General features: G+C 34.4%; 1 protein-coding gene across 2 annotated transcripts; it reads left to right on the top strand.

Moving 5' to 3' along the window:
- Nucleotides 1-31,738: 31,738 nt before the first annotated feature.
- Nucleotides 31,739-44,032, top strand: LOC100813258 (protein NCA1). 2 transcript variants are annotated; one of them, XM_003522821.4, is made up of 8 exons: nucleotides 31,739-31,890; nucleotides 32,483-32,767; nucleotides 32,863-33,091; nucleotides 33,410-33,555; nucleotides 40,073-40,160; nucleotides 40,271-40,417; nucleotides 42,551-42,700; nucleotides 43,509-44,032. In XM_003522821.4, the coding sequence occupies exons 2-8, from the start codon at nucleotides 32,496-32,498 to the stop codon at nucleotides 43,578-43,580; spliced, it is 1,104 nt and encodes a 367-aa protein (XP_003522869.1). In that variant the 5' UTR covers nucleotides 31,739-31,890; nucleotides 32,483-32,495; the 3' UTR covers nucleotides 43,581-44,032. The 2 variants fall into 2 exon arrangements, with proteins under 2 accessions (XP_003522869.1, XP_006578395.1); XM_006578332.4 differs by having other exon boundaries at nucleotides 31,758-31,923.
- The last annotated feature ends 28,057 nt before the right edge of the window (nucleotides 44,033-72,089 follow it).

Here is a 72,089-nt window from a genome sequence, read left to right as displayed (position 1 = left end):
TGTGTGATTAATTCTTGGTGTGACATTATTTGTGTTGTAAGCTGTGAATTGTACAATAACCCGACCAATGTTATCTTGATGAAAAGTGTAAATGCGCAGTGTTAAAGAGAAAGTGTAGGTTTCCTATTTAGGAACCAGTGTTAAAGAGAAAGTGTAATATGTTGTACGTGTTTTAGACTTAAATTGTAGCGCAATATGTTGTATTGTATAATTCACTAGCAGTGTCTGTGTGCTAAAATGATTTTAGGGGTTGGACCTGAATCAGGAGGGAGAGGCCCTGACGGACTCTTCGGAGTGTAGGCCTTGGGGGTCACCGGGTTTGAGTGCTCCTTTAAGCCTATGTTGATCCCATATGGTTGGAGCATTCTCGCAAAACATCGTGACCCTGACTGGTCTCCCTATGATCTTACTTAGTGAGAGTGACCTGACAAACCCATTGTGTGGTGTGTCTTGTTATGTACTCCTAAGCGCCCCAAGGTGGTTTTTCACTGACATGGTACCACATTGCATATAAGCTTGAGTCTTAGCATAATTGTCTCATGCGCTTGCTAATTATTTATTATGAAATTGATGTGTTATTATGTCTTGATCAGAGCATGTGATTTGTGTGTAATGTGATTGATGATTGAAAAGTGTGATTGATGGATGAAAAGTGAACTTTGAATGACAAAGTGATGGAATTGCGTGAATTACGTGTAAGTAAATTTTATTTGGTTTATATGATATGTATATCTAGTTGTCTTGTTTCTCTATTAGTTAGGAATGTGATAACTCACTCCCCGTGTGTTGTTTGTATTTGGATCCTGTGATGATCTTGAACTTTGTGTTCGGGGGAGCAGACGACTAGGTGAATTGATTTAAGGAACCTTGTGCTGAAGGACGTCGAGACACAACGCTCTAATAGGATGTGGCATTGGGGTATAGGATTTTATATTAATTGTATGAAGTCTTAGACGGTCTTGTTTAAACCGAGATAACTTTATTATTTATTTGGACAAGTTTGAATATGATGTAGAAGAAAGTGAATGTGAGCCTTTTATCCCTTTGAAAGACTTGTATTTACAAATGTAAAAAAAAAATACTATTAATTAATATTTGGATTTTTATTCCTTTGTCAATATATATGTGAGGGGTAGAGGGTGTCACATTTGGTTAAGGTTTCCTTTTAAAGAGAGGCTAGGGCATTTTGATAGGCCGAGTTGGGTGATGAGAGTAATTGCAGTGATTGGGTGGTTGATGAAGTAAAAACGAAGAAGTGTAATGGGTTACAACACATATTACATGCAAGTAATTGATTAAAATTACACAGTAATCGATTAAATTGGCCCTCAATTTACCCCCAAATACAAAAACTGATACATGTAATCGAAATGCCAGATGTAATCGATTAAATATGGTAGAAAAGCTCCCCTTAAGGTTATGTAATTGATTAAAATGCAATGTAATCGATTAGAATAGAATGCAAAATACAAAGAAAACCATGAAAATAGGCGTGTAATTGATTAAATCGAGGTAGTAATCAATTAAAACTAAATGCACATTAAGCAATGCTTCATCTATGTTTATAGGTTCAATTTGAGAAGCAAAAGTCATGTTATTGCATAGATTTCTAAGCAAAAGTCATGTTTATAGGTTCACCTATGATGTTGTCCATGGAGAGATCTCTTTGTGTTCTTCGTTCCTTTGGGAGGTCTCTTGGAGCGGCGATAGTGATTTCCTTGCTTTGTTGAAGATCCTTATCCTTGAATTCATTTTCAAGTGTAGTGTGCTTATTTTGAAAACTTGCATCTTCATCTTCCAAAGCATTTTCTTGAATAAGAGAGTTAGATTCATCACAAACAACATATACAAATTCTTCCACACACAATGTTCTCCTATTAAACACTCTATATGCCCTGCTTTGTAATGAATAACCAAGAAAGATTGCCTCGTCAGCTTTTGCATCAAATTTGCCAAGTGATTCTTTTCCATTATTTAAAATAAAGCATTTACATCCAAAAAACCTTAAATGTGAAATGTTTGGTTTCCTTCCTTTGTAAAGTTCATAAGGAGTTTTCTTCAAAATTGGTCTTATTAGATGCCTATTAAGAGTGTAACAAATAATACCTACAGCATCAGCCCAAAAATATTTTGGTGGATTTGTTTCATTTAGAAGTTCTAGCTCCTTCTTTAAGAGATCTGTTTTTCCTCTCCACAACACAATTTTGTTTGAGTGTTCTTGGGGTGGAAAAATTGTGGTAAATTTCATTTTTTTCACAGAACTTTTCAAAATACTCATTTTGAAATTCACCTCCATGATCACTTCTTGAAATAATATTAAGACCTTTCTCATTTTGAATAACTTTATCAAGTTTGTGTAGCATCATTTTTGGTTCTCAAGAACAAAGTTCAGGTGTACCTAGAATAATCATCAACAATTACTAAGCCATAGTAGTTGCCACCTAAACTCATAGTTCTTGATGGTCCAAATAAATCCATATGAAGTAGTTTAAGGGGTTTTGTAGTAGAAACAACATTTTTACTTTGAAAAGGATTTTTAACTTGTTTCCCCTTTTGACATGCTTCACACAATTTATTTTTCTCAAACTTGAGTTTTGGCATGCCAATTACTAATTCCTTTTTTACTAGATGATTGAGATTATGCATGTTTATATATTCAGCCCTGCGATGCCAAAGGCAAGAATCATTAATTTAACTTACTAAACAACTAAGTTCATGAAATGATGCATGTTCAATGTTAAGCATGTAGACATTACCTATTCTTTTACCTATGTTAACAATCTCACCAGTTTTGGCTTCACAAATGAGACAACAATTCTTGTTGAATTCAATTTGAAGCCTTTGTCACATAGTTGACTTAAGCTCAATAGATTGAGCTTAAGTCCATCAACATACAACACATTTTTATTTAAGTCTTGTACTGATTTCCAATGTTTCCTTCTCTTATAATTTTTCCCTTATTATTGTCTCCATAAGTGACATATCCACCTTACTTTAACACAAGGTCAGTAAGTTTGGACTTGTCACCAATCATGTGCCTAGAGCATCCACTTTCCAAGTACCATAGTGATTCTTCTGCTTTTAGACACACCTACAAGACAAAATCAATTAGAGAGAAGAGGTACCTAATTGAGATTAGGTCCAATAGGGTTAGTTTCCACAATTAGTTCCTTGGGAATCCAAACATATTTACCTCTAGGAACATCAAATCTCCTAACATAGCATTTATAAAATGTGTGCCCTCTTTTCATGCAATAATGACATGTTTTTTCTTTAGGCTTAGGATGCACTATGTTTTTCTTTTTGGAGACTTTTTTTGGGTTCACCTTTTTGGGGGGTGCAAAGTTGGCTTTCTTAGGAAGGTTAGTTTGCTTGTTATACCCTAACTTAGTCTTATCGATAGTCTGCTTTTGCATACTTTGTAAGTGATTAAGATCATTCTTTCCTTTATTCATTTTTCTAAAAAGATCTTTAAGATAGGAAAGCTTAATTTGCAACTTCATACGTTCTTCATAGTGATCCTTTTTAAACTTTTCAAACTCATCTTGAAAGATTTGTAATTGTCCATATTAAGAGATGTAGAAGCACAAACACAATCGATGGCTTTATAACTTGAAACAAGTTTTTTATTTTCTTGCTTTAATTTATCAAGCTCACTTTTTGTTGAAGCAAGTTTAGTTAGATGACATTTTAGATAGCTTCTAAGCTTATTGTTAAAACAATAGGCTTTTGTGCTTCCTCATTCATTTCATTAAAGGCTTCCTTAACTTCCTCAAATTCAGAATCTACCTCAATTTCTTCAATGGTTGAGGAGTCATCTGTTGAATCATCCATTAAGCACACATTTGCAATTTCTTCTTCACTAGAAGAGTTGGAGGATATTGATGCATTGTTTTCCCAAGCTATATAGGACTTTTTTGGTTTTCCATCCTTCTTCCCTTTCTTTACAACAATATGTTTTTTGAGGTAAACAGACAATTCGGCTTGATGTGCCCTTACATTCAAAGCATATGAAGGTGTTGTTGGTTTCCACTTTCTTCAAAGTTTTAGACAATTTTATATCTTTGGACCTTTTGAGGAATTTTCCAAACTTCTTAACAATCAAATTCAAATTCTCTACATCTTCATCATCACTAGAGTCTTTTTTGTGGTCTTCCTTTGAGAAACTAGCTTTGAGTGCAATCGCTTTCCTTTTCTTTTCAATATCTTTTGCATGAGATTGTTGAATCAACTCATGTTCATATGCAAGCAATTTTTTGAAGTGAGCTTCCATCGACATTGATGCCAAGTCCTTGGATTCCTTGATCTCTGTTATTTTCGATTCCTAAGTTCTTGTAAGACAGTTCAAGATCTTGATGTTTAACTCATCATCTTTGAATGTCTTTTTGAGACCAAGAAAGTGATTCACTATATGGGTGAATCTTGTTTGGAGTTCAAAGATGATTTCATCATTCTTCATTCAAAAAACTTCATATTTAGATACAAGAGTACACTTTCTTGTTCTTCTTACATCCGCAGTGTGATAACAATTGCCAAATTGTTCTAAAACAAATAAAACAAGGATTAATCCTGCAGTATAGGAATAATCTAACTCGACTTGGAGATACAATCCAATTTGGTTTCAACTTCAATCTACTTGTAAATAGTAGGGAGAATTTCAATAAACATTTTGCAGGAAATTGAAATAAATGCAACAACAAAGAAAAAGAGGTGCATAATCTAAAATAGAAACAGAATTTTGAAAGTAGAATATGAAACAAAATTAACAACATCAATCCAGTTCACCAAATCCAAGCAATTCGAATTATCACAGTTCTACAGATAATGATCATATTGTGAAATTGTAGTCAATATCATTAGAGGTAGTTCAATTGAATTATTCCTAAATTCAAAATTAGTAAATGAATCCATAGTCTAATTCGTTTCTAGTTCTAAGCACATTCATAATCATGAAAATCGAAAATAGGATTGAAGAAGAATATGAACATTCACATAAAATTTGAAATACTAAACCAGAACTCAAATTCCTCCTTGCTTGGACTGGATCCTTGGATTGATTGATTGATTGTTTAGCCTTCCATAGTCATCACCAGTGGAAGAACAACAAAATTTGAGCAAGAAAAAGGAAGAACAGAGTTAAAGAGAGGAAGGAAAATGAAGAACAGTTGAGAGAAAAAGAGATAAAAGAGTTTGATCTTAAAACTTGTGACTAATATATATTTTGACTAATCAGAAGGAAAAGATGGGCCTTGTGTGAATCATCCATGTTTTGATGATGCTGAAAAGAAATCACTTGATAATGATTGTTATCATAAAAAAGGGAGAGAATGTGAATGTATGAATACATGATTTTGATGATGCCAAAGAAGAATCAAACAAGGTTGCTTCAAAGGATAAGCATTGCTTTAAGATTAATACAAGGTTGCTTCAACAAACAAAGCCTTGCTTTAAGATTAACTCAAGATCAAGTCTTGCCTCAAAACAAAGTGTTTTTAAGACATCCAAGGCTCTGGTAATCGATTATCAGGCAATGTAATCGATTACCAGAAGACAATTTTGAAAAATAGCTATTAAAAAGGATTTTGAATTTGAATTTTGAACCTGTAATTGATTACCAGTAACAGAACTCTTGAAATTCAAATTCAAAAGTCATGACCCTTCAAAATATAACTGTATAATCGATTACCAGATGTTTGTAATTGATTACCAGTGAAAAATTTTAGAAAAAACTTTTTGAAAAGACACGTCTCTTTAAACCATTTTGAAAAGGCACGAAGGGCCTATATATATATGTGTATCTAATTTCAAAATGCAAGAGAGAGATATTCCAAGAGAACTTCATTTTCAAATGCTCTCTCAACAACTCTTGGACAAACACTTGCAAATCTATTGAGAGTTCATTCAGGATCTTCAAATTGTACTATCCACTCTAAAGGAGAAAAATATTTCTTTTCTTCTTAAAAAGTTAATTGTAATCAAAAGACTGGTTGTCCCTTGAATTATGAGTTTCCTGAACACAAGGGAAAGGGATTCCTTAGGTGTTCAGAAGTTGTAAAAAGGATTTTTACAAAGATAGTGAAAAATCTCAAGTGAGTTGCTTGACGATTAGATGTAGGCACGAGAAATGGCCGAACCAGTATAAATCAAGTTTGCATTTCTCTCTTCCCTTATCTCATTTATGTTATTGCAATCAATTTTTTCTTGCATGTTTAAAGAACATTATTAAATTGATTGTTGCTTCTTCTTCTGCATTCTGAGCCTATCATTTAGAATGGGGTTAAAAGTTTGTTAGAGGAAAAATTTTGAAACTTAATTCACCCCCCTCTTAAGTTATTGAGGCCACTTGTTCAACACCTTGATTAGGCCCATCTAATTTATCTAATTAAGCTAATTGCACAAAGCAAAGCCCAATTTCGGATCCCAAAATCCAAGTGCAGAGGCTCTGAATTCCAAGCCTAAAATGACTCTCAAAATGGAAGCATTGGCCCAAGCTTATTTCTACAAAATTGTAGCTCTTTTCCTTAGCTTTCTAGGGACTACTAAAATGCTCCATTTGGAGTTCTGTAGCATCCTATAGGTCCTGCATAAGGCAAAATAGGTCAAGTAAGCACAAAATCCAAAAATAAGCAACAATTATCAATTTAATCCAATTATTTGCTTAAGACCAAAACTGAGTTAAGGTGAGAAAATAAAAGTTAAATATAGGTCAAAGAAGCTAAGAAGAATAGAAAAATACTAAACTAAAAATGCTCAATCATAGTGCCTTCATGAGTGACTTCAAGTATTTTTCATATCTCATTTGCAGTTTTGCACCTTGCAGTACGGAAAAATTCATCAAAAGATAAACCAGAAGTTAAAATGTTTTTAGCTTTTTAATCATCTTGCACTTTTCTTTTCTCATCATTTTTCAACTCATCTCATTCTTTAGGAACCAATTCACCATTAACTTCTTTAGTTGGTATGAAGGGTCCTTTAACAATAGCATTCCATGCACCGGAGTCAATTGATTGAATAAGGATTTTCATTCTCTTTTATCAAAACGTAAAATTCTCTCCCTCAAATAATGGTGGTTGATTGAGAGAGAAACCTTCTTTAAAAGTGATTTCTTTAGAGCCCATATTTGAAGAAAACAATGATCTTGATTAACTTTCAAGACAAGGCTTTAATACTAATTGAAAAAAACAATGGGTCTAACCAAAACAAGAGGGGGGTGGATTGGTGTAAAATCAAATAATCAAAAACAGTTTTAAAACTTTTGTTGCCCAAAGGATCATATCACAACTTTCTTTTAAATTAATAACCCGAACATAGTACCATTTTTGTTAAAGTGCATCAATTTGAAATATCTTCGAAACTTAACAAATTGATAAAGAATGCAATGGAGAGAGACATGGGCGTTAAAGAGAAGATAAATAACATGATTTATACAGGTTCACTCTATATTTCTAGAGAAGCTAATCCAGTTTTCTAATTCAAACCGAATTAGATTTTCACTATGCAATGTGAGTTTTACAAGCAATCACTTGTAATTTAAAATTCTACCTAGAAAATGAAACTTAGGCACCCAACCCTAAGGTCCTTAATGAATCTAAGCCTAAGAGAAACCTACTCTTGGCTTCAAACTAGAAATACTTATTCTAGCATGTAGTAAAACTCTTGCACATGTAGTAACAATGTGTAAAAAGTATATGAAACAAAATCAAAGAGAGATACAACCTTTACATTCAAATGCAAGAACAAAAGACTTGATTGAATGGACCTCTCTTGATCTCAAGTGTGTTTACAACTCACTAATCACATAACCCTTAGAGAAACTTTGCTTTAGAAACCTCTAAGAAATGAAAACTAAAGTTTGTAAGTAGTAAAAGTTGGTTGAAAGTGAGAACACAAGGTGAGTATATATAGAAAAAAAAAATAGTTATAACAGCATGTAATTGATGAAATTGATTATTTTGTGAAATTAATCGATTATGTTTCCCATTTAATCAATTAAATTGTTATTCCCCAGTTCTGAAAAACATTCAAGAACAATGTAATTGATTACACTCTTGATTTAATCGATTAAAGTGTTCTTGATCGCTTCTAGGAACACTTTCAAGAACGATGTAGTTGATTACTATATTCTCGTAATCAATTAAACCAGAGCCATGATTTCTCTGCAAGTTCTCAAAGAATTATGTAATCAATTACACATATGCAGTAATCGATTAAACCAGTGAGTAATATAATACAAATGATTTTTCTTATATTAGAAACTATTTTCCTACTTCTATATGTGATGCATGATGTACACATAGATTGACTAAGGATAATAAGCAACAAGCAATATAAATGCCACTTAATATGGAGTTGGACATGTAAAAGTCAAAACTCTTCTTAGTCTTGATCTTCATGTTGCCACTTAATATCGAGTTGTACTCCTCTGATTAGCAATCTTAGGTTTCCACAGGAAAAAGGCTATCATTTTTTGTGACAGGATGAGTGCAATATGCTTAGCCAAGGATCTAGTCCATCATTAGAGGACTAAGAACATTGACATCAGATATCACTTCATCCATTTTGAGATGTGGGTCGAAGTTCAAAAAGTTGATAAGAGAAAGAATTTGGTCGGTATGTTCACGAAGCCTGTTCCAAGAAGCAAGTTGATGCATTATTTGGATCTACTTAATGTAGATTACTGGAAATGAACTGCCTCACTTGTAATTTAGAAATGTTATTGAACCATGATGAAGATTTTGATTGTTGGATGATGGATGATAGAGATAGAGTAGACGACAATGTTGGTCATCTCATAATAATCAAGCATAAACAAGCACCATCATATACATATAAAATGTAATATTCAGAAATCATACTTAAGACATAAATCTTAGAAATTCATATAACAACATGTCATAATAATCATTAGTTCATCAACCATCACATCAACATCAAATCCTCATCAGGAAATCAATCATCATTACCATGATTCATCCATCTAACATCATCATCATCATCAGTTCATCAATCATTGACACCAAGACAGACTCAACTCTATGGAGATTTCACCTTTTGAGCGATTAATCCAAGCACATCCCTTAACATCGTCACCATTTAGGGAGACTCGAATTAACCCTGCGGAGGAAGTTTGATTTTATTGAAAGTAGATGAGTATGGGTAGTGGCTTACCTTAGTAAGGAATGCATTAACCTTAATCTATTTAGGGATTCACCCACACATTTATTCTACAGGCTCATTTGATGTTAGCCACCACGACAACCTCCAGCACTAGCCTGAGAGCCTTCTTAGCACCCTTAACTTACGTTTCTACTCACAAACAATAACTAAACTTAGATTCTTGATATTTGAGATACAACACATCTGTTTCCACCCACCATCTTACTCATGGTTTGTCTCAAGGACCCAAGTTTCACCATCAACAACAATCCATCCAGTATCCATTAATAGGGCCACTAATCCTCCTAGGAGGTAGTTCTCAATACTCTGACATGTCATTCAAAGTTAAAATGTAAGGGTGGTACTTAGGAAGATACCCACTAAGTGAGACCCCTAGGCCACTTTAGTGAGGTGGAGTTTTGGCATGGAACTCACCCTCCCAAGTATACCATTTTCCAACAATAACAAAACCTTTCAAATGGATATAGCTAACCCTTCCAAGGCAAGATTATTCTCCATTATCATCAAATTATCAACATCAATGCATTCACCTCATCAAACAATATTCATATCATTATCAAGGAAATCAATCCAACATAACTCAAGATATTCATCAATTATCATAAATTCATCAACAATATGGCAATCTCAACAATAAATAGAAATTTATGGTTCTTAAAGGTAAATAGAAACTTTCAAACAAAAGGTGCGTCAACCTCAACTTCCTTTGAAAGCCATACAATATCAATATTCATTTCCAAGCTCCACAAATTCATTAACCACATCCCAAGACACTATCAAGTTATTGCATTCACAAACATTAATAACAACATAACATTTCTTTTCTTGACAAATCATGCTTAGCACAATATATTTTTTTCTCTTGAAACTTCGAGCTTAGCACAAAAAATTTCATGTTTAGTACGTACACAAACACCTAGTACAAAACTATTTCACTCTTAGTGTGGAAGGTCCAGATATTCATCTTCTCTCATAAACAATTGTGTGTAGCACAAAAACTTGATAGTAATGATTTCTTACAATTTTTTTGCATAACTTGCGATTTTAACTTCTCCAAATCAATCCAAACATCGACTACACAAACTAGGAGGTCTAAGATTGATTCCTTACATGTTTCTAATCAATTTTTAACACATAATTTCATAATCCCAACACAGAATCATCAAATCTTCATTCAATCACAAATATTAAAATCCCTAATTTTCAAGAACATGAAAAGGGGCAAAGCTTCCCTTACTTCAACAAACCAAGGATCTAACTTTGACAAGAAGTAGGTGAACACGAGAAGGCTTTGCATTCAAGAAGAGGGCTTTTCCACCCTAACAACAACACACACCAAACAACAACACCCAAACCCCCAAAACAAGTAGAATCAATATCAAAATTTCATTTATGAGCACTTTTATGAAGCTTCTAAAAGTGCTCATGGAGGAAAATGAAAATGGAGGATGAAAGGGAAAATAGGAAGGCTTACCATTGAAATTAACCCAAAACTCAAAGGGAGCACAACTACAAGGTCCCTTGAGCAAGGAGAATCAAAACCTTAAGCTCTCTAATGGAGGATTTTTCTTACAAAGAAAGAGAGCAAAATGAAAGTGTCTAGGGTTTGTTCAGATATACAAGGGTTTTTGAGGGGTTTATGAGTCTCTCATTTCCTTCTCTTCACACCCCATACTTTAACTATACTCACCACCCTTTTCTAATGACTCAAGGCACATCCACTTAAGTCCAAATACTCTAAAACTTACTATTCACACCTAAAACAAGGTTTCACATATGAAATCATAAACGTAGATATAAACATCACAAATTGTTACCTCTTAATTAATTAATTAATTATAGACACTTAAATTAAATTTAATTACTCTTACAATCTAATTAAAACACTTAATCAAGTATTATAGAAATTACAATGTTACAAAAAATTTGTTTTTGAATGCTTAAGAATTCTTGGCCATGAGTGCTCTTGATTTGGAAATTCTTGAATTGAATTTGTTTATGCTCAATTGAATATTGATTTGTGATGAATTGCATTTGTGTTTTTGAGTGTTGCGACTAGTTTTAAACCATTTGAGTGTTGGAGGTTGGGAGTGATTAAGAGATGGTTGGGTTCACAAAACCCTAAAAATCACAAACTATAGAGTTTACAGACTCACTAAGAAAGCCTTGATTTGTTGAGTAGATTGTGATGATAGCGAATTTAATTTGTTGAGCAAGCCTGAACTCCCTGATTGAATTAAGTGACTCTATAGGAAACTTATAGTACCAAATTAGAAAAGGTGGTTTTAATAAAAGTTTCACACCTAGATGTTGTCTAACTAATGGCTTTAGTTTCATTTCATTTGGACTTTTAGAACTCTAAATATCACCACCCAGTAAGTAAAGGTCAAGCTGATAGGATTGTGAAATAAGTTTGTGCTCTTAATTTTAGAAATAGTAGGTAATTTAACTAGCTTGAGGTCAACATAGAAGGTGTATATAATTTTCTTAGATATTTGAAAAAAGGTAAAAACCAACTAGATAAGATTAATATAACTCTAGATAAAGTGTTTTCACCCCCACAAAGGTTGTAGATGTGGAGCATGAAGTGATAGAAATAACCCCCAAAACTTAAGGAACAAATATCAATCGTAATACTAAGTGAGTAGTTGTCTTAATGGTTGAATGGTTCATAATTAAGATATATTTATTGTATATAACTTAGTTTTATATTTATAAGATGTATATGAAAATGTGATGATTGGCAATTATATGTATATGCATTTACTTCAATTATGACAATGTTGTGATTGTTAGCTTATATGCTTGTGCTGAGAGTATGGTGTTATGATGATGTATATATGTACATGAGATGGATCAAAAGATATCATGGTAATGTGTTGAGATTTATATGTGACCTGAGTTCATGCGGGACATGGACAACCATGTTATGGTAAATGTGTAATGTAACACTATGTTTTTCATAATGCCCGATTAAGTGGTTTTTATTAAATTGCAAGAATAATTAAATTTTAAGTGCCTGAAATAAATTAATTATTTATATGATGATGTTTTTTGTTGTTTGTGAGAGGTGAGTTAAGTTGTGTTGGGGCTTTTGTTTGGGCCATGGGCTTTAGTGAGAGAGACTCATCTCTCATTCCTTCTATTCCTTATAAGCCATCCTTGAGCCAAGAGAGACACTTTAATTGTTTTCTCTCATAAATCCTAAAGCTTTCTCACTTGAGAACATTCTCACTCTCTGATTTCTTCTCCACCCTAATCTCATGAATGAAGCTTTATTTTTTCCTTAAAGACAACTTATTCTTTCTATCCCTTGAGCTTGAGACTATTTTTTTGAAGTGGTGAGCTCTTTTTCTTTCCATTTTATCCTCTCCATAAGGTGACCATTTGGGGTTTTGATTTCAAAATATGAGTTTGTGTTGTTTTGATTGTTGATTTTTGTGGTTTTGGTGGAGGTGTTGGTGTGTTTAGGAAGAAGCTCATTCCTTGGGCATGAAGGGCTTTTCTTTCTCCTTTTTATCTCCAAATCTCAAAAGGCTTGGATCTTCAATAGGTAAAGGAAACTTTAATTTGGTTTGATTAATGCTTTGATTGTGTGATTTGTACTTGGAATGATGATGTTTTTGGTTTTTGTTATGTGTTGGATTTGATGGAAAATTGTGTGGGGTGATTTGGATTTTGAAAAACTTTAAAAATGGAAAATTAAACGAGAAGACAAATTATTAGGAATTTGTTTTGCATAATTCTCGTAGGGTGCAGCTTTTGGCTCATTGGGCTAAAATTCAATTTTTGAAAATGTTGTCTCTAGATCATTCTAGTTGGGCCATGCATTTATTAGCTTGTTGATCTAAAGTTGACTATTGAAAATGTTCCCTTTGAAATGTTTTGGTAGGGTTGCGATTTTGGCTTGCTAGACTAGAATTCGTGTTTTTGAAAATGTTGCCTCTGGAATGTTCTTGCTTGGCCATAATTATGGCTCGCTAGGCTAAATGGTCTGGTTGGGTGCAACTTTCGTTGCACATTGGGCTAGAATTTGCTTATTTTGAAAATTCTCTTGACACACTTTCATTTTTTTTATGATTCAAATGACTTTAAAATGTTTATGAAAATGTAGTGTGCTTATTTATATGATGATTATGTCATTTTTTAGGTGTTTATATTATGTTGAGACGGTTGCATTGTTATTATAAAATTATATTTTGATGAGGTGAATGTATTATTTTTTAGACATATATGAACTATGAATAAGATTGTGAGGTGTGTGACCTGATTTTTTTTTAGTTAGAATCATCCTTATGTGTGAAAAGGAGTTAGCTATATCCTTTGGAAAGGTTTTTATTGAAAAGGTATACTAAGGAGGGTTAGTTGCACGCCAAAACCACACCTCACTTAAGTGACCTAATCTCGCCTAATGGAGTATTTTCCTGAGTATCACTCCTATGTGTTGACTTCAAATGACATGTTAGGATGTTGAGAACGACCTCTCAAAAGGATTACTGGCCATTTTAATGTATATGGGATAAAATATTTGTTGGTGGTGAAACTTGGATCCTTGAGATGGGCTATAGTGAGATGGTGGGTACGAAGGTGTCACTTGTATTCCTTGAGACAGGCTATAGGGGAATGACGGGTACGGAGGTACCTATCTTAAACCTTAAGAGATCCAAGTTAAGGGAGTAAATCTTCATGGAGTAGAGTTTGTCTTTAGTGTTTATGATTGGTGTGCATGGTGATGATACTTGACAATGAAGTATGATGTTAATTCTTGATGGTGGTTTATGATGATTGAAAATGAGATGCCTTGTTTATGTGAGATGAATGTATTACTTTATTTACTTTCAAATATTTTGATTTAAAGGTAATGAAGATTGTATAATTGTTAATTTATGAGGTTTTAGATTGTTTCAAGTATGTTTGTTTTAGGTAAGCTTACCCTTGTGTGTAACACATGTGATTGTGGCTGTGATGATCTCAAACTTCAAGCTCATAGAAGTTGATGGTTAGGAGGTGGATCCTTCTTTTGGATGAGCATGCTTGGATGTGAAGATGTGGCCCTTCTTTTGGATGACCAGCTTAGGTATTTAAGATTTCTTTCTTTAAGGAGTTGTATATGTATCTATAGATGTCTGCTGAGTTTTTTGATGTTTTATATTGGGATATATGTTGATGTGCTATGAGGCACGTGGTTTTATTTAGTTAATCCTATATATATGAATGTTTTGGCTTTTGAAAACATGAAAAGTTCACAAGTATTTTCATGAATAAATTAATTAAGAATTAGAAATAAAGTAAAATAAAAAATTTTGCTTTGTTAGTTTTAAATTATCATGTAGCGACAGCAGGTCGTTACATGTAAATCTATGATTACCTTGTATGCCTCATGGCATCATATCATGTTATATTTTTCAAAGGATGTTGTTGATATAATCGAGGAAGACATGAATTAGTTGAGGTATGACTCTATCCTTGGGGTATTATCCAGTTTGGAATTTTTGTGTGGTTCATGTTGATCCCATGAGTTGGAGTATCCTTGCAAGTCTGGGTAACTCTGATGCATCGCCAATAGTCTCATTTCAGTTAGAGTGTGATGTTGAGTTTCCCATGGTGTGAAAACCTATCATTTACATGTCCTCATGAGCTTCTTTTACAAGTGTTTTTACTAGTATCACATGCATATAAAGTCTTAAGTTGAATCCACATCATAATGCATGTGTGTGTATGAAAAGGTTTGCAATTGTGTGATTATGTGACAAATGATTGCTATGTGTGAATATGCATGTTTCTAAATGCTCTTAATCTTTAAATTTATTTATGGGGTGAGATGTGAGACTCACTCCCCTATTTGTTTATCTTGTTTGTGTTTGGTTTGATTTCCATTTGTAGATGAGGTTCAATATCATGTATGTTTCTACATACTCTTAATCTTTAAATTGCTTTATGGAGTGAGATATGAGATTTACACCGCTATTTGTTTGTGTTTGGGTTGATTGTCATTTGCAGGTGAGGCTCAATATTATGCATGTTTCTACATACTTTTAATCTTTAAATATGTTTCTACATACTCTTAATTTTTAAATTTCTTTATGAAGTGAGATGTGAGACTCACTCCCTTATTTGTTTGTCTTGTTTGTATTTGGGTTGATCGCCATTTGTAGGTGAGGTTCAATATCATGCATGTTTCTACATTTTCTTAATCTTTAAATTGCTTTATTGGAGTGAGATTTGAGACTCACTCCCCTATTTGTTTGTCTTGTTTGTGTTTGGATTGATTGTCGTTTGCAGTTGAGGTTCAATATCATATTGAGGACGACGTTGGAGAAAAGGCTTAGGCCTCAACTAGTGATTATTTATGGGTTGTAATCCTTTAATAGGTTGTGGCATTGATGCTAGACTTATGTTTATTTTCTCTTTGGACTTATGTTTTTAATGTAAAAGTTTTTTTATGGATTTAAATGACCTTTTATAACAGTAATACACAGTGGCATCGAGAGAAAAACTATTATTTCTTTTCTTATTGAATTAACTATTTTTTTCTATCATCTACCTTTGCTTTGTTAAGCAGTCTTACAGGCACACCAAGTTAAATCTGAATGTATACACACACGCACGCAATTAAATTCAATAGAATTAAGATATAAATAGATATCAAAATCAAAGTATAAAATCACCACTTAATGCCTGGAAGCTAACACATAGGAATCGCTTAAATGAAACATGTGCTTCAGTTTGATAGCGATTAGTTTTTTTTTTCCTAATATTTATAGAAATGTTTCAATAGGAGCAGCTAGTTGCATTTATAGAGATTGATTATCAAATCATTTTTTTAAAAAAGAAAAACTTGAAACTTGAATAAAAATTAAAACTAGAATTATATTATAAAAAAATTAAAAATTTGATGACAACTAAAACAAGAATGTTGCAAAATTGCCTTTGACGCAAAGTACTTTTTTACAACAAAAAAAAGGCATGCTTTGGTTATTTGTGTGCACAAAATATTTTTGACAGGGTACAATTATATTCACATCTGTCATGGTAATCATTAGATTACAAATATTAGATGAATCAACAAGAAAGGTATATGTGAGAAATAGTGGAAATTAATAATATAAAGATCATGAACTTAACTATAGTGAAATTTGTCCGAACATTTATTATATAATGGTTATTCAGTATGATACATGATAAGATCTAATCATATCTTCATGATTCTCAGGAATAAGATATGATTAGATAAGATGGTTAAATAAGATATGATTAAATATGATAAGATATGAACCTATAATAACTAGATGGAAACAAATATTAATCTAAGTAAGACGTTAAGATCTATTAGCCACATAGACCGGGTTAATAAGGATCTAACTCACTTTATTGGTTATTGGGCTGATCCCAATGACAATTGAGAGGTACACATATGGATGACTTACATTTTGACGCCTTAAATTGATATTTGTTCCCATTTGATTATTATAAGTTCATATCTTATCATGTTTAGTCATATCTTATTTAACCATCTTATCTAATCATTTCTTATTATTGAGAATCATGAAGATAAAATATGATCATATCTTATCATTTATCTATTAAATAACCACTATATAATAAACTTTAAGGACACATAGATTACACTCTTATTGCTGTGACTAGCTCACCTCAAACCTAAAGGAAACCTATACCCAAACAGAAATAATCTAATTTCCCTAGTTGCTCCAACACACCTTTAATGGACTAAAACAAAAGGCTTGCATTTTTAAGTATCAAACCAAGCCAATTTAATTGACTAATTCGTGCTACACAAGTTTTCCAGAATACAAGATAAGATTAATTTGTTGAACCTAAATTTAATGGATTAAAACAAACTTTGATCTTGGTTTAATTTTAAGTATTATAAAAAAGCTTATTATCTCTTTTTTAGTTAATCAATTAGCTTGAGCTTGTGGATTCAAAATCATTATCAAATTACTACAGATCAACACACTAACCTTAGGAAATTTCCCAACACATAATTACAATATTACACGTTGTGATGTGATTTAGTTGAGATAACTGATGTTAATGCTTAATTAGATGGTGCGAAAAATTTATACACATTTTTCATAAATAAATAAACTAACTAAAAAGTTTTACAAAATCTAAGACTAATTTATCTCCGTGTTATATTAATTGATGGCATCATTTAGCTACAACGGGTCCTAACAATTGAATTCTAGAATCTTGATTGAATATTATAAATGAAGTTTGTCCAATATATGGTTCTTATGTAAATAAAATTTATCTAACTTATCATTATTATTTAGTCATAAAAAACATCATCTTCCGAATACTTTACATTGTAAAAAATTATCTATTTGGTCTCTCAAATGGAAACTATCAATCAATTTTATCTTTAACATTATAAAAAAGAAAATTTAATCCTTGTATTTTGTAACTATTTATTTCGTCTGTAATATTCGTGGGTTAGCTTAATTCTTAATTTACATAATTAGGTGTCCAATCTGTAAAATTAACACTACATGTTGGTTTGATTTTTAACATTATGAAGAAAAAAAAATTGATATTTAGATTTAACAATTTACTCCCCATTATTAATGCGTAACTATAAATATCAATATTTTAAAAATTAGACCAGTCATTAAATCGATAAAGGTTTATTCGTTAAATCTAGATTGAACAAGTAATAATAAACAATATTTAAAAAGTAAAATATAGAAAGCTTTAACCAACATGAACAAAATTTTTATACGAAGTTTATATTAATAAAAGGTAAAAAGTATACATATATAACATACTTTTTGTTGATTAGTCTCCATATAATTCTATAAGTTGAAATACAAAATAATATAATTAAATATTTATGTATGTGACAATTATAAAAGCTAAACTATTTTTTGTAGATGATAAAAAAAAACTAGTTTTTGTAAGGTTTTGGATTTTGTATTGTGTACTGATAACTAAATGTACGTAGAACGGTAGAAGTTAGCATATTACCTAAGCTCAACAAGTGGTGGATTAAGAAGGTTCCACATCTGGTAATCAAAAAAGTAAAAGAGAATGAAATGTATATGAAAGTTCACATATAGCTAGCCTTCAACTAAATGAAATTTCGAAGGTGTCGCATTGAATAATTATTTAGTCAATAGCAGATGAGTTCAATTCTGTTTCATTTCTGGATCTCCCACTAAGCAAATATGTAATTTTTAATAAATATTAACCAATAAAAAGTATTACTAACATTTATCTCATTTTTATGTTATTTAATTTTAATTCCTCATGTGACACTTAGTCCATACAACTCATCAATTTGTTGTTTCGATTCCATCAAGATAATAAATATTTAATATAAATTCTTTTATATTATAATATTTTCATTTTGATGTTAGAAATATAAATAAACAAAATTGATTAATAAAACTAAAATAAAAAACACAGGAATTAAAAATATTGACATCAAATTAAACTAATTAAAGATTTAAATAATTTTTTAATTCCTTAACATAGGGGTGTTTCATTTTTTTCCCTTTTATTTGATTTTTTAGCTATTAATTTTTTTGTTTGATTATAGTTCTTATTGTTAGATTTGTCCATCAAATCTAACAGAGGGACCATGTAACGTCATTTGTTACAATAATAACTTGTAATAAAATATACAAAAAAAATATGAAATCCTAAAATTATAATAGTTTAAAAATACTTTATGTATAATAAAATAAGTCAAATAAATCAGTCTTTACAAAAAAGAAAACATTATTCGCAAAACATGAACATCTAAACTAAATTAACACTAAAAATATAATAAAAGTAGTCACATTTAACATCTTATTCTAAAGTATTAAACAAGCTAAAATAAATGTAACTAACAAAAATGTCTTCAAATCTCCTCAAACACAACAACTTCTTCCTCGTGTTCTAAAAATAACACTTATAATGAGATAATAATCTTATTGAATACAACATCTAAAAGGAGTTCGCAAAATACTGTTATTTTCAGTCCGTGCGGTAACCCGAAAAATCAACAATGATATCCGCGATGAATTTAAAATAATATACACTCCAATAAAAAGCATATTAAAACAATCACAATTCATGACAGCTTGAATAACTAAAATATTTAAATAAACGGCAACGCTTCATTGTATCCAAATAAATATAACAGACACAATTTAGTAATTCACAAAATTACAAGACTCAATTCTTTGGTTCCCAAAATCAATGTAGACCTCAAATTCTTCATAGGGTCTATGAGCTCATATTCCATGCAATTACGTCACACTGTCTTCCCAATCATAGATGGATGTATCCAAAATCTCTTTCTCATCTCAAAGGGGATATCTATAAATAAATATCATTCTCGTCCAAGATTGAGGTATCTAACATTATAATCTCATAATAAAATGTACATCATCATCCCTTCCTAGAAAGTGATAATCAACCAACAAAATTACAAGAATACCTCCAATAATAATTCTCAAAATCACACCACAACAATAATAGAATCAATTAATAATATAAAGCTGCATATATAACAACAATTACATACATAATATAATAACTAAAGCATATAATATTTACAATGGCTAGAACATAACAACATCTTTTCAAAATAAAAATAACAATATAATATATTATAACAATTTAATTTATCTTTTCCTTTACTAAAAGATATATTTATCTAAATAATTTTTGGATTATTTTTGCAATGTTACATTTCTCCCCTCCTTAAAGAATTTTGTCCTCGAAATTAATAATACTTATTAACCAGATTAAGAATTAGCATTATTAACAATTTAAGAGTGAACGTACCTCAATTAATGAGGTTCAAATAGTGACATCTAACATCTTCCTCAAGCTCCTAAGTAGTCTCTTCTGGAGTCAATCCTTCCCAAACTACTTTCACCAAAGGAATTGTCTTATTCCTCAGAGTCCTAGTGCTTTTGTCAGTGATCTGAACATGTTTGAGCTTATATGTTAAATTACCCTTTAATTGTATCGGCTCAAGAACTATGATGTGTGAAACATCTTGTTCGTACTTCTGGAGTTGAGAAACATGGAAGACCTCATGAAGATTTGACAAATGTGGCGAAAGAGCCAATTGGTAAACAACAAGCCCGACTCTTTTTAGGATTTGAAAGGGACCTATGAAATGAGGACTTAGCTTTCTGATATTCAAGGATCTCCCAACCCCAGTCTTAGGAGTAACTCTCAAGAATACATGTTCTCCTCCTTGAATTTCTAAAGGCTTTCTTCTCTTGTTAGCATAACTCTTCTTTTGTTTACTTTGAGCAATGTGCATCCTTTCTCTAATCAACCTTATCTTATTTGTGGTTTCCTGAACTATGTCTGGCCCTATCAAGGTCTTCTCGCCCACCTCACACCAATATAAAGAGGATCTACACTTCCTCCCATAAAAGGCTTTGTAGGGTGACATGCCTATGCTAGCGTGATAACTGTTGTTATACGCAAACTCTATAAGGGGTAAAAACTTATCCCAACTTCCACCTTCATCAAGAACACACGATTTAAGCATGTCTTCAAGGGTTTGTATAGTCCTCTCTAACTTACCATCCATTTAAGGATGATAAGCAGTGCTAAAACTTAGCTAGGACCCAAAAGCTTGTTGGAACGCCCTCCAAAATCTAGAAGTAAATCTAGGATCCCTATCTAACACTATAGAGGTAGGTATTCCATGAAGCTTAACTATCTCCCTAATGTATATGTCTGCCAATTTGTCCAATTTGTAGGTTTCCTTAATTGGCAAGAAGTGAGTAGACTTGGTTAGCCTGTCCACAATTACCCATATGGTATTGATTGAGCATTTGTAGTTTAGAATTTTTCTATTCTTCTTAGCATAATTGACATCTCTTTAATCCTTATTTTTTCACTTTAACTTAGTTTTGGTCTTAGGCAAATGATTGAGCTTAATTAATAATTGTGGCTTATTTTTCAATTTTTGTGCTTACTTGACATATCTTCCTTGTGCAGGGACTATAGGACACCACAAAACTCCAAATTGAGCATGTGAGTGGTTTCTGTAAAGCTAAGAAAAAGATCTTTAATTTTGTCAAAAATAATCTTGGGCCAATTCGATCATTTCGAGGGTCAAATTGGGCTTGGGAGTCAAAATCTCTGCACTTGAATAACAGGGTTGCGAATTTGGTCTTTGCTTTGTGTAATTAGTTTAATTAGGTAGATTAAATGGGTCTAATCAAGGCCCATACCTTCATTCTAAGTAGTAACTATATATATTAGTGGAAGTTATTTAGTTAGTTACTTCATTTTGTACAAAAATAGTTTTAGAAACTTGTTGTGCAGGCTTTAGAATCAAACTTTTTTCTCTCAATTGTTCTTCATTCTTCTTTCTTTTTCCACGTCTGTTCTTCCTTTTTCTTGCAAAAATTTTGTGGCTTTTCCACTGGTGATGGTCATGGAAGGCTAAACACTCAATCAATTTAAGGATCCACTCCAAGCAAGGCTGAATTTGAGTTCTGATTTAGTATTTATAATCTTTGTGAATGTGTATTTTTTTTCTTCAATTCTATTTTCAATTTTTATAATTATGATTATGCTTAGGATTGAAAAAGGATTAGGTTATGGATTCATTTCCTAATTTCCAAATTTTTAATCACAGATTGTTTGGATGATTTTCCAACCTAAATTGCAATCTCAAACAATTTTGGGATTTATTCGATTGAACTATCTCTAATGCATTTGACTAAACTTTCACACTTTGAACATCATTCGTAGTAACTATGATAATTCGATTTGCATTGGTTTGGTAAATTGGATTGATGCTATTAAACTTGATTCATATTTTGTTTTTGTTTTGTTCTGTTTCTTCATCTCTGCTTTTGTATTTTCGCATTCCTTTACATTCGTCTACAAAATATTCATTGAAATTCCCCTTGCTGTTTATAAGTGAATTGAAGTAGGAACCAAAATGAATTGTATCTCTGAGTCAACCTAGGTTAATCCTGTACTGCAAAATTCCCTAGTTTTATTTGTTCTAGATTGATTCAATAGTCGTTATCGGGTATCTAAACCCAAATGAGTCTTAGGCAAACCCGTCACAAAATCCATAGAGATTCGTTCCCATTTTCACTCAGGAACTTCTAGAGGTTGTAGTAAGCCTGAAGGTTTTTTATGTTCAATCTTAACCCTCCAGCATACTAAACACCTAGATACAAAGCTAGCTACATCTTTCTTCATCCCTAGCCACCAATATATCTTCTTTAAATCCTAATACATCTTGGTTATCCCTGGATGTATGGTGAACTTACCTTTATGGGCTTCCTCTAAAATTATCTCTCTAAGACTCCCCTCCTTAGGGACTACGACTCTTTCCTTAAACATCACTAGGCCATCGACAGATAAGGTATAACCTTCTTGGTTCACCAATGACTATAATTCTTGGTTTAGAAGTTGTTCATTCTTAATCAGGTCTCTAATGTTACTACCAATCTCCAATCTATTCAACTTCATGCTTAATGCATTCAAAGACACATTCAAATTCAAGTCCTTAAGCTCCTCTATCAAGTTCATCTCTTGCACCTGTGGCTGTATGAATACATGGTTTTGATTATGCCAAAGAATAATCAAATAAGGTTGCTTTCAAGATTACTTCAACAAACATTCAAAGGTTAAGCATTGCTTCAAGATTAATACAGGGTTTCTTCAAAAAACAAGCATTGCTTCAAGATTAATTCAAGATCAAGCTTTTGCCTCAAAACAAGTGTTTCCAAAGAGATCAAGGCTTTGGAAATCGATTACCAGACAATGTAATCAATTACCAGAAGACAATTTTGAAGCAAAGGGTTTAAAAAGGGTTTTGAATTTGAATTTTGAATCATATAATTGATTACCAGATGTTTGTAATTGATTACCAGCAACGACACTTTAGAAAACACTTTGAAAAGACATGACCCTTCAAAATATAAGTGTGTAATTGATTACCAGAAACCTGTAATCGATTACCAATGAAGTATTTCAAAAAAAACTTTTTAAAAAGACACATCTCTTCAAACCATTTTGAAAAGGCACGAAGGGCCTATATATATGTGTGTCTGACTTCAAAAAGCAAAAGAGAGATATTCTAAGACAACTTAATTGCCAAATGCAAACACTTGCAAATCTATTGAGAATTCATCTAAGAATTTCAAATTGTATTATCATCTCTAAAAGAGAGAAATTCCTCTAGGATCTTCAATTTGTATCATCCACTCTAAAGGAGAGAAATCTTTCTGTTCATCTCAGAAAGTCAGTTGTAATTAAGAGACTGGTTATCTCTTGGATTATGAGAATTGTAATCAAGAGATGGGTTGTCTCTTGGAGAATCTTGAACACAAGGATGAGTATCCCAAGGTGTGTTCAAAGTCTGTAAAGGATTTATAGAGATAGTGGAAAATCTTAAGTGAGTTGCTTGAGGATTGGACATAGGCACGAGAAGTGGCCGAACCAGTATAAATTGAGTTTGCATTTCTCTCTTCCCTTATCTTATTTATTTTATTGCAATCAATTTTATCTTGCACATTTAAAGAAAATTATTAAATTGATTGTTGCTTCTTCTTTTGCATTCTGAGCCTATAATTTAAAATAGGTTTAAAAGTTTATTAGTGAGAAATTTTGTAAGACTTAATTCACCCCCCTCTTAAGTTATTGAGGCCACTTGTCCAACAAGTGGTATCAGAGCGAGATTCTTGTCTAAAGTTTAAAAACTTCAAGAATAATTATGACTTCATCTAACTTTCCATTTCCTGAGGGAAATTCTATTAATAGGCCTCCTATATTTAATGGAAATGCAACTATAGAAAAACCCCGGGAACAATGGGATGAAGAAGAAAGGAAAATGGCAATGGCAACCAAAAGTAACAACAATTGCAGAATCAAGAGATCTCACTATTGAGTATGAGATATGATTTTTTAACCGAAGCAGTAAAATTTGAGCTAGATCAGCTCGCCCAGGCGAGCCAAATTTTGCTTGGGCGAGTGTTGCAGGCTACAAATACGTCCAACAGTGTAAAAGAGCCATTTCCTTCTCCTTCTCTTCCACTATACCCTTCCCCAACACCCCCAACCTCTTCCTCCACCCCCATTGACCACCAGTGATCGCTACGAGCCGCCTTTGCTTGCCATCGGATCACTGCACAGAGAAGAACAATTTAATCAGAGCGAAATCCTCAAAACCCAACTCGAGGATTCGATAGAGAACGAAGCCTCCAATCCTTCCTTCACGGTTTCTTCGAGGTAAACGTGATTCTAAGCCTTCTCCTTGTTAGTTTGAGCCTATCTTTGCATCTCTTCTGACTTAGGAATCATTATTGGATGTTTTTACACTTCCTTTGAAAAACCCTTGAAAAAGAGATGTTGTAAAAGTTGCCTTTTTATAAAATAGACTTTGTTTTTGTAACATTTGTTGAACCCTAGTCTCAGTGGCGTGATAAGAATTTCAAAATGACCTCTCTTTGATATGAATCTCAAAACACCCCTTTAGCCTTTTTTAAATTGAATGGGTATTTGACCCCAAAAGTTAATATTAACCTTGTCTTTGAAATCTATACTGAATTATCTTTGATTTGGTATATAGAGCCCTGCGTTTGGACGAATGGACGTGAACCTAAGACATCTTAGAATAACGCCGCAAGAAACTAAGAGAGAGATATAGATAGGTGAGGGGAGTTTATTGTTTGTTTAAAGCTTTTGATACCATAGTTGGGGTTAGGAAACCCAATTATGGGGATGTATGTCTGTCCCTGTGCATGCTGGTTTTCAAGAAAAATTGTGTTTTTAACTAATGGGATGTGATATATTTGTTATTGATGTGCATGTTGGTTTTAAAGAAAAACTGTATTTTTAACTAATGGGATGTGATAGGTTTGTAATTGATGATTGAAATTGTCAATGATGTTGTTGTTGTATTGATTGGAATTTTTGGGAAAAGTCTTAATTATAGAGGAGACTCTGCCCAAAATTTATATTTGTTCTTTTATTTATTTCTTTATTAAATTTTAAATAGGCATAAGAGTTTGTTTTGAATACTATAGTTTTCCTCTTTAATTTAGAATTTTCCTTAAAAATATGAGTCTCGTGGTATTATAGATTGTTGTTGTATGAGGTTTATGTTGCTTGAAGACCTGAGGAATGTGAATCCCGGGCATGAATTTATATGTATGTATGTGGAATATGATTGCTTGTGATGTTGATGATGATGTTGAGATGAGATGATGTTGATGATGTTATTGTGATGATGTATGTTGTGTATGTACATGGGGGGTGTGGTGACCATGTTGGATATCCCTAGAGGGGGAAGAGTTTTAAGCATTCCTAGAGAGAGAAGGGGATGGCTTAGAATCTTTAATTATCCATGGTCATTGCATTGATGATGCTCATGTTTCATACTTCATATTGCATGGAAATAGTACAAACTTTGTCAGTAAGTACTCATAGTTTTTCATGAGGAAAAACACTTGTACTTGGGGGCATGTCACTTGGTTTGGAACTTCCTTAAGACTTAGGTTGATCACCATAGGGGGGGGGGGAGGGGAGTTGCCTGTGCACCACAGGGTGACTTTGACACTTGCTGCCTAGTTTTCCTAAGTGAGAGTGTCATGTGGACACGCTTAGGCTATTTCTAGATAAATGATACCACATTGCATTTTAAAGTTGAGTTAGGTACATGCATCATTCTGAGCATATATGATTTGAATTATGGAAAAGTTGATGACTAGTTTGTTAAGTGTATGTTGAACCGGTGGGTTATTAAGAATGATTGTGGTCATTGTTATTGTTTTCTTGTTAATCATTGTCTTTTGGTGTTTGTTGATCTTTTATAATAAACTCACCTTTGCAATTTTTGTACCGTGTGATTGGTGCCTGTGATGATTTTGAGCTTTCGTTCGTGGGAGCAGATGAGCAGCAGTAGGTGACTTAGAGGGAAGTCTTTTGATGGAGCCGCTAAGCCGACGTCATAACGTTGGAATTTATTTTGGGGGAGAGTTGTGTTTTGTTATGAACTCTTCCTTAGTTGGTTCCTTGAATCTTTTTGATTGGGCGTGTAAGTCCCAAGTTTAGATATATGTAAAAAAATCTAAATAATGTTCTGACATTTGAAAGATGTGTAGTGGTGTATAATATATATATATATATATATATATATATATATATATATATATATATATATATATAAGTATGTATTTGTGAGTGTGCTTGTTGTTTGATGAATGTACATCGCAAAAAATTTACCATCGTTTTCACAATCAAATTAATGGAGCTTTCACTTAAAAATTGAAATGTCACATTTTATAGTAAGTGATATCATAGCGATGAGGCGGGTCGTTACAAACACCGCGACAAACTTACTAGAATCAAATGCCACAACCCTACTAGAGATGGTATGTCCTAAAAGATTCACCTCATCAAGCAAAAATTGACATTTTTCTAGCTTGGCATACAAGTGCTCGTCCCTCAAAATTTGCAATACTACCTTCAAATACCCTTCATGGTCTTCCGGTGTTTTAGAGTATATCAAGATATCATCTATGAACACCACCACAAAATTGTCCAAGAATGGCCTAAAGATCTAGTTCATGTAATCCATAAACACAATTGGAGCAGTAGTCACACCAAAAGGCACTACTACATACTCGTAGTGCCCATACCTTGTCTTAAAGGCAGTCTTAGGAATGTCTTCACTCTTGACTCTAATTTGGTGATATCGTGACCTTAAGTCTATCTTAGAGAACACTGACGCTCCACGCAATTGATCTAAAAGGTCATCTATCCTAGGCAATGTATACTTATTCTTGATAGACACTTTGTGCTCACATAATATCATGCTTCCATTTTTCTTCTAATTGTTTCTTAAGCTCACTCAACTCTAGAGGTGACATCCTATAAGGTGCTACTAATACAAGTCCACTCCCAGGTACAAGGTCTATGTTAAACTCAACTTCCCTGTTTGGAGGCAAAATAGAGACTTCCCCAAGAAAAAAATCTTAGAATTCACACACTACAGGTATAGCTAACACGTTCTTTCAACCTCTACTTTAGTAGAGAACAAAAGGATGTATCCTTGAGCCCCCTCAACTAAAGACTTAAGGCAGGCAACAATAGAAACAATGGAATTGGAGATAGAAGAATCAATTGATATTGGTTGTTTAGCAATGGAAATAGTTTTATCTGAACAATTTATGACAACACAATTTGAAGACAACCAATTCATACCAAGTATGACATCCAAACCAGACAAAGGCAAGCATATAAGATTAACAAGAGAAGTCACACCGTGATACACTAAAGGACAATTAAAGCAAGCAATAGAAGTAACAAGCTTCACTTTTGCAAGAGTAGCAACACTCGAATCAAAAGGCAATTTAGAAAAAAGGGAAGGCTGAATATTTCACACAATCAAGAAATATGAACGAATGTGTCACTCCTGAATCAAATAATATAATTATTTTTATTTATTTAATAAAGCCCATGCCTTGAATCAAACCATCAGACTCCTTCACCTTTTCCCCTTGGAGTGTAAAGACTCTCCCCTAGTTATGTGGCCTTGGTTGGGTTGTCCCTCACCCCTACAACTTCTAGCATAGTGTCCCACTTTCTCACATTTGTAGCAAGTGGTCTGTGCTGTGGGACAGGGATGATCTCCATAAATCAAGCCACACCACTAACGTCCGACACCTTTGTCAGTCCTAACTCTTTGCACATATTTTCCTTTATTGATGATGGGCACAGGTCACAACTGCTTTTGAAACTTGTCATCCTTGCTATGGAATTTCTTCCCATCAAAGCTAGCCTTCTCCTTAGATCTATGATCCCTCACTGCTTGCATTTTCTGCTCTGTTATGCGACATTTGTTCACTAGGGTAGGATAATCTCTAATCTCCAAGATGTTGATAGAACTCTATTACTCTGGTTTCAAGCCCTCTTCAAACTTGATAACCTTCCAATAATCTTGAGAATTATCCTTCAAATAATGAGAAAACCTCACTAGGCTCTCATACTTAGCCACGTACTCGACAATGGTCATATTTCCCTGCTAAAGTTGGAGGAACTCGGTCTCCTTTTGGATACAAACATTGTGAGGAAAGTACTTCCCCAAAAAAACTTCCTTGAACTCCTCCCAAGTGATAAGAGCTCCTCGAGTTGCCAAACTCCCTCGTGTGTTTTTCCACCAATGCTCTGCATCAGACTCCAGCATGTAGGTGGCAAAGTCCACCTTCTGCACATGATCACATCTCATGACTCTAAAAATTTTATTTAGCTTTTGGAGCCATTCTTTTGCTTCCACAAGATCTACGTTGCCATAGAAAAATGGCAGATCATTCTTATGAAATTTTGGTAACCTCGTGTATTGAGGGTTCAGAGGCAAAATCAAGTTGGTGAAGACTCTACTTCCATTCCTATTCATTTGACAGACAGCCTCCGTCTGTGCTTACATAACTTTGGTCATTCGAGCCATGTTCGTTGCAAGTGCATCATTTACATTTTCCCTTTGCCTATTAGGTGCCATAAATTTGCATACCACCAATCAAACACTGGGTTGATCAAGTCCAATATCTAAAAGAATAGCATGTCATTTATAACTCTAATAAGCAGTCCTATGTGTCCATATTTGATCTTTTGAAAATAACCCATTACCACAATTCTATTTAGGATCAAACTGCTCTGATACCATAATGTAACACCATTCGTTACAATAACAACCTGTACTAAAATATACCAAAAAGAATATGAAATCCCAAAATTATAATAGTTTTAAAAATACCTCATGTATAATAAAATAAGTCAAATAAGCGAATCTTTTCATAAAGAAAACATTATCCTCAAAACATGGGTATCTAAACTAAATTAACGCTAAAAATATAACAAAAGTAGCCGCATCCAGCGTCTTATTCTGAAGTACTAACCAAACTAAAATAAATGTAACTAATAAAACTATGTCTTAAGTCTCTTCAAACCCAGCAACTTCTTCCTCAACGAATGTAACTAAGATGATAATCTCAATGAATAAAACAACTAAAAGGAGTTCACAAATAATGTTATTTTTAACCGGCACGGTAATCCAAAAAACCAACCATGATATCCACAACGAATTTAAAATAGGATTATATATATATATATATATGCTCTCCAATAAAAATCATATTATAACAATTCATGACATTCTAAATAGATAAAATATTTAAATAAATGCAAACACCTCATCGCCTCACAATTTAGTGATTCCCAAAATCACAAGACTCAATTCTTTGGTTCTCGAAACTAGTGTTGATCTCATATTTTTCAAAGGGTCTATGAGTTCATATTCCATGCAATTCCGTCCTAGTGTCTTTCCCATCATAGATGGAGGTATCTAGAATCCCTTCCCTATCTTGGATGGGGATATCTATAAATAAATATCATTCTCATCCCAGATTGAGGTATTTAACATTATAATATCATAATAAAATGTACATAATAATCCCTTCTCAGGAGGTGATGATCAACTCACAAAATTATAAGAATACCATTCTAAAAAAACTACCATCAAATTTCCTAATTTTGTGCATCCAATAGTAATTCTCAAAATCACACCTCAATAATAATAAAATCAATTAATAATATGAAACCACATATATAACAACAATTATATATGTACTATAATAACTAAGGCGTATAATATTTAATGGCTAGAACATAATACATATATACAAATTAGTTCGGATTCTAAAGGTTAAATTATATATTCATTAATTAAATGATAAAGTCCTTTAGATTATATATATATATATATATATATATATATATATATATATATATAAAACACATTGTCAAGAATTCATACCATGGATGTTTAGAAAAAAATATTTTACTTATCTCTTGATGCAAGAAATTTATGCTCTTCGTTGTTCTTCTTCTCCTATACTAATTGCGTTGAAATAATTTCTCCACTTTCTTTCTCTTTCTTAGTCCTTGAGCAATCCACTAATACCAAGAGAGACCATTTATATATATGATTCTAAGAGAAGAAACTACCACTGGATATAAGAATTGTACGTAATTTGAAATTTGTTAAACCGATCTTTCTTTATCTATTATTTCTATTATCTTTAACCAATATAATATATTATTATAATAACATCTTTTCAAAATAAAAATAAAAATCTAATATATTAAAACAATTTAATCTATTTTTTTCTTTACTAAAAGATATATTTAAATATCTTTAATCTAATAATTATTAGATTATTTTTGGTACATACCAACGTAGAAAAACAGAAAATTATAATGACCAAAATAAAAAAAAGTTAATAGGATTAAAATGAAAATAATCTTATATTGTATGAATTAAACAACTATTTAAGCTTAATTTATAAAAATTAAGGTTCGTTAACTTTTATTTTTCATTATCTGTATTCACTTTTAATTACAAAATTCTCACATTTTTTACAATTTGTTTCATGCTTTCAAAAATTTGTACAAGAACCATCAAAACACACAAAAAAGAAGAAGTTATTTTGAGTTATTTTTGTACAAATCTTTAAAAACGGGAGACATATTAAAAATAAGCATCAACAAACAATTTTGTACCTCAGGGATAGTTAGTCTCGCTTTTTTTTTTTTTTTTTTTTTTTTTTTTTTTTTTTCTTTTCTTTCGTTATGTGATTCCCACTAATAAAAAAATATGAAAAATAAGGTAATAATTTTGTAATTAAAAGTGAAAAAATTAAAAAAAGTTTTGTTTTTTTGCAAAGTAAACGTGCCCTTAATTTCCAAATACTACAAATGTACTAATGGGAGAGAGAAAAAAATTATCATACAACGAATGTACTGGTGACCATAAAAAAAATATTACAAAAATTAAACCATAATTTCATGATTTCTATGAAGTTGTATGTTTAAAATTTAATTTTTATAATTTTTGTTGATTACTAGTACATTTAATTTGCAGGTTTAATTTTTCTTCTACCCATTAGTACATTTGTAGTGTTTGAATGTTTAATTTTTATAAAGTTGGCCTAAATAGTTATTTAGTCCCCTATAATATAAAGATTTTTTTTACTGCCCTTTTAATTTTTGTTCCTTATAATTTTATTTTTTATTTTATTTTAGTTTATTTATTTTTTTCTGTTAAATTTGATGGATAAATCAAATGATAGAAATCATAATTAAACAAAAAAATAATGGAGATAAAAAAGACTAAAAACAAAATACTCATATATTATAGAACTAATAAATTATTTAAGATTTACTAAAATAAATATTTTAAATATATTTTTAGTCTTAATTTAGGGTTTTATTTTTTTAATTCTCAAATTGAAATTTGTATCGTTTTTCAAATTCATGAAATATTTTTTAGTCTATCATGTAATAAAAAAATCGTCAGAATTGTGTATATGAACCGTTACAAATCAATCAATAAGGACTAAAGAGGGCATTTCACGATTTTGAAGATTAATAAATATAAATTTTAATCTGAAAAGTACATAGATCTCAATTTTAAAAGATTAAAAGTATATTTAAGTTTGAAATCTAAAATAAATAAATTATGACCCGTCTAGAAATGCACAATAAATGAGGGACTATAAACTCAAATATAAACGATAAGTTCGTCTAACTGTACCATCATCATCCACATTTTTTTTCTCTCACACACTCAACCAAAGACGAAGGAAGAAGAAGAATTACAAAGTACCACCAAACAGGCTGCGACGACGTCGTTCTTTGCAACTTCCAGTTACTTCTCTATATCTCTTTTCGCTCGATCCTGTAATAATATTTCCATCCTTTTTAATTCTCGAAATAAACAAAAGGGTAATTTTATCTGTTGAAAAAATTGAATCTTGATTTTGATTCAATGTACCCAGTTGGAAAAATAGATGATTCTAGAATAATTGGGGAACAAGGGAGGGTGTGCAGAATTTTTAAGTTCATTTGTGATGCAATTTTTCGCTTTTTATTACTTCCAAGGTATGAGGGATTTTTCCTTAGATGTTGTCTTTGCAGTAAAAATAAAGATTTAAAATTGAATTATTAAGTTCCTTCATGTAGAAAATTAATAGGATTTAAATCTGGAGTAGTATTTCATTCCTTCCTACCAAATACACCAAAAGGAATCACAAATGAAATTTTATTGGAATGTGTAGGAATAATGTTATCAATTCATGTACCATGATTTCTTATAAAAACTTTTTATTTGTTGTTTCCTTAATAATTGTTCTTAGAATAATGGTTAGGATAACTGTTACTTGTTTAGGAAGTTTCACTTAAAATAAATTAAAACGAAAGGGTGATTGAATGCAAAGATGTTTGTTTGATGCTTTGGCAGGTTCTTGTTCTTGATGAATATGACACCAGTTTGCCCCTTTGTCAAAGCTGCTCGCCCCGATGATAACAATGCCTCTAAGAAATCTGGCGAAAACTCTATGAAACATCAGGCTGAGTCTGAGAGTAAGGTGAAGAAAGAGGTTAATGACTCAGCTAGTACCTCACCAAAGTGCCCTTTTGGATATGATTCACAGTCGTTTAAGATTGGTCCTCTTAGCTGTACGGTGTGCCAAGCACTTTTATTTGACACCAGCAAATGTGTACCTTGTTCTCATGTTTTCTGCAAGTATGTATTACGTCCCATGCTTATTTCTTGAATATATGATGCATTGCATACTATATTTTTAGTTCATTTCTCATAATCTACTTGTCTGAAATTAGAGCATGCATATCGCGCTTTAAGGACTGCCCGTTATGTGGGGCTGATATTGTGAAGATCGAGCCTGATGCTAATCTTCAAGGTGTAGTTGATCGCTTTATTGAAGGTCATGCTAGGATCAAAAGGTCTGTTAGTGCAGACAAAGGAGAAGAAGCAGCAGAGAGTAAACAGGTCATATATGAGGATGTGTCTTTGGAAAGAGGTTCTTTCTTGGTGCAACAGGCTATGAGGGTAGGTTGGTCTTTTTAAATGTTAATGTTAAATCTTTATATATGAATAATTAAACGGAGAAAGATAAAGATCCTTGAAAACTTTTTTCCTTAATGTAATTGGCAATGATGTTAATTATTCTTGATAGTGATGTACTGGTATGCATGATTAGATGTGTTGGAAAATATCTTTATCCGGGAGAGATATTGATGTTAATACTTAATAACTGTTGCTCTGCTGCAGCTACTGCCATTTGTTTACTAAGTTACATTTTAAACTTTGTTGATTTGGTTCCACCTCTTGATAATGAGTATTTTGCTATATGGAATCCAAAAACAGGCATTCCGTGCTCAGAATTTAGAAAGTGCCAAATCAAGACTCAACTTCTGTGCAGAAGACATTCGTGATCAGTTAGAAAAAGTTGGTAACACTTCAGAGTTATGTTCACAGCTAGGAGCAGTCTTGGGTATGCTTGGTGACTGCTGGTATGTTTTCTTGCTCTCTTCTACCCCCCCTCCCTGCAGTCAACTGGTTAATCAGTCTGTTGCTCTTATTTTCCTGTTTGTGCATATATCAATCTTTCATTCAGTCCTCTCATCACTGTAGTTTGTTTTGTTAGTTTATGTAGAATATTATTGCTATATGTCCTCAGATATTATTTGTGTAAAAGGTTTGTGCTTAAAGAAAAATGAAGAAATTTTGAACAACTATAATATATCTGTCGCGAGTCTCACTGATTGAATATAGAATAGTCTATAAGATACAAAGGAATTGGAGCAAAATAGTAATGCAGGGACACTAAATATAACTAGATAGAGACCAAAAATGGTAGAAGAAAGTAGATCACCTAACATTAGTGGAGATGAGAAAATTAGTGTGCTAAGTCCAGATCATCTTAGGAAAATGGTCCTTTTAAGTTGATCCCAAGTATTTATGGCTAAGTTGTTTTCTTATTTTCTTTTTTATACCACCCTAAAATGAGGGCATTATGTTTCTTTATTGAGAAGGAAAACTCCTATTTTTTTTTGTCAAGGTGACTTAGTAAGAAACTGTGAAACTTCTTTATTTAATAAGTCAGATCTAATTTAGAAAGAGTAAACAGGTAACTGATTACTTGGAATTATTCCCGTCTCAGAGCTTAGTTCTTAAATTTATCTGTCTACTAATTAGTTGTACAAGTTAATCCTTGAATTTATTTCACTTGAATTAATGAGAGATATTTTGGATGAAATGCTTGAGTGTTTTCTCACTCAGCTTCTCTTATATATCAAACTTAGCTTACAAAGGAAACTTTTACAGAGAGCTCAGAACAGAGAATATACAAAAAAGTATAAAAAAAAGAACAGTAGCCTAGTACAATAGGGACATAATAACCTATTTTCTAACATTCCCCCTCAAGCTGGAACATTTAAATCATATGCACCGAGCTTGGAGCCTAAAAATTGAATCCTAGGTCCCCTCAATGACTTGGTCAAAATATCTGCAATTTGATCATTAGAGCTAATTTTTTCAGTATTAATTTCCTTAGCCAACAACTTCTCTTGAACAAAGTGGTAGTCAATTTCTATGTGTTTGGTTCTTTCATGGAATACTGGGTTAGAAATAATATGAAGTGTTGATTATCACAATATAGTTGCATCTGCTGAACTTCACAAAATTTAAGTTCCTGGAGAAGTTGTTTGACCCACATTAGTTCACAAGCGGCTGAAGCCATGGCCTTATATTCAACTTCTGCACTAGACCAGGCAACAACATTTTGTTTCTTGTTATTCCAAGAAATCAGATTTCCTCCTATGAACACACAATATCCAGTAGTAGAGCGCCTGTCTATAGGAGAGCTTGCCCAGTCATTACCACAGTACCTAGTAACATGGGTGTTTCCCTTGTCTTCATACAACAATACCTGTCTTGGAGTCCTTTTAATGTACCTAAGAATGCGAATTACAACATTCCAGTGATTAGTGTGAAAAGCTTGCATAAATTGACTAACTACCCCAACTACAAAAGAGATGTCAGGTCTAGTGATTGTAAGATAAATGAGTTTTCCAAATTAGTCCCCTGTTGATGGATTGACAAGTTTACCAATGCGTCTCAAGTAGTAAAGTTAGAACGGAAGTCTGAGTATTGTATCCACAGGGACTTTGTTTGTACTTATGTAGATTAATATTTGATTAATAAAAAGATTTGGAAAGGTTGTAGAAAAATAGTAATTTAAATTGGCAGAAAATTAAATCAAATAAGAGGAGAAATTAAACAAGAATTTAAATTAATTAATTAAAGACAGAAAAGATGAGAAAATCCAATATTATTGTAGAAGGAAATTCAAAAGATGAGAATGTTGGAAACTTAGTCTACTAGAGCTACTCCTTGATGTACTGTTAATGATTTTTCTCTATTTATAATTATTTCAATTTACACCTGCATCTACTAGTATACTCTAACTTTGATCCCCCACATGAAAGAGTCTAATTTATCTATTTTCTCTCCTAAATCCCTTTATAGAGCTAAAATTAGTAAATTGCATTAAGAATAGAGATGTATAACAGGCTAAACAAATATCAATCTATCCCTAGTGATAACTTTATTTAGATACTCTTTTCCAGTTCTATTAGAAAATAATGTTTTTCAACGCGTCGCTACCTCTAAAACTTATCATGCAAATGAGTGATCAAGCCACAAACAATAATATTAAGCACAAGAAAAGATAATGTAAATGTAATATTCATAAATAGATAGAAAGAGAAATTACATCAAGAAGGGGGTTTAGTCTCTCATTGTCATGGAGACTTTACAATTGGAAGAGGGGAATATTTAGTAAAGGAGAAAAAGATAAGAAAGGGAATTGAGGGAAGGAATGGCTCCCTATACTTGCTTCTCCTTCTAGCCTTTGCAACGAATTGTATTCTGTTGGAATTTCTATGTGTCTTTTCCTTCTTTCCTCTTCTTCTTTTATAGGTGCAGATTAGTGGACTTCTTGCACTAAGCCCGACTTTACTTTCCTTAATTAATCATGCTTTTCTTAATTATTCTTCTTTCCTTAATTAACCATGCTTTCCTCAATTAGTCTACTTCCCTTGATTAGTCTTGCTTTCCTCTATTAGTCTTCTTTCCTTAATTAACTTTGCTTTCCTCAATTAGCTTGTTTTCCTTAATTAGCTCTATTTCCTTAATTAACTTTATTTTACTCACTAAGCATCATAAATTCATCACTTTTAATATTCTTTGCAAAAAAACTTAAATGATAATAATTTAACAATTATATGCTCAAAAAGAAAAAATTATGAGGAAAAAATTACAAATTCCTATATAATTTAATCCCAAAATATACTCATAATTAGTCGTTATCATCTCCTATACCGTTCAGGATCATTGAAGGGTTCACCTTGTTCTGCCATCAACTTTTGATTTGGGTCCATGGGACTCTGAAGAGGCCTACACCCAATCATGCCTTTTTCTTTCAAGATATCGAAAGCATACTTTCTTTGAGAAATAGCAATGCCTTTGTTTGTATGAGCCACCTCAATACCAAGAAAGTATTTTAGACACCCAAGGTCTTGGGTCCGAAAGTGGTTGAATAGGTGCTTTTTCAACCAGCTAATTGTAGTAGCATCATTCCCTGTAATAACTATGTCATCAACATAGACAATTAGATAAATACACTTTCTTGGAGAAGTGTGACAATAGAAAATTGAATGATTTGCTTCACTGTGCTTCAATCCAAAAGCCTATACAATTTGACTAAATTTCCCAAACCAAGCTCGTGGAGATTGTTTGAGACCATAGAGAGATCGACGCAATTTACAAACTAACCCATATTCCCCTTGAGCGACAATTGCAGGAGGTTGCTCCATGTTATCTCTTCTTCCAGGTCACCATGCACGAAGGCATTTTTAATATCCAATTGATGGAGAGGCCAATGGCAAATGACAGCCATAACAAGAAATACGCTGACCATGGTGAGTTTGGCCACAGGAGAAAAGGTATTGCCATAGTCAAGGCCATATATCTGTGTGTACCCTTTTGCCACCAATTGAGCCTTAAGGCGATCAACTTCACCATTAGGCCCAACCTTAATAGCATACACTCATCTACAACCAACTATCTTCTTCCCATGTATTTCAACAATCATGGCTTGTTGGCATCCAAGGTGATCAAGTGCTTCATGGATATTTTTAGGAATGGTGAGAGGTGATATGGATGAAACAAAGGAAACATGAGGAAATAACTGGTGATAACTCAAAAAATTAAATATAGGATTGAAATTTTTGGTAGATCGTATACCTCTCCTAAGAGCAATTGGCTACTTAGAGTGGTCATCAGTTGGAACTATTGCATGGATAGCTGAAGGTGATGGACATGAAGCAGATGACTCTCCATATGACATAGGACTAGATAACTCTCTCAGTGTCTCTCATGCTGGTGAGTGGTGTGAGGTCATGAAGAAGGACTGGAAGGGCTGGTTGTAGAGGTGGCTTGACTTGTGTCCATAATAGGGATTTCATGAAGGGGAGACAACAGTGGATCCAGTGATGTACCATTTTGTTGGGGTGTGTGAGGTCATGTAGAATAATGTAAAATGTCTATTGTGGTTAAAACGAAGAAAGATTAGAGGAGAAATATTCTTTGGCATTATCACTCCTGAGAATCTTAATTACTTTTCCAAATTGGGTCATGATTTCATTAAAGAAAGACATGAATATAGGTAAAAGTTTAGATCGATCTTTCATTAAATAAACCCAAGTACATGTAGAGTATTCATCAATAAAGGTAACAAAATATCTGAAACCAATAGATGTGACACGGCTTGGACCTCAAATATCAGAGTGAATAGTGAGAAAAGCAGAGTTACATCTTGTTTCAGTTCTCTTTAGAAAAGAGGACCTAACGTGTTTTCCTAATTGACATGACTCATTCTAAGACTTGAAGCCTTCTAAGACTAGGAACCATTTTCTTCAACTTTGATAAATGTGGATGACCTAAGCTATCATGCAAAAGCTTAGGAGACAAAGATGCAAAACAAGACATAGACGATCTGGTTTCAAGATAGTAGAGACCTTTGGATTCATGTCCTATGCCAATCAACTGACCTATACCACATTCCTGTATAACAAAGGAATCAACATCAAATGTTACAAAACAATTTAATGATTTTGTCAGTTGACTAAGAGAAACTATGTTGAAAGGACAATTAGGAACAAAAAGAACTGGATCCAAGTTTAAAGAAGAAATGGAGACTTTGCCGACTCCTTTAGAGTCGACTTTGGTGCCATTTGCTAGGGTGATCACTAATTAGATGAGGAAATTTTGGAGGAGACTTAGAGGTGAATAGAGAGTCATTACAAGAAATATGATCAGAAGCACCTGAATCAATTACCTATGGACCTTGGCTATCCACAGACTGAGAAATGCAAGCTGTTGAAGTACTCGGGCCTGAAGATGATTGAGCTTGACTATTGGAGTTCAATCGAAGGTATTCTTGATACTCCTCTTTAGAAACTTAGGATCAAGTGTTTTTGATTTGGAGACATTTGCTGTTTTATCAGGCCAGCCAATTATATAGTAGCATTTGTCTTGGGTGTGACCCGACTTCTTGCAATGTGAGCATCGAAGGTCTGACTTCGTGTCTCTACCTCCACAACCGCCACCACGTCTTCCACAATTCCTATAATCTTCCTCTAGTAGACACCATTGCTGAAGATTCAACATGCTCAAGTGAGTTTCCAGTCTTTCTTGGGGTGGGAACGTGAAGAAGACGTGTCATGAGGCTATCCGTTGAAGGAACTTTTTGACCAGTCAGAATTTGATCACGAATATGATCAAAATCTGGATTCATGGCACGCAAGGCCAGAACCATGTACAGATTGCCATGCTTCCTTTTCATTTCCTCCACTAAGTCAGCATCTAAGAGCATTTTTAGTTCTTCAATTGCAGATTGAATTTGAGCAACACATGTGGTCATATCATGATCCGTTTGCTTGTAAGATGTCAACTTGTCAGCTGCATCATACAATCTCTGAATGTCATTGGCATAAATCTTTGGGGCCTTTTTCCAAAAGTAGTAACAGGTTTTGAATGACCTCAAGGTTTCTAAGATATTTGGCTCCATGGACTGCCACAACAAGGCACAGAGTTGAAAGTCAAGCCTCTTCCATTGTCCCTGACTTTCTGTCAGTATTTCAGTGAACTCTTTCTCCAAATGGTCATGATGCCCTTGGCCAAGGAACCAGAGTTCCATAGATGCAGACCAGGACAAATAATTTCTACTACCATTCAGCTTCTCTGAGGTTATGACAGGTGTCCCAAAGAAAGAAACTATGGGACCAACAAAAGAGGAAGTTGTAGATTAAACTATAATAACCAAATACGAATCAAACTTATTATAATGATGAATATGTCTCATTGTGAGAAAAATTTCAGTTTTGATCATTTATGTGCGTATTAAAACTTTTTTTGGTAGTTTGCATAAGGTCCTAGATTAAGACCTTGTTGTCGCCATTTAACACACACAAAAAAGGTATTTTTTTTTTTTTTTTGCATTGTATCCACTATCTTAGGTGTACAACTCTGAGATCCACTATACTGCTATGGTGTTTTTGGTGTCCAGAGTTAACTACTACAGTGAGAAGCATTCCCAAATATTTTTTGCTAGTTTTATGCTCCCACCTCCATCATGATTCTGGGTTTTTGAAATTGTATCTTCGAATATTTGGCATTCAGAGAAAACTATTGTCTTCCCCTTTGGCTTTTCTGTGGTGCTTAGTTAATCGAGAGGGGTTTTGATGTTGGACATTTCAAGAGATTGTTTATCTTTTTGTTGGTTTTTTTTCCTGGATTTGGCCTTTTGTTTCCTTATCTAAGTATCTTATTCTCTGCTCTTATGTTCACTTGTTTCTTCTCTAATAATAATTCTTATTGTATCACAAAATGGTAAAAGAATAGTTCTATGACATGTTTAATGGAGGCAGATCATGATCTACTTGTTAACACATCATTTTTCTGCAGCCGAGCAATGGGTGATGCGAGTTCTGCAGTTGCATATTTTGAAGAAAGTGTTCAATTTCTGTCGAAGTTGCCAAAAGATGATTTGGAGGTTATTTCATTGGAACCTTGCTTTTTTAGACTACGGAGTGAAAAATCATAATTGCAACATCACGTTTTTTTGTTTGTTCTCTATTTATTCTTGACTTTTTTGTCCCACAGATTACCCATACACTTTCTGTTTCTCTTAACAAAATTGGAGATCTTAAATATTACGATGGAGACCTTCAAGCTGCAAGATCTTACTATTTTAAATCTTTGAATGTTCGACGTGATGCTGTCAAGCACAATTCAAACGTTCCATCCCAGGTTGGTTATTACTATTTGCATACATTTGATTTTAAATTTTTGTTGTTACCTAATTGACCTTCATGCAAGTCTTGCTCTTTTGGCTTGGTGCAAGCTTTACTATTTTGGTTAGTATGTTGTTATACATGGTCATAAGGTGAACCAGCAAATGTCATTTATTTAAAATTTAAAATTATGGGAATGCTTTAATATGATGGACTTAGATTAGGCGGCAATACGAGAACAGCAGCACAATTTTGTTATCCGTTGCAGCCATGCAGCAAATTGTAGAGATTCAAACTAATATAGAACAAAGAGATGGGCACATGCATAGTTGCACACACAAAGTACGGAGAAACTGGGAGAATCACTTCAATAGTATCACTTTTTCTTAAGTGTATCTAGTACGGTACATGCTAGATAATCTTTAAACTGTCAATCCAACTAGATCATCAAATAACAATAGTTTAGAAATGTTTGCTTGACACCCAAGTTAATAGAAAAGTCCTATCCTATCTATTATTAAATCCTAAACAAAGCTTCCAATTGATATCCTAGTTATGGTATTATTCTATAAGCCTAAAAACAGTCTGGGGCTTTTTGATAAAGGAACCTATAGTAATTTTCAAGTCTCTTTTTTTCTATGCAATTGTTTTTAGGCAAAATTGCACTTTTGGTCCCCCAGTTTATCTCCAATTTCGGATTTGGTCTCCCTATAATTTAATTCACAAATTTGGTCCTCCAGTTTTATAAATTCCTGCAAAATTGGTCCTGGAAGTCCGATTTGGACGTTGACTGTTAACCTGAGACGTTGACTGTCACGTGTCAACTCCGCGTGTGACTGCTACATGTCAATGTCACGTGTCAATGTCTGAGTGTTTCCTGTAAATGTTTCATTTTTTGTAGGTAAAATTGTACTTTTGGTCCCCAGTTTTACTCTAATTTCGATTTTGATCCCCTTATAATTTAATTCGCACATTTGATCCCCCAATTTTATAAATCCCTTTATAAATTTAGCCAAATTTCATTATTGGAGAAGTTGTATTTCAAATTTCAAACAAAAATACCATTGTCATACATAGGCCACTTAAGCAGTCGTATATACATAATACCACATGGGGGAGCAAAAAAAAAAAAAAAGGAGATTATTATAGAACCTGTTAAAGTAAGAGATTTGAAAATTTCAGACCCAGGTTGGGATTCATGCGCCACTTTCCCAAGTTGAACAACCCCGGAAGTGGGAGAGACAAAAAGTGATTTTTCTCTGGGTTCCAAGTGAGTGAAAAACTTGCGATGAAAAAGAAGTACAAAATTTATCAAGACCTACCATGTTTCTAGCACCAGTGGCTAAATCATTCAAAAGACCAATTTTGCAGGAACAATTTATAAAGGATTTATAAAACTGGGGGACTAAATGTGTGAATTAAACTATAGGGAGACCAAAATCGAAATTGGAGTAAAACTGGGAGGCCAAAAGTGTAATTTTACCTACAAAAAATGAAGCCTTTACAAGGAACCACTCAGATGTTGATACGTGGCATTGACATGTGGCAGTCAATGTTTGAGGTTAACGGTCAACGTCCAAATTAGGCTTTCAGGACCAATTTTGCAGGGATTTATATAACTGGGGGATCAAATTTGTGAATTAGATTATAGGGGGACCAAATCCGTAATTGGAGATAAAGTGGGAGACCAATTTTACAATTTTGCCTTGTTTATATAAAAGAATTTTGGACTTAGTGTCACTTAGGTGATTTTGGTTGGTGGAAATCTTCTGTTTTTATTTTTCACTTTTCCTTGTTTTACAAAATTGTCACTTTGTTTTCACTTTATTTCCTAGTCTTACAAAAATGTCACTTTATTTCCTAGTTTAGAATGATAAAGTAAAACATTTCCACAAGCAAAATGCACCTAAATGTTTCTAGTTTCTTCATTTCTACGGAGTTCTTGAAAGTATGGATACTTCACAGTTTTATTTTGATTCTCTTTTGAAACAACTGAACCATGTCAATAAGTAAGTACAAATCATTTTGATAATTTTCTGGTCAGTAATTCAAATATTAGGTGGTCCTTACAAAATTGCCACTGCAGAACATGTTCCTTAGCTTTTATTGAAATTAACCTTTTTCGTTGTTTTCTAATGATTTATTTTAGGTTTTAGATGTTGCTGTCTCTCTTGCGAAAGTTGCGGATGTGGACAGAAATCTAGGGGATGAAAAGTTAGCTACAGATGGATTTCAAGAAGCCATAGATTTACTGGAATCACTCACGTTGAAATCTGAAGCTAGTGGGCTCGAGCAGCGGGTAAGATGCCGATATACAAAGAAGTACTGTGTCAAGCGAGATGACCATTTTTATTGACTGACAGAAATAAATCTTGACCATACAATCATACATGCATGAATAGTTTAGGTTATAAGTTACATAAAGGATATATGAGCACTTAAAAGGATCACATGACTCTTATGTTTCAATCTTAATCATTCATGGGAGATCTAATAGTTAAGATTGGTTCCTCCTCCACACACATACACGTATATATAATATAGGGTTAACTAGATTTTTAATCCCTAAATTTTTTTAAATTCTGTTTTTAGTTTCTAAACTTTTGTTTGACCGATAAGGTCCTTAAATTTTTAGAAATTTCAGTTTTTAGTCCATAAATAAAAGTTTGAATTCATTTTTTTTTATTTATTTAATAAGATTTCAAGGATTAACAACCAATTTTTTCAAAAGTTTAGAGATTAAAAATCTTAATGAAAAAAAGTTGAGGGACTTCGACCAATCAAACTTTTGTTTAGGGACTAAAAATTAAATTTTAAAATAATTGAAAGAACTTGATTAGTCAAATTTTTGTTTAAGGACTAAAGATCGATTTTCAAAAAAATTTAGGGACCAAAAATTTGGTTAACCCTGTAATATATAATGAGGACCTTATTTGACCATCCTTATATTTATGATATGTATGATGAAAAGAAAAACTCGTTTTCACTAGATATGTATGTCCCTGTAAATAGATATGGACATAGATTTTTTTATTTTTTATTTTTTGCTGAATGCTGCATTTTCTTATTGGATCCTGGAATTAATTTCAATTTCAATTCTTCTCCAGCGGCAATCCGTCATAGATTTCCTTAGAAGCCAACTTCCAGATAAACAAGAACAAGCTGAGGCAACAGTCTGAGATAGGTGGTCCACATGAAGAAAGGAAACACAAATTCAGATGCAATAAAAAATGTTACGGTATGCCACGAGACGAGCTTGTAAATTAAGGTCGGCTTAACAAAGGCACTACTAATGGAGGAAGAGGAGATTTCAGAGTAATGAATATTTCAGGCATTTCTGGCACTGCAGTACCTTCCTAAGCCTAAGATTCTACAGGGAATCCTTTTTGTATTTTCTTGTGCACCACTCTTGTATTTATTTTTTTTTGTTTCCACCTCTTTAGTTGCTTATCTTCTTGGTGCATACTAGCAATTGCGCTCCTTGCGTCATTGTAACTAAATATACTCTTCTCTAATAAACTAGAAACGAAGTAACAGGTACTATAGGTTGTGTAGTTTGCGTCACAACTTGATGGATACATTCTATACCGTGAAAAGTGAAATTTATAGATATATTTCTTTAATATTCCAATTACACTTTCAAACATTGTTGCATTGACAATAATAGTTTCAAAAAAATCATCACAAAAAGCATAATCATGGGCTAGACATTACTGAAAAATAAACGAAGGTGAATTGACCATGGCTATAAATACGGGCTAGGCATTTCTTTATTGGGATATGCTAGGTGCACCCAACAATTTTAGTGAATGGGCCATTTTGCCCTTTAAGTTAAAAATTTAAAAACGCGCTCCTCTTCTCGGAAGACCACTGCTGCTTCTTTTCTTCTTCCATTCCTGTTGATCCTCCGTGACACCGCGAGCCAAGCTTTCGTCTTCTTCGCGACACCACGAGCCAAGCTTCTTCTCCGCGAACAGCCTTCGAGGTTAGTCTCCCTAACTCTCCACTGCTTTTACTATCCAGTATTGATTCAGCAGTGGAACCTTAGGATAGTAACCTTAGGGTAGTAACCTTAGGATAGAAGACGAGAGGGGAGAAGACGAGAGTACGCCGAAAAAAATGGCGGAAAAGGTCGACGGCGGAGTCTTCCGGAAGACCCGTTAGGGGTTCTTCCGGAAGTTCCGGAAGAACCTTTTCCGGAAGAAGTGTACTTCCGGAAGTAACCAAACGTCTTCCGGAAACTTTCCGGAAAAGGTTCTTCCGGAAGTTTCCAGAAGAAGTGGTTCTTCCGGAAGTTTCCGGAAGAAGTGGTTCTTCCGGAAGAATTCCGGAAGACGCGCTCTCCCGAAAGAACTTTCAAATTTTCGGAAGAACTTTCCGGAAGAAGTGGTTTTTTTGTTTTTTGCTTTTTTTTTAAAATTTTTTTAAACAGAAATTGTTTTGTTTTTTAAATGAATTATTGTATTTATTTTGGTTATTTTGTTTTTTTAGATTTTATGAAAAATGAGGTTTGGGTTTTTGATGTCATGTTTTTTTTTATAATTTTATTGTTTATTTTTTTAAATTAGTGTTTTTTCTTTAAAAATGAAATTGTCTATTTTTATAATTAAAGTTGTGTGTTTTGGAAGTTTTATAAAAATACTAATTTTTTATAATTAATTAGTTTTTTTTATTATAAATGAAGTATTTTATTTTCTAAAAAAATTGTGGATGTTTACTAAATAATTTTTTTTACATTAGTTGTTTAATTTTTTTTTAAAATTAAGTTGTGGATGTTTAGTAATGAATTATTTGTATATTAGTTGTATTTTTTTTTATAAATGAAGTTGTTTATTTTTTTTAAAAAAATTAACTTGTGGATGTTTACTAAGTAATTTAGTTGTGTTTTTTTTTTAGAAATGAAGTTTCTTATTTTTTTTTAAATTAAGAGTTGGATGTTTACTAATAATTTTTTTTTACATTAGTTGTGTTTTTTTTAATGAAGTTGTTTATTTTTTTTTTAAAAATTAAGTTGTGGATGTTTAGTAATGAATTATTTTTATATTAGTTGTGCTTTTTTTTATAAATGAAGTTGTTTATTTTTTTTTTTTTAAAATTAACTTGTGGATGTTTACTAAAAAATTTAGTTGTGTTTTTTTTTAATGAAGTTGTTTAATTTTTTTTTTTTAAATTAAGTTGTGCATGTTTATTAATAAATTTTTTTTACATTAGTTGTGTTTTTTTTTTATAAATGAAGTTGTTTAGTTTAATTTTTTTAAAAAAATTATGTTGTGTATGTTTTTAAATAATTTGATTTAAGTTAGTCTTATTTGTTTATAAATAAAGTTGTTTTTTTATAAAGAAAATTGTGTATATTTTGACCGAAAAAAATACGTGTTCGACATGATTTGCAGATCATGGCCAGAACACGAGGTTTAGGTCGTGCGATAGGTAGAGTTGTAGGCAGAGATAGACCTGCTGATGAGGATGCTGCTGATGTTCCTGAGAGGCGTAGGCTTACTGCCTCAGCCCGTAGGCTACGCGTTCATCAGATGACTACGGAGGGACGTGATATGGCTGAGGACGTCGCTGACATGACTAACGATGTCCTTGAGCAGGCTACGGAGGCACCTGAGATGCGTGCGGACGCACAGGGTGTTGATAGTGGTGAGGGGTCAGATGGTGATGATGCTGCTGAGGGATTCCCTGGTGGTCCACGAGACCCGTCAGTACTCACATCATTTGTCGAGCATGTTGCACATGCCGTCTGGAGTGGACAAGTATTTTTATTTGTGAATTATTTATCATTGTTGATTTATTTGTTTGTGCCCCCATTTTTTTTAATAATTGTATAATTTGTACTTCAAATCAGGAACGTCCTGATTTGAAATTAGTGTCACATGGAGGAAGATGACACTGATTAGGAGGCCAATGCTTGAGATTGAAGGCCTGGTGGCTACCACTGGATTAAGTCCACTGATAGATTGTTCAGTTATTACTGGCGATCCTGGACTTATATCTGCATTTGTGGAGAGGTGGCACAGTGAGACTAGCACCTTCCATTTTCCTGTAGGAGAGCTGACGATCACATTGGATGATGTGTCGTCAATCCTACATTTGCCCATCACTGGCGCCTTGCACAGTTTCCACGCCCTTTCTACGGAGGAGGCCAGATTCTTGCTTACGGAGTTGCTAGAAGTGTCTGTGGAGGAGGCCAGAGCGGAGACAACACTCACACGTGGAGCATATGTACGATTAGGATGGGTTCGAGACATATATGAGACCAGATGTCAAGCCCGGCGGTGGATTGTCGCAGCTCGCGCTTATCTGCTGCACCTTGTCGGTTGCACTCTTTTTGCTAATAAGAGTGCAACATACGTGCATGTGGTCCACCTTGACGCTTTCCGGGACCTCGCTCATAGTGGTGGTTACGCTTGGGGAGTTGCCGCGCTGGTTCATATGTATGACTAGTTAGATGAGGCTTGTAGGACCACCACCCGACAGCTTGCGGGGTACTTGACACTACTTCAGGTAAATTTTGTGTTTATTAATATGTTACGTTCGATTATGATTTAAACATGTTTTTATGTTATGTTAACCTCAATTATTGTGTAGTGCTGGATCTATGAGCACTTCCCTAGTGTGCACCAGTGCGTGACTGACGATACATACCAGGAGACGTCCCCACGTGCTTCCCCGTGGTTGACGTCGAAGGCGCACATGAAGGGCATCACAGGAGCACCCTACAGGGCACGTTGTGATGGTTTGACCGTCACAGATGTATCCTGGTTGCTGTACACGGAGCATCGGGGGGTTAGGGCGTTTCAGGAGATTTCATCGTTCCAAGGTCAGCTCAGATGGGGTCCTATGATCGTCACAGTTCGACTGGAGAGGGTGGTACGCCAGTTCGGTTACATCCAGAGCATCCCTCCGCCACCTGTTAGTGCACGATTGTCACACGATCAGATAAATGACTGGTGGATGGAGTTTGCGGATCACTTACTACCTGCGGGTCAGCTTTGTCTAGTGCCTGGCAGGTATCTGCGGATTACATGGAGTGGTTTTTCCGCATATCTCACCCATTCATGACACCGACCCAAGCAGGTGACCAGTAGAGGGATGCACCAGCTGCAGACCCTGAGGACTACATACAGCCGCCCAGCCCCCAGGTTCCAGTGGCATTTGACCCCCCTCCACATGTGGTAAGATTATTTGCGCGTTTAATGTTTTATGAGTTGTTGTTTATTTTAAATTTCATAATAAATGTTTTTAATGACTTTGATAGGATGATTACGAGGGATATGAGGCGATTGCACAGAGGTTGGAGCGTGTGCTCAACCTTAGGATAGTCACTGCAGGCACAAAGTTATATGACATTATGCAGGACTGCCTGACGATCGCGAGAGGGGGACCCAGTGCTGATGGGACGGTCAGGGCTCGTCAGAGACGCCGCACGGACCATTGATCATTGTATTTATTTTTTGTTGTAGTTGACATGAATATTTGTAATTATTACAGTTTTTGTTTAATATAGCTGACGTGTTTTGCATAGTTTATTATTTTATAATATAGTTTATTATTCCGATTGTTTGTGATCCTTAAGCGAAGTTTACGGTTGTTTTAAATTTATTTTTAAAAAAAGGGAACCTACAATCATGAGTTTTGTTTGTAAGAATTACATAAAAAATAAAAGTTTTTAAAATCATTAATAATTCATAATTCATAATTTACACCATTAATATATAAGGTTGTACCAAAAACTAAATATTTTTAAAAAATTACATGACAATGAAATCGCCATATAAGATACTACAAGGATGACTTTAAAAAAAATCCATGTTCAAGTACCCATGTTTGGGATTTTTTTGCGTGGGTGTGCCAGTGCCGTGAGACAATGGAGGGCGGCCATTTCTCATGTTTGGACGTCAAAGAACCCAAAAAAAATAGTCCCGTTCCCCGGTTCCGTCAACTAACACGTAAAAAAAAAGCCTGAAAATCCAAAAAAATAGGAAATGGACCCTTTTTCCATGTTCAAGTACCCATGTTTGGGATTTTTTTGCGTGGGTGTGCCAGTGCCGTGAGACAATGGAGGGCGGCCATTTCTCATGTTTGGACGTCAAAGAACCCAAAAAAAATAGTCCCGTTCCTCGGTTCCGTCAACTAACACGTAAAAAAAAAGCCTGAAAATCCAAAAAAATAGGAAATGGACCCTTTTTCCATGTTCAAGTACCCATGTTTGGGATTTTTTTGCGTGGGTGTGCCAGTGCCGTGAGACAATGGAGGGCGGCCATTTCTCATGCTTGGACGTCAAAGAACCCAAAAAAAATAGTCCCGTTCCTCGGTTCCGTCAACTAACACGTAAAAAAAAAGCCTGAAAATCCAAAAAAATAGGAAATGGACCCTTTTTCCATGTTCAAGTACCCATGTTTGGGATTTTTTTGCGTGGGTGTGCCAGTGCCGTGAGACAATGGAGGGCGGCTATTTCTCATGTTTGGACGTCAAAGAACCCAAAAAAAATAGTCCCGTTCCCCGGTTCCGTCAACTAACACGTAAAAAAAAAGCCTGAAAATCCAAAAAAATAGGAAATGGACCCTTTTTCCATGTTCAAGTACCCATGTTTGGGATTTTTTTGCGTGGGTGTGCCAGTGCCGTGAGACAATGGAGGGCGGCCATTTCTCATGTTTGGACGTCAAGGAACCCAAAAAAATAGTCCCGTTCCCCGGTTCAGTCAACTAACACATCAAAACAAAGCCTGAAAATCCAAAAAAATAGGAAATGGACCCTTTTTCCATGTTCAAGTACCCATGTTTGGGATTTTTTTGCGTGGGTGTGCCAGTGCCGTGAGAAAATGGAGGGTAGCCATTTCTCATGTTTGGACGTCAAAGAAACAAAAAAAAATAGTCCCGTTCCCCAGTTCCGTCAACTAACACGTCAAAACAAAGCCTGAAAATCCAAAAAAATAGGAAATGGACCCTTTTAACAATTAATTTTTTGGACCACTGAAACAACACATTCAACTTTATTATGGGAATTAAACACGCCGTAAACAGATAAAGGTTACATCAACGAAAAAACAAAAAATTAAACATCACATTCAGTTGTTTAGCAACGTCCCATTGACCTCGTCTTCAACATATTTAGTAAAGACAACTAAAATTTCTATTGGTCCATATCTTTTCCAGTAGTTAGATTGTACTAACACCTTCAGCAGTTCTTCGTTGGTGATCAGCTCATTTATTTCATATTTTATAACTGTATCTGAATACTCAAACCGAGCTGGTTGGCGGAAAAACAATCGTCTTACCGTTTGTGATTCGTGAATTCCAAGAGGGGGAATCCCTTTAGGTGCAACTTGCTTGATTAAATTCTTCAGTTCATCGATGGTACATGTTGAAGGAATTTGAAATTTCTTAGGATTTTTTCCTGTGAACGCGCATCCAACAAATTTGTTCTGCGGTGGCATGTTCCATTTCCCGTTGTAATACAGGATCGCGTCATGAATACGAGGCATAATGCGTTCAAGTAAGTTTATTATTCCATCTGGTGTTCTTCCAACGGTGCATAATAACTCAATCGGACCAACACAAGAAAATTGATCATTACACATTAACATTGTGTTGACATCGTCATCATTTATCAATTTGATACACTCAAAGCGAATTTCGTTACCTGTATCGGTGAATGGCTTCCGGTAGTGAATTTCATCCAAAAATTGTTTGTCGGATAGCTGAAGGGTATTGTGTATTCTGGTTTTTAGGCTTGCAAAATCACACCTATTTGGTACTCGAATGGGCACCGGAGTTGAAGTTTGGAAGTAAACCCCAGTATCATTGTGAATAATCGATCCATTTGGATAAATGAAAGCCAACCTTGAGTTGACAATCGTCTGACTGCTAGTTTCTCCTAAAAATGCCATAGTTTGTGTATCAGTTGGGAGATTATTTGAAAGCAAGATAATGTGTGATTTAGTAACCTAGTCTGCCATATATATAGATGGTTGTGACCGAGCCATTGTTTAACTTTGTTTACAAAAAAATAGACACGCGTAAATGTGTAGTCAAGTCAGCCAATGTGTTGTCGCCAATGTGTAGTCAAGTCAGCCAATGTGTTGTCGAGCGACTGCTAGTTTCAGAATGTGTACTAAAGTCAGCCAATGTGTTGTCGCGCTCAAACTGTAATACGCATGCATGTCATTATGTGTTGTCAATTACGACAATGATGTAAGCTGCACGCGTAAATGATTTTTGTTGGACCAACAATTTCCTTACTTAACCAAACGAGTACTTGATAATATTAATTAGTTAGTAACGGGTTACAACAAATTATATCGCATAATGAATACAATTACATAAACAATGCATGTTTAGTCTTCATTTAGGTCTACATAGTGTGTTTTGAATGACATCAAGCTTGTGTATTGCTGCATTCTACTAATATATGGAATTGCCCACTGCTTTGCCTGAGAATAACAATTGCTTGACCACAACAGCGCTGGAGGCGGCAAGGGACAATGGTCTTTCAAATAAACCTGTTGTACATGAACAAACATTATATCATGCGCTGACCGTGCCAAACGAACCAGCGAAATCATTGCATAATTGTTATACTAACTATATTCAATGTACCTGAACAAAATGATTTCCAAACACGTGACCGACACATATGATGCGGTGGCCAGAAGAGTCAGGTGGTGGTTGACTTCTAAGAGGGAAAAATGTCATGCTTTTTTGTTGGGACAACGATACAAGGATTATGTTATACCATGAAGCAATCACATATCACATGTCCGTTATATCCATCCACTTGTCCACACTAACCTGAATGAACCAAACATACACATGTAAGTAATTTAAACATTCTTATTAAAAAAAATTAACCTAAAAACATACCTTTGAAAAGCCATGAACAAGTAGGGACAACTTTAATTGTTCAAATCTCTCTGTGCCACCGAAGAGGTTCATGTACTCATGCGACCACCTGCCAAGTTCTTTAATCAATTCATTACGCACTAACGGCCACGAATCTTTCCCCATACCTAATAAAGCGGCAATGGACCGATATCCACAGTTACCGTCCGCTTTCACATCCACAAAGTCACAAATGAAACCTTGAAAGAATGACGTAAATTGATCCAACATCGGGATGATCCTTGTTGGCTGAGGCGGTTGAGAACATGATGCACTTCGTTTCACTGGAGAGTTGCTGCTTTGAACAGAATGAAAAGCATCAACATACTCCCAGTAAGACGGATCACGCTTTGTGGATCTTTGACTTCTTTTCATCGGTTTCTTCGGTGCACCTTTGGTGTTGACCTTTGATGGAGGAGGGCACATAGAGTTATGATTAGGGTATGCAATTTCTCGAAGTTTACTCTTCAGGGTTACTTTGCCAGCCACATCAAGTTCATCAAACCTTTTAGATATGATCTCTATCTCTTCCTTGATGGTGACTTCCGTCTCACATAACCCTTGGTCTGAAAAGCAAAGTCTCCTCCAAAAAAGATGGACTGACTCCAATGGGATGCTGCCAGCAGTATACCTAGAAAGCTCACATGCACAAGGAAGACCGTGCGTGCTTCTCATCACACAACCACAAGAAGAGAGATTTTTGCCGAGATAACGTAGACGGTCAACCTCAGAAGCAATCTGATTTAAAGCATCCCTTGAAACCATCCCAAGAAGCCTCTTGTATAAGGTTTTTTTATATACATGGCCAACCACATGCGTACTGGTTTCAAAGGATGCTTTAATTTCGACGTGTTGCAGCGTGATCATATTGTTCATGGCATCCCAAACACTACATAGGTCTCCAACGCTATTTTGTAGTACTCTTTTGAGAGCCCAATGAGCTGATTCAACCCTACATTTAAAATACACAACAAACATGAAAATATACAACAATTAAATACCATTTAATACTAATCGTTACTAACAAATAAAATCAGTTCTTAATACCTGTTTGTTGTTGTGTTGCCTAGGTGCATGACCTTATTCGTCCATGCTGTAATAAATTTTTCCTTGTGGGGGATAATCTATGTGTCGTTAACATAGTCAATGAACATCAGCCAAGGCGAACAAGCAACTTGAAACTTCTGATGTGACTCATGGAACTCGTGTTCGGACAAACAATCAACCAAAGTACCCCATCTATCCATTACATAGTCCCACGCATTTTTTTCCCCGATTAAAGATTTACACTTCGCCTTCACATTCTTATCGATATGAAACCTGCACAATAAATTAGTAGACTCGGGAAACACAATTTTCACTGCATTCATCAGTGCTAGGTCTCTGTCAGTGACAATAACAAGAGGGAGGCGATCGTGTCTTAAAAATAGGCCTCGAAATCGTTCCAAAGCCCATACAATATTATTAACACGCTCAGCCTCCAGATATGCAAACCCAGCAGAGAATGTCATCGCCGTTGGTGTCACTCCAACAAAGTCAAGTAGTGGGAGTCTGTACCTGTTTGTTTTGTAGGTACTGTCTATAAAAAACACCAGATGACATGCATTGCATAACTTTACTGCATCTGGGTGACACCAAAACAGATCACGCACCACAACTTCATCCTTCAATCTATGCCAATGAATGTATTGATCACGTTCGAGAAGCTTCATCAGATGCTGCATTTCGGTATCAGCTCCTCTTATTGAAGAACGATATGCACTTCTTGCATTGTAAATTTGCTTTATCGTGGTGCAACTGTCGGCATTGTGTTCCTTCAACGTTAGCAAGATATTTTTCGGTTTCACCATCGACTTTGTCATATCAGCAATAATTTTCTTTTCTTCCTTAGTCAATCGCCCGACGTATGGATGTCCAACTAAGGACTTCGCCAATTCATGATTATGAATCCCACAGATCAACTTCACCATCCAACCTTCCCCTCCATGCACTGGTTTCCCACGAAGCCTGAAGGGACAACCACATTTCCTACTCCCGGTGTCTTTTCTAACGAATTCTTTATTTCTACACTTGTACGTACCACTCCTTTCACACCCAATTAAGACAAATGAACTTCTTCCTCTGCTACCGGTCTCTGTGTCAGATCTCATAATCACTGCAACAAATCCATTTTCATGGGCAACTGTTCGAGCCCATTGCAAAACATCATCTCGAGTAGCGAATACCTACAACGCAACCCTAACATATTAATTTTCATACAAACCATCAATTCAACCAATGACTCAAATTATCTATGATTACCTGAGATGTATTAAAAGCATTTGAACAATCGACATGTGGTTCATTCACCCCACATTCTTCTTGATTATCATAATCATAATCCATATGAACTTCTTGTGACATCGCAAAGTCATACCTCCATTGATCTTCGTCCATCTTAAGGACATATGCATCATACACAAGTACATTCAAATTATCATATAACCACATCCAAAAATTTACTACACCTTAAATAACAAACATATTAATAGCACATATGCATCATACACAACTATATTAAAATTATCATATAACCACATCCATAAATTGACTACTTATTAACTAACAACTAATCCAAATATATTCTAAATTTATAACTACATTATTTACTTAAACTAAACTTATCACTAAAATAAACAACTAATGAAACATTTTTGTACCATTATACATTTAAGTTTCCTAAATCATTTAATATTATACCATTATACCTAATTAAATCAATAATCCACAACATATATAAAACAGAAATAAAAAAAAATTATAAAACAGAAATATATATATATATATATATATATATACATATATAAATTATAAAACAGAAATAAAAAAATGCTAATAATTTAACATTCCGGAAGAAGGTCTTCCGGAAGTTACTGAGGCCTATTCCGGAAGAAGTGCTTCCGGAAAACACTTTTGGAAGACCTTCTTCCGGAATGGGTCTTAGTAACTTCCGGAAGAAGGTCTTCCGGACGTGGTCATTCCGGACCTTCCTCCTGCTGTGCCTAAAATTTCTTCCGGATACACTTTTTTTTACTGTTTTTCTTCTCTAAAATCTAGCCGGAAAATGAAAAAAATACTCATAAATGCGTACCTCCGACGAAATAGGAAGAACAGCCACTGACAAAACTTCAAATACGGAACACGGGATCACCAAATCTTCAAATACTTCACGGGACCACCAATGGAAACTGCAAAAGGGACCACCACCGAAACAACAACAAGCAACCAAAACGGAAGAAACAAAGCAGAGAAGAAACAAGCAGAGAAGAAAGCACAGTAAAAAGAAGCGTGTACGCGTTAATTTAAAGAAAATTACACAAGGGCAAAATCGTCATTACATACGCATTAAATATTATTTTATTTTTACTTATTATTATAAAATGAAAATTCTTTTTTCTTCAGTTTGTTATAAAATAATAATCATTTTTTTTATATATTAACTTTTGTAATAGAAATTAAATGCTATCATAATAAATAATTTATATTTTTAATAAAATTTACGAATTAATTAATTTTTATGGTTTAAAAAACAAATTATAAATATTAGTCATAATTACGTTCACTAATTATTTAATTATTTATGTATAATAATATTAATTATTTTATAATTTAGTTTATCCATTAAAAATAAATTATTACAAAATAATTTTTTTTTTTTTAAAAAAAACTAACTTCCAGAAGAACCTTCTTCCGGAAACATTCCGGATGACGTTCTTCCGGAAGTAGTTTGTGGGTACTTCCGGAAGTCACAAATTCTTCTTCCGGAAGAAGTTTTTCCGGAAAATTTCCGGAAAAAGGTTTTCCGAAAAGTTTCCGAAAAAAAACTTCTTCCGGAAGAATAATTGATGAAGGGCAGTTTCGCCACTTCACTATTTGTTGGGTGCCCCAGCAATAATGCTGGGTGCACGTAGCAACTCCCTTCTTCATTTCTTTTGCACGAGACTGGTTTACATGCATTTGAAGCATATGAATCGATATATTTCAGGCTATTGTTTTCTGCACCTCCAAGTTGCTTTCTATATCTCTTTTATGACTTTCAAAATAACCGATCTAGAATGTAAAATTACATTTTGAAATGATTATAAATTTTGGCTTTAGGAATAGTCAATCTGAAAGGTAAAAAACATTCTGGAAAAGGTGCATGAAGCAACTTGAAGGGGCAGGAAGCAACGACGTATATTTCATTAAGTTACATTTTATGGACCATTAATGCAAGTATTTGAAAATAATATACATGTTTATGCACTTGCTTTTCGTCTTAAATTCCTGACGGTTTCTACTTTGGACCCTTGTATCATATGGTTCATGGGCAGATACGCGATAAGCTATTGGCAACTGCTTGGGGCACCTAACATTTTTGTTTGGACATCCATTAGTTTTTCATTTCTACAGCCCCTTTTTTTTTTCTCGTAAAATCTCACTCCCTTAGTGTATGTTGGTTCTGTTAGCTTCCCTTAGCCTCCTTTTCCGAGCTTTTTTTTGTTTGCGGTGGTGTACATGTATTGTTCACGAATATACGATGAAGTTGGATGATTTGTCGTCACCGGAAAAGAAGAGGTGCATAATTTTTTTTTAAAAAAACAATCATATAGATTGTTGATCCGTATGAACCATTCGGATTGCGGATCTATAGGGTTTTTTTTTAATTGTAAATTTAATTTTCTGATTTATTTATTTAATTTTTTTGTGGTGTAATTTTTTTTGTAATAGTTTTAGTAATTTTTATATATTGATTTTGTGATATTATTTTATAGTGGTATAAAAAAAATAAAAAATTTTAATTTAGTAATTAGATTGCTAAAACTAACATTAGATTGCTAAAAAATTAATTTAGTAATTAATTGAAAATAATTTAGTAATTAGATTGGTAAAAGTAACATTGGATTGCTACAATTTTTTGTATACATTTAAAATATTTACTAAAGTTGATAATTAAACAATTTTGATATTTAACTAAATTTTGCATTTAAATTTTTATTACAGTAATTAATAGTTAAACAAATTTGGTATTTAATTGAATGATGTATTTAGATGTTTATTACAACAACTAATAATCAAACAAATTTGATATTTTATTGAATGATGTATTTATTAGAATTTATACAATATTTATTGAATGATGTAGTGAAAATGTAGTCTATGGGTATATGATGTACAATACATTTTTTAAAAATTTTGTATAGAGCTATATTTGTGTCGGTAACAAATGAGGTGATTGTATATTTTTTTTAAGTTGTTTTTTATTTATCATTGAATTTTTTAAATGTTTTATTAAGATAGACGAAGAACAATGGATGTATGATAGTATCATGTCTAAAGAAATTGATATGAATGTTGAAAATGAGGAAGATGCTGGCGTGAAAGTAGAACACGTTGATTGCATTGATGCCTTTAATACTTCTCAGGTATTTGTCTAATTTGTTGTTAGTACAGTAATTATATTACTTAAATGTTCATTGATCTCAGACCTTCTTTGAGTTTTTACATGTCTCACCAACTGCAGTAATTTTCCAAAATTTGGTGAAAATGAGAAGAATGAAGATTTTATTATAATGACAAAAATATCTCTATTTGTCTCATCTATTTTTTAATGATATTTACGTGATTTTATACGCATATTTGTTTTCTTTGTTTCTTATAAAAATAATTTAAAAATTCTTTCACTTTGTACTTCTAATAAGTGCACGCTAATGTTAAGCTAACTAGCGAATAGGTTAATCTTTTACCTAATAAGTTTATTATTATTCCTTTAATCATATCGTGTTTTAGGATAAGGAGACCTAGATCAAGAGCATTCAAGTCCTAAGTGTCTATATCTCTAGGTCAAGCGTTAGGATTTATATAGGAGTATATTGTAACTGGCCGATCCAATATTCTTGGAAGAGTCTATCATATTGAATTTATTCGTTGCTCTAAGATCCCTGGACACGTATGCAAGTGATTAAGGTTACTTTCGGGCCAATGTTTTGGTAACGTGTAGACGGAGGACCGCGATAGTTGGATTTCATCTACCTTATATAGATGGAGGACCAAGTGCGTAAGCATAAAGAGACTAAGTTTGGAGAGTCGTCGTTTATCATATGACTAAGTAGGCTGAAGGGGTACACAACCCTGCAATCTTGAGTGTGTAAACATAAAGAGACTAAGTCTAGAGAGTCGGTCGTTTGTCCTATGATCGAATGGGACCGAGGGACTACACAATCTCGTAATCTCGAGTGCTTTAGTATGAAGAGACTAAGTCGAGGTGCCTAGAGTTCGACCAAAAGTCTAAAGTCACCAATCTCATGTTCTTTGATGTGGAAACCCTTGGAATTGAAGAGACGTCAAGGCAACTGAAGAAATGTTGCTCTAAGACATTTTGATGTGCATTGGCATTGTTTAATGTCCGCCACGCATCAACATGTGAATGGTGATGATTTTTATTTGGATCGAGGCATGGGAGGGAAATGGCCAGCATGAGAAGACACGTCGGTTCGTAATAATTATGACCTTTTGTTGTCTTTGTTCACACGCCTGCTGAGGCTCTATAAATACTTCTAAAATAACGCAAGTGGTATCTTATTCACTCATATTCTCTCCAAAGTTCTTTTCTTTTTCTTGCTGTGTGCTTTATTTTTGTGGTGGTGAAGCGATTTCCGACGAGGGCATAGTAGTGGTGATTGTTGTGGTGTGGGAAGAATGTCCTTGGAATCTGGGTTCAAGTGCTTCAAGGGAAGAAGGTACGCGTTCACCCACCCTTGTCTTTTGGTTTCTTAGGCTTGATTCTTGCAGGTAGGTAGGAGAAAGAGTTAAAGGGTCAACATGAAGATAAATTATGAAATGCTCTATCCTTGGGCCAAACAAGAGGTGGTGAAGCAAAAATCTATATATTCTGACTGGGCTACTTTCGCTTTTGGGAAGGAAAAGCTTTTCCTCCCTACCAATGGTGACGATGATAGTATTATCATTGAACCATGTATGACGTGGGAGCCTGCTTGTGCCAATTGGCAAAGGAGTGACAGAGCCTTCATATTCTCCAAACTTGGGATTAGGTTACCTCTGACTATGCTTGAGAAGAGGGTTTTGCAGAAGTTAAACGTAATGTCGATCCAACTCCACCCAAATAGTTGGGCCTTTGTAGAAGTCTTTGAAATTTTGTGTAAATCCCTAGGCCTAGTTCCAACCTTAGGAAATTTCTTCTACTTCTTTGAGTTTTCCAATAAAAAGAAAACCGCGTGGGTATCTGAATAGTGTAGGGGGTCGAGGGATATTAACACTATACACCACATCATATAAAAATTTTAAGGACAAGTTTTTTCGAGTGCGACCCTCGAAGGAGTGTGTGCGCGTGCTTGACAAATGCCCTAATCAGTAGGCGAGCAACCCTAAAAATTATGGGGGCTATGATTTCAAAGCCCTGTCGAACTTCGATCATAGTGACATTAAGGGCATTAAACAATTAACCTTTTTGACTACTATGTTTGAAACTTGTAGAATCATTGAGTTAAAGTATCGATCGGTGGATATAAGAGTTTTTATTGGTATATTCGCTTTGTTACTTATCATTCTATGTTATATTTATCTTGTTTAACCATCTCATGAGTTCGGTTTTTGTTTATAGAAAGAACTGCAAAGAAGAGCATGGCGTTGTTGAGACGTGAGATGGCTCGACTTTTTGCCGAAAAAGAGAAGGCTGACTAAGCCATTGCCATTGCTGTTACTACAAAAGCCACCGTCAATGCTACTGGTGGGTTAAAAACTCTGACCGCTTCCCCACTAAATGTCATTGTTACATAAAAGACCCCTAGTCCTAGGAAAAGGGCGCGAATGGAAGACGACAGTTAAGAGTACATTCAAGTGGACTTTGAGGATGGTCTTCTGGCTGGCTCAACTAGAATAGATGGGCAGTCACCGATTGAAGAGATGGGGAATAATTGGAACCCCATGGATTTTGTAAATCCACACAAAATGAGGGCAGCTTGTTCTGGGATGTGGCTTTCTCTCATTTGGTACACAACTACATGCACAATATGACAGAGGCCAATCATGTGGATCTTTACAAACTGACTTTCAGGAGCAGTGTTAGGGGTGCTCATGCAAAAGTGAATATTTAAGCACAATACTATATGGTTGAAGACCTAGGGAGGAAGTGCCGGATTTTAATGCCATGATGGAGCAAGTGAAAGTTGTGGCCAACGATGTTGCCTTTGGAGCTATCGGCCCTTCAAGGAAGTGGTGAATGGGGAGATAGTGGAAGTAACAGACCGAAATGCTAAGGATCAATGTTTTTTGCTGTCTTCTTTTGTTTTTACTTTGCTAAGTGTTAGGATCATCGGTATCGGCTTGTGAATCATCTACTTTTTGTTTTTAACATTTGTTCATGTAAGTGTCGTTAAGCCATAAATATTAATGAAAACATAGTTGCTTATTACTTGTGTTCACTTTCCAAAGTTAAAGCTTGTTAACTAATCAATCGTATTTCTGATTCTCAATTGAAAAAGAAACATAATATTTGGCCAAGCTATCACTTGCCAATCAATCATCCGATCTCTAACTTATAAAGAAGATTCATAATTGATAAAAATGTTGTACTTTAAATGGTAGAAGAATTTAAGTTATAACTTGCCAATAAGTTAACTGATCTCCAACGTATAAAGAAGATTCATGATTGATAAAAACACTCTAAGTTATTTAGTTGTTTAATTTTCTGCTAGAAGTTATTGTGTCATTCATGTCTATCTCAACCATGTACTCTTGTATATGGCGGTTTATTTATATCGATCATGTCATTTGTGTCGATTTCATCCATGAACTATTGGTGTCATGGCGGTTTATTTGTGCCAATCGTGTCAATTCTGCTAGAGTTTTCCCGTGATGATCATGATCGTGATCATTCCTTACTTCGTTTCTTATTCGGTGTTCTTCTCACCAATCGATTAGTTTTTATTTTTTGAGGATTGAATGTGATCTATGTACCCTTAGGGGCCCCTTTGTTATTTTGTGCACATTCATCATCTCCATCTATCATCAACAATATTTTTTTCTTTGTAAAGTTCAATCTTAACCGATCACCAATATTATAAAGTTGTCTTTAAAGAGGTTGAAAGTTAATAAACAAAACCAAGATAAAACCAACCAAACTTTTTTTTTTTATCAAATATCACTTGAGATCGTTTCAAGGTCCAACGCCTTAATGATTCTCTCGATTTTTCAAAATTTATAACATCCTTTCAAGGTCCAACACCATAAACAATTCTTTGTTCACAATTAAAATGAATCTTTCAAAAGCATAAAACCAACTCAACACACATACTTCAGACTTAAAGAACTACGTAGGTCTGAATTACTCATCGCACCTGAGGATATGTAGGAGCAAGGGCAACACCCTTGTTGACCCCAAAAAAATAAAAATATACAAGGGAAAATAAATAATATTGAAGTCACGTTTTTACACACTCGATTAAAGGCTGTTGTCCCTTGTGACGGGCGCGTGGGGTGCTAATACCTTCCCCATGCATTAATAACTCTCGAACCCTTCTTTTCAATATTCACAGACCCCTTTTTAGTTTTTCTAACATTTTCCTCGAATAAACATTGGTGGCGACTCCACTTGTTTCCTCCCTAGGAGACAAACGCTTTGGCCCATCTATTTGGCTTTTTTCCCCCACTCCCGTCGAAGGGTAGGTTGTGACAGATAGCGACTCCACTGGGGAGTGTTAGAGGGTTAAGCCATTCGATTAGTGTGCAATGTTTTATCGTGACTTCTTCTTTATTTTCCCTTTTCTCTTTTATCTTTTGTTTTGTCCATATTTGTGTATAAACTTTGTTATGTTATTGTGTTTGGTGTGTGTCTGTCTATCTATTACATTCGTAGTTAGAAATATTTTTGTTCTATGCACACATGGCACCTACACCTTTGCACACACATTGAGATATTAGGCCCCATACCCGGGTCTATGTGAGCCATAAGAAGTGGAGGTCGATCTGTGGTCATGCTGGGTCTCTGACTCGCTTGATAACAGTGAAGCCTCATCTAGAGTTTTCCTCTTTTAGTGATGCATTGTCGCTGATAGTCCCTATCGCCATAATGTATTACCTAAGAAGATGATATCTCTAAAGCCAGTAAAGTTACATGAAACCACCCTTGGGAGTTGTCACTAGAAGAGGCTTTTGGATCCTTTCCATTAGGTTCATAAATTAGGGGGGCACATAGCAAACTCACTTTGGCTTGTTCCTTGATCGCATCATGCATCTCTTCATGGCATCATAATGGACATATCATTCCTGCATTTATCATTTATCATATTCATGCATTGCATTTGCATAAGTCATTGCATTATCATACATCTTCATTTAGCATGCTTTTGTTCTGCTAACTGCATACATTCTATTTTCATCGTTTGCATGATATGTTCACTCATGCATGATCCTTGCATTTTCCTCTGCAAAAAACAAAAAAAAAACAAAAACAAAAGAAAGAACAAAAAGAAAGTCACAATGAAGAGTGAAGTATACACCACATTCTTAGTTACATGCGTTAGGTACCATGATGATAGCTATAAACAAACCATGTTGGGATTATACACTCATTTCTCTTAAAAAATGATTGAAAATCATGTGAACATGGTACCTAATGCATGGTTAGCTAAGAAAGGATGGTTCTTCGAGCGTCTCATGTCGATCTCATAATTACTTTTGTCATACATAGCATAGGTGTGCTTTAATCATTCATCTCTATGTTATGTTGTTGAAGTATTGACAATCAAAATTTCTATTCCTTGGATTATGGGGTCGAACCAAGCACATGCTTTTAAGAAAAGGTTTTCATCAAGTCAAGGTCAAGTATGAAGGTAACCAACTTGCAAAGTTGGGGAAAAAGATGGATCGAGTTTTACGTAGCTTCTTTGGCTACTGCCAACACATGATTGACCTAAATAATTTACAAAAAATTGAGACTGTTGATGTTTTATTTCCAGTTGCACTTTGACTCTGACAAGATGTAATGAATAATGTTGTTTTAATAAAAATTTGAATTGATTCGACCATATGTTCTACTGAATGTCTTGTGTAAAATTTGCAATACTTCAACAATGCATCATTCACATACATCCATGCTTATTTTTCTTTTCACATTGATTGCATTGCTCAGTGCATTCTTTCCTTGAAATTAGAACTGTAATAATTGTAATCAAAAGGAAAGAACGCCCTTTACGACGCCCTTACCAAACGCGTGCCAAAGCTAGAGTAATGAGTGATATAGAGGAGATACAGGAACAGATGAAGGCCGACATGGAGGCCATGCAAGAGCAAATGACCACAATGATGGAAGCCATGATTAGTATGAGAAAAATGATGGAGGTCAATACGACTACAGTTGTTGCCGCAAGTACCACCACTGAGGTGGACCCGACTCACCCATCTGGCCTCAATCAATTAAGTCGTCTAGTCCCAGACATGGTAGGTCAATGGGGCAAAGTATTGGGAAGTATGGGCGGCCCTCATTTTGCACAAGTCCAGAGCAAGCATCCGTTCCCACCGTATGGCCTGCCTCCCAACTATGCACCACCCAATATTGTACATGTGCTCTATGAGAACATCGACCACTCCGCTCCTATACCCCTTGAGAGCCAACAACCTCAGTTTGGGCATGCACATGGCTCTCAACCCATGGGGGAGACACATGAAGTACCCCGAGACCACACTCTGGCCGACTTTGAGCCTTACCCCGGATATGCCATCGAGGGGCAAACATTTGGTGGAATACCCTAGCCAAACACCTTAGGGGGCCTTCAGTATTGCCTACAACCACAGCTACAACCCTTACACTTTTTGGTGGGAAGACTGCCTCCTGCCATGGTGGAAAGGGAAAAATTTGATCACCTAGAAGAAAGTCTAAGGGCCATTGAAGGAGGGGGAGACTACCTTTTTGCCAACATAGAGGAACTGTGCCTAGTACCCGACGTCATCGTTCCTCTGAAGTTCAAGGTGCCAAACTTTGACAAATACAAGGAGACTACTTGCCCCAAGAACCACCTAAAGATGTACAAAGATGGGGGCGTACGCGAAGGATGAGAAGCTCTTAATGCATTTTTTTCAAGAGAGTTTGGCCGAGGTAGCTATCACTTGGTACACTAATCTAGAATCTTCCTGGATCCGTTCTTGGAAAGACCTAATGGCTGCCTTCCTCAGGTAGTACCAGTACAATTCCGACATGGCCCCGAATAGAATGTAGTTGCAAAACATGTGCAAAAGGGAGCACGAGTCCTTCAAAGAATACGCCCAAAGGTAGAGGGATTTGGTGGCTCAAGTAGCGCCCCCAATGATGGAAAGAGAGATGATAACAATGATAGTAGACACATTACTAGTATTCTACTATGAGAAGATGGTGGGTTACAATGGCCTCATTTTATCGTTCTTAAAAGTTGTCTTTTTGAGAGAAAAGTGAGTTATCAAGAGCAGGAGTCATTTGACTTAATCTGTCAATTGAAAATACTTTAAACATTTCTCGTCCTTGAAAGTTCATTTTTGAGAACTTGCATAGTTTCTTTCATTTTTCCTTGCTACAAGGTCATGACAAAAGACATGAATAGATACCTTAGAGCCCTACACTAGGGCAATGAGAGGCACCATGCATGAGCCTCAAGCAAACCTAGGTGCAGATAAAAAGTTCTCACCCGGTAGGTTGAAAACCCAGAAGGATGGCCTAAGCAAAAAATAAGGGTTAATAAAAAATGAAAAAGGAAAAAACAATCAGGAGCGTGTTTATATGAGGTTTGGTCCCAAAATCCAAACTACTAAAAGTATCTAGTCAAGATTTGAAATGACACATGGCCGTGTTTCAACATCCCAAACACTAATTTATCACTTGCTTGTTGGATCAAGTGGCCTCGAAATAATTAAGAAGGGGGATTGAATTAATTATTAATGTGTCTTGACTAGTAAAAAAATTATCCTTCTTAATGTTACTAGATTCAACTAGGCTTTTACTACAAAGTTAAGAAAGTAAAGAACAGAAACATAAACTTAACCAAAAGTAAAAGCGGCAATTAAAAGTACACAACGAAAATTAAAGAGTGTAGGGAAGAAGAAGACAAACACAAGATTTATATTAGTTCGGCCACAAACCGTGCCTACATCCAGTCCCCAAGCAACCTGCGGTTCTTGAGATTTCTTTCAACCTTGTAAAATCCTTTACAAGCCAAAGATCCACAAGGGATGTACCCTCCCTTGTTCTCTTTGAAAAACCAAGTGGATGTACCCTCCACTTGAACTAATCCACAAGAGATGTACCCTCTCTTGTTCTCAGTATAACAATCCCCAAGTAGATGTACGCTCTACTTGTACCACAAAGGATGTAAGCTCCAATGTGTTGGGACAAAGAATTCTCAGGCGGTTAGTCCTTTGAATCTTTGTAAGGGGAAACAAAAGATATCTTTGGCGGTTAGTCCTTTGAGATCTTTTGTTTAAGGGGAAGGGAAGAATCAAAAGAATTCTCAGGCAGTTAGTCCTTTGAATCTTTTGGAAGAGAGAAGGGAGACACAAAAGAATTCAGGCGGTTAGTCCTTCTATTCTTTTGGCAAAGGGAGAAATGAATGAAAAAGATGAATAGCACAAGTTTTTGAACAATGAACTTTTCTTGGAAGAGAAAGTGTTGAACAAAAACTTTTAGAAAGATGAAGAGAAATGAATTAACAATTTCTATAAAAAAACTTGTTGAAAGATGAAGAGAAATGAGTTAGAAAGTTCTGTAGAAAAACATTGAAAGAGATTGAAAGATAGATATGAAATTCATGCCATGGTCACATATTTATAATCACTTGATGACTCAAGTTAAAGTTTGTGACTCTTGACAATTTATTTAAAACTAGTCACCCTTTAAAAATTATGACTCTTTTGAAAACTAGTCACTTAAAAAGTTGTGACTTTTGAAAAAAATCTTCAGAAACAAGTTACTTGAAGAATTGTGACTTTTGGAAATTTATTTTTTGAAATCAGTCCCTGGTAATCGATTACCATCAAGGTGTAATCGATTACACATTAACAGATGTGACTCTTCATATTTAAATTTTGAAAATCAAAATGTTTAGAACTCTGGTAATCGATTACAAGTATTGTGTAATCGATTACACAAGTTTAAAATGATTTAAAACTATTTTATCACTAGTTGTGACTCTTGAAATTTGAAATCTAACGTTTTAAAACATTGGTAATCGATTACATGCTCATGGTAATCGATTACAGCTTTGTAAATCAGTTTGAAAAACAATGCTAGCTACTGGTAATCGATTACTACCTTTTAGTAATCGATTACCAGAGAGTAAAACTCTTTGGTAATGATTTTGTGAAAACTTCTTGTGCTACTCAATGTTTTGAAAAACTTTTTTAGTACTTATCTTGATTGAGTCTTCTCTTGATTCTTGAATCTTGATCTTGATTATTCTTGAAACTTGATTCTTGATTCTTGAATCTTTGGAATTTGCTTAACTCTTGATTATTTGGCATTATCAAAACAATCTTGAAAGACATTGCTTCCACATTGCTACCCCCTCCGAGCCAAAGCATATTTTTTTTCTAAAAACAAGACAAAAAAAAATAACAAAAACAAAATAGGAACCCTGAGTAGGATGCTAAACTAACGGGAAGAGCAATGCAAACAACACATGCATGAAGTTGGGCAACAATGAAAAGAAAAAAAAATCCGCCAAAGGCGAGTGAAGAAAAAGAGAGACAAAAGATCTCAAAAATTAGTGTTGAAATGAGTAGAACCCAAACCAAAAGTTGAAATGAATAAAAGTACAAGCAACGCTCTCGAGGTTCTTACTCAATATAACCCTTAAACACTCTTTAGGCCTCTCTGATCTTTTCTTTCATAGCCTTCTTACCCCTGACCATGTTACAAACCCAATAAAGCCCATGTGGATTGAGGAATGACTAATTTTGCTTTTAAGTTTGGATTCTGGAATGGAACCTGCACACGCTTGTGATTGTTGAAAAAGATATATAAAAAAACCCTGAGGTTCGCACTTGCATGTTTGAGAAGAAAACTCATTTGACCAGGAGCTCGTGGAAGATGCCCAAAGACAATTGTGATAGTAGGGTACTTTTGATGTTAGTCTCTCATGCAAACTCTTTGGGATTCCTTTCGAATCCAAGGGTGGCTTCGTTATATAAATTCTTTCATGATCAGCCCATGTCATAAAGTTTCAGTGGGATCAATATACCCATGGCATCACTCTATGACCTTAAATCAGGAAAGTTTCACTTGGTCACATACCAAAGTTTGAAAATCCATTGCCATCCTTCAATAAGGCGCATGATCGATCCTAAAGCCTTATGTTTCCTTGCTGTGTAGAATAATAGAAGGTTTTTAAAAAAGAAAGGGACAAACCCGAGGATCAATATTTCCGTTGATTGAATAAATGTCAAACGGCTCCATTGCCATCACTCCAAAAATGTCAAGTGACTAAATCAAACAAAACATACACTCTAAAGGAGTCCCCAAAGAAATTTGTAAAAAGATAGGATGAGGTTTCATGAGTTATCACATCTTTCAGAAAGAGACAGTCAATCTGTGATTTCCACAAAAAGAAAAAAAATCAAATTAAAATTAAAATCACAAAAATAGGAAAGAATGTCATGAGCATTACACAATTTTCATGATTCAAAAACTTTTACATTTTACTGCATTTCAAGATGAAGGTTGCATGCATCTTCATCTGAAAAATCATGTTAGGTTATAAGTGCATAGATTTCTCTTTATATACCAAATTCCCAAATCTAATGTCATATCTTTTGAGTTTAGGATGACAGGCCCTCTTAAAGAGTCAACCTCTTGTTTTCTCATAAGGTTAAGCCCTTTGGTACTAGTACCTATTGGCTTGTTTCGTAGGACTCGATGTCCTTTCCTTTATCTTTCACAGGACTCAAAGTCCTCATTTTATCTTTCACATGACTCAAAGTCCTCGCTTTATCTTTCATAGGACTCAAAGTCATTGCCTTTATCTTTCACAGGACTCAAAGTCCTCGCCTTTATCTTTCACAAGACTCAAAGTCCTCGCTTTTATCTTTCACAAGACTCAAAGTCCTCTCCTTTATCTTTCATAGGATTCAAAGTCCTCGCCTTTATCTTTCATAGGACTTAAAGTCCTCGCTTTTATCTTTCATAGGACTCAAAGACCTCGCCTTTATCTTTCATGGGACTCAAAGTGCTCTGCCTTTATGCTTTCATAGGACTCAAAGTCCTCTGTCATTTACATTTCAAAGACTTCAATGTCTTCAGTCATTTACGCTTTCAAAGACTACAATGTCTTCATTTGCATTTCAAAGACTTCAATGTCTTTTGTCTTTTACATTTACAAGACTTCAATGTCTTCTGTCTTTTACACTTTATAAGACTTCAACGTCTTCTGTCTTTTATAGGACTCAATGTCCTTGTCTTTATGCTTCTTAGGACTCAAAGTCCTCGGTTTCTATGCTTTGAAAAAAAAATATAATATAAAAAGAAATAAAAAAAAGAAAAAAGAAGAAGAACTTCAAATGTCTTCCGCTTTGCAAGACTTCAATGTCCTCTATTTTACGTTTCATCAAACTTCAATGTCCTCATGTGTTTTCGGTTTCACTTCCTTGGTTTTCGCCAGTTGCCTGGTCGAATAGCAAGATCATTCGAACGGAATTAGTGTCTTTATCTATACTTCCCCTTTATTTCCAATAAAAGGTAAGTAAAGAGGGGCAACTGTCAGACCCTAATTTCATCTGAGGACTATCATTCATTGATGTTTTGATTCTCGCTAGCTGAACTGTGTTGTTCGATGCCATTAACTGCACAAGACGAAAGATCGTTCAATGTTTTGATCAAGAATGCGAAAGATACCAAAAGGAGAGGGCAAAATGGTCTTTTTCTCTAACTTTTTTGGACCCTAGCTTGCCCAGGCTAGCCTCTGGCTCGCCTGGGCCTTTAGAAGACTTCAGCTTGAAGGAACCAGCTCGCCTGGGTGAGCCAGTTACTTCAGGTGTAAGTCTTTGCTCGCCTGGGCGAGCTGCCGTGGTCCCAAATGCCTTGTTTTCTATAAATAGGCGTGAAGGGGAGCTGAGAAAAAGGTTCCAAGGTGCAAAAGGTGAGGGAATTGAGAGAAGAGAGAAAGAAGAAGAAGAAAGGAGAGGAAACGAGGTCGAGGCACTACCGAATCGCAACCGCGATCATTCCTTACTTCGTTTCTTGTTCGGTGTTCTTCGCACCAATCGGTTAGTTTTTATTTTTTGAGGATTGAATGTGATCTATGTACCCTTAGGGGGCCCCTTGTTATTTTGTGCACATTTATCTTCTCCATCTATCATCGGCAATCTCTTTTTCTTTGTAAAGTTCAATCTTAACTGATCACCAGTATTGTAAAGTTATCTTTAAAGAGGTTGGAAGTTAATAAATAAAACCAAGATAAAACCAACCAAACTTCTTCTTTTTATCAAATATCACTTGAGATCGTTTCAAGGTCCAATGCCTTAACGATTCTCTCCACTTTTCAAAATTTAAAACATCGTTTCAAGGTCCAATGCCTTAAACGACTCTTTGTTCGCAATTAAAATGAATATTTCAAAAGCATAAAACCAACGCAACACACAAACTTTCAGACTTAAAGAACTACGTAGGTCTGAATTCCTCATCGCACCTAAAGATATGTAGGAGCAAGGGAATCACCCCTGTCAACCCCAAAAAAATAAAAGTATAAAAAGGGAAAATAAATAATATTGAAGTCTCATTTTTGCACACTCGATTAAAGACTGTCGTCCCTTGTGATGGGCACGTGGGGGTGCTAATACCTTCCCCATGTGTAAATAAATCCCGAACCCTTCTTTTCAATATTTGCATAACCTTTTTTGGTTTCTCTAACATTTTCCTTGAATAAATGTTGGTGGCGAATCCACTCGATTCCTCCCTAGGAGACGAACGCTTTGGCCTATCTATTTGGCTTTTCGCCCACACTCCCGTCGACGGGTAGGTTGCGACAGAATCCTTCTTGCCAAGTCGAGTTGTAAAGGAAATATCACAGGAAGGGGGGTTGAATTGTGTTTTTACTTAATTTAAAACCTTTTTCTAAAACAACTAAGGTATCGTCTGATGAGACTTAAGGAAAATAAACAATAGATTTTCGTAGGAAAAATCAAATGATAGTTTCAAATCTTAGTAAAACAAAAAAAGTTTTTCAAAAGCAAAGATCAAATTCAAACCCTAGGCTAGTTTAAATAACAACATAAGACACAAAGGATTTATACTGGTTTGTCTTAACCATCAAAATTACATCCAATTCTTTGGAAATCACCAAGTTCCACTAACTTCAACAGGTTACAAGTATTTAACACTGCCACTTCTAGCTTCTTAATTTAAGCTTTACACCAAGCTTGTTAAAACCAATATTCTTTGTTCTACCAGGCCACTACTGGCTCTAACATAAGCCATAAGATTTATTGGTTTGATTGCACAATGACCAACACTCTTTCGTCTTACAGACGGATAAACAAATTTAGTACTTAGTCTTTTCTCTTAAGATGAACAAAGTGTTTTGAGAGCTTTTGTAAACTTTGCAAGAATTTACACAAGAAATATTTTTACGCAAAGAATGAAATAATAAATTCTTCAAATAATGCTTTATGTCTTCAAAGCTTTTGGTATTTATAGGCCTCATTCAATCAAGTATTTATTGTCGCTAAATGAACATATTTCCTCTCTTAAGCTTGTGTATGAAGAATGAAATAATAAATGCTTCAAATAATGCTTTATGTCTTCAAAGCTTTTGGTATTTATAGGCCTCATTCAATCAAGTATTTATTGTCGCTAAATGAACATATTTCCTCTCTTAAGCTTGTGTATGAAGAATGTGGTCATTAAGGCATTAAATGCACGTACTTTTTCATGTTGAGAAACCTCTCTTCGTCGCTAGTGTGTTGAACACTACAACAGGAAACCACTCCCTTTTGTGTCAGAGTAGGTATGTGCAGCAGACCTCTTCTTTTGATGGCGATTGAAGAATTTCAGAGCTTGACTTCATTTATTCTTCATTGGATTCGACATATCCTTGGAGAATGTCTCTACAAAATAGATCTTAAACACAAAATATTAAATGAAGTCTTAAATTTCAGCTCTAATGTCATATCAGATCATGATTTCATCTTACTACCAACTAAAACACTAGGCATAAACTTTGCAAAATATGTTCTGATAACGCATAAGACATAAATTTTAACCTTTGTATTTGTTTACATCTAATCAAAATAATTAAGGGTCTTGGTTCATGTTAAGAAATAAATGTCTTTTGACCTAACAATCTCCCGCCTTTTAATGATATTAAACAAACACAAATTTAAAAGTTGAAATCAAACTTATAAGATATTACATAAAAGCATTAGTCAATCTTATTAGATGTAGCGATATATATATATATATATATATATATATATATATATATATATATATATATATATATATATATATATATATGACAGATCAAAATGCATCATAAGACTTTGAGATAAAGTTGGAACAAATAATAGAAAATATCTCATTTTATTCCTATAAGAGTTTTCACATCAAGAAGATGTGCTTTTGAGCACAAAATAAAATGTTTCAGGAAAAAACTTTAAAATTTTGACTCCCTTTGAACTGATGCTTTCTTCAGACTTTTGCAATCCCCCTCAAATGATGTTGTGCTTCAGTTTACTTTAGCTTTTACTTTTTCTCCCCTTTTTTTTGGCAACTTTCTCATCAAGCTTTCTAGGAAACTCATCACCAGAGTCATCAGAATTATATGAGAAAAGAATAGGACTACTAGGAGGCATTGGAGGACAAGGAAGTTTTCAACTAGTGATCTTCTTATAAAAGTAATCCCTAATCATGAACCACTTGGGAGCCTCATTTTGAACATGAGCACAATCCTGTAAGGCTATAGTATGGGCTTCTCTGGTTCTGGCTAGTTCAGCTTCAAGCAGATGAAAATAAGCTCGTGAGGATGAGGGATCATACACTTGAACAACCATGGAATTAGAAGCAACTTCAACATCAGATTCAACTTATTCAGTGATAGGATCCTTATGGCATGTGAAGAAAAATCTGGAGAAGAGCAGGAATACCACAAAGGAGAAGGTGTGATCAAACATGGCATATATCTCTCTTGTCTATGTATAGACCATGTTGAAAAGATTTTCTTGGTTGAAGAAAGTATGGTTCAGGGTTTGATAGTATTGCCTAACTTCATGGTGAACTGCATCTATAAGTGGTTTCTTACCAGATTCTAGACCAGAGCAACATTCCTTTCGTCTGTAAAACCTCTTCATGGCATACCAATCTAGAAAGAATGGGTTTCTTATAAAGAATGGGCTTATGAATAGCATACCAATCTACAGGTGGTTTCTTACCAGATTCTAGACCAGAGCAACTCATTGCCTTTGCAGCAATTGGCCTTCTTATAAAGAATGGGCTTATCAATGGCTATCTAAAAGTAAGTCTCTAAAGTAGCTAGGCAAGAGAATTGTGACCCCAACATGAAAGGCATATGAGTGCTAAGCCTTTGAATTTTGTGAAAAGAATCTTTCCTTGATCTAATCTATCCTCTGTAGGTAGATAACTTCATTCTAATCTATTCTTTTTTTGTATGGGGTTTATAAACAGATTGATTTTACTAGTGTCATCACAATATACTAGTATATTGTTCTAAAAAATAGAGTAATCCTCTAATTGATACTTTATCCATAACAATTGTGAGTAGCAGCTTGCAACAGACACATACTTAGCTTTTG

Source organism: Glycine max, chromosome 4 (genome assembly GCF_000004515.6).
Source record: "Glycine max cultivar Williams 82 chromosome 4, Glycine_max_v4.0, whole genome shotgun sequence".
NCBI lineage: Eukaryota > Viridiplantae > Streptophyta > Magnoliopsida > Fabales > Fabaceae > Glycine > Glycine max.
Note: the sequence above shows the minus strand (reverse complement) of the source record. Positions and strands in the feature narration are given on the sequence as shown.

What these genes read in the sequence shown, in the direction of transcription:
- LOC100813258 (XM_003522821.4), top strand. Translation starts at nt 32,496, where the DNA reads ATGAATATGACACCAGTTTGCCCCTTTGTCAAAGCTGCTCGCCCCGAT. An exon ending in GGTATGCTTGGTGACTGCTG is followed by an intron (nt 33,556 to 40,072) that starts GTATGTTTTCTT and finishes ATTTTTCTGCAG; the next exon opens with CCGAGCAATGGGTGATGCGA. An exon ending in CTAGTGGGCTCGAGCAGCGG is followed by an intron (nt 42,701 to 43,508) that starts GTAAGATGCCGA and finishes ATTCTTCTCCAG; the next exon opens with CGGCAATCCGTCATAGATTT.